A 72,089-nucleotide genomic window follows, 5' to 3' on the forward strand; every position below is an offset into this window, starting at 1 on the left:
AGAACCTGAAGCACTTCAGCTGTGCCGTGATTTTACACTTTATTTTCAGTAATAATTTAACAACTTACTGATGTAAATAGACCATAAATTATTTTTTTGCGTGTTAAAGGAGTATATGGCTGCATGGCAGTGATATATCTAGGTGTTACTGCCGCAGCAATGTCCAGTATAAGATCAATTGTTCTTTTTGTGACTATAACAGGAACAGACACAACGGTATGAAAAACATATTAATGGGGCAGTTCTTTTGTCTTTTCTTGCAGTATGAAGTGACAAATCTGTTTATCAAATACTATTGAAAATCCTTATTTTATTGATAGGCATCATTTAAAGCAAGGGATGCTAAATTACAGACCTGAACGTGTAAACTGAAAACAAATTATTTAAATCTAATTAATTAAATTACCTAAAAAAGGAAGCCTGAGATTTTAAAAGTCTATCTGCAAAGTGTTCCCATTATACCCATGATCACATAACAGACAAAGAGAAAAACATTAAAAAATATTAAAAGAGGGGCTAAATCCTCAACCTCATGACTACCTATTGCATAATGGTGTAGACCTGAAAGGATTGCACCAATACAGAAAGAGAAAAATAATACTGAATCAGGGAAAAGAAAAAAAAAATCACTATTATATACTATTTTTTTTTTTTTCTGGAGGGTGTCTACTTTTGGAAACAAGAAAGAGCCTTTATTACATTGAGAGCTTTCAAATCTCTCACACTATGTCTGATTTAAGTCTCACAGTTCTTTAAATTCTCTTTTGATTTTCTGACACACAGCTGTAAGTGGATGGAGAGTTGTATTACGGCTGATCTTGTTTTCTCACACTATTCTTCATTCTATACACTTTTGCTTAATAGCATAAAATGCTGCCAAGTTACTCATAGATGATCTGTGCACATCATTCTCTTATCTTTCTTTCTCACACTCTTCCAAGGAAGCTAATAGATCTCTTTTCCTTACATTGCATACTCTAAAGTATATTTGGACTTTGGGTATCTCATATGAATTGCATCACTCCATCTGGAATATTTAGTTCTTCTGCCTCAGAAGTTCTCCTAAAACTCTTTTACTGAGTGCTCTGAGTAATGGTTTCTTCGCCCACCTTATTTTGCTTCATTCCTCTGGTACTTCTTATTAAGTACATCAAACCAAACTTTTAATCTTGAGACCAAAAGTCTATCCTTTATACTCCATTTTTCATTTACATTTGACCTAACTTGACGCTACTTTTTAAGACCCTTCAAATATTTCACCTGCTCATATCTCAACACCTATCTTCAAATTATTTCCTCACAGTACTGTAGGGCATTTCACCTGCTCATTCTAATTACTTTCCTTAAAACAATCTTCCATTCTGTTTCTTTTATCTCTTTTGACAAAGTGCCTAAAGAAAATCAAGCTGAATATCCCCTTTGCTTACACATCTGTAGCACTTTTAGCACCGCAATATCTGAGTAGCTTCTAACAGATATTGCTCATTAAACAGAAGATTCATCTCTGTGCTGATTAGAAAATAAAAAACAGAATTCACCTTTTTTTCCCCCATGTCCCAGATCCTTGGCCATTTAACATTTAGACATGACAGTCCTAAGCTGGGGTTTTTTTTGTAGTTTACCAGCGCTAGAATAAGTTAACTTTACTTATAAGTTTCTGACTCAGAATTATTAATATTTTTCTTTTAAGAATTCCTACAAGAAGAATTTGGTAACAGGTTGTAAAAATCTTGTTTAAAATCTTGTTTTAAACATCATTATTTTTTACTGTATCCTAAAGTATTTAATAGGACTTCAGAAATAATATTTTAAGCTATGTCACAATTTTTTCAATGTCTTCTATACACAGGAGTGAAAGAAAAAATTTTACTGCATTTAAATGCTGCACCTAATGCAAGGAGATAGGACATATGGTGTTTTCTGTCTCACAAAGAAGAGATGATGTTGGAATATTACAGCATGTGTTATCAAAAGTCTTTTAATTTAAGAAAGTGCTTTTAAAAACTCCTCCTCCAAGTCCCTCAGATCTCTATGATTTATGACTTTGGTGACTAGAATTCAACACCTAAACATTATAATTCTGTGTTTGCTTTTTTCTGAGACTGTTCATGACTATGTTGATGAAAATGATCATATTCTTGCAGAAAAATTTGTTTTCTGATTTGATTATTACTACAGACAGTAACTTCTGTGGCTTCAGCTTTAAAACACTTTTTTGAGGGAGTGTGGGGGGAGCTGTTGCAAATGAAACAGAAGCTTTGGCAAGTTTTATTGGGCAGACTGTCTTGTTGAGTCAAGGGTTTCAGAAAAGGCCACATGACTTCAAAACCCCACTCAATGAGGAGGCAGGGTGGCTGGATCCAGAAATTGTCAACAGTTTATGTCTAAAGCCTTATACAATTGTAATAGAGACTTTATGAAACTTTGTCCAGGATCAAAGATTGCACTCCAATTATATTTATATTAATAATTAACATAAAATTAAATAATTATTAAAATTTATCATAATGATAACAATTAGACAGAAATACTTTATTCAGTGGTATTTACTGCATAATATATGTAGCTAGAAGTACTAGTATAGTGCACTATTTATTGAAAAATATTGAAGCAATGATATTAAATCTAGCAAAATAATAATTATGTAGAAATTGATGCTACTCACCTATACCAATTACTATTGGCACATCTCTTTTGCTCCTCCTCAAGAAGTAATGTTTAGAGACATTACCACTCTAGGAAGGAAGCTCCACACACACTCTGAGAAGGGGTGTGTTAGTAGTCCCTGCCATTGAAAATTGGGGCTGGGCTTTCCTGGAATAAAGTGATGATCTGCCATTCATGTTTCTAGGCTGGCTGTGTCAGCTCAGCAGCTTTGGATAAGTGATTAGTACCATGATCTCTTGGTTCCTTTATTAGATCTGCAACACCTCAAGGTTGTATGTTTCTGAAATATTGTTCTTCCTAATAATGTTTAACTTTGAGATTGATGAGTATCTTAAGCTCAAAAACCAAAAGCATGTATTTTAGTACCATCTTCATAAGCTTCTTAAGGCCAGGTAGGGCAGAGTTCTTTATCTCCTCCATGACTCATTCCTGATAACTCCCTCCAGGTGCTGTCTCCACCAATGGGCCATCAAGCCTCATTGCATGACTCAAAAATTACATCATCCCATTGTGAGATGCTCCACCCAGAGGGAGGAACCAAGAATTCCTACCCGGATATAGTATAAGGTTTGGAACATGGGCAGCCCTACCTACTCCTTTCCCAGAAGACAAGAGTACATAACCACCACTGGACCTTTAGAGAAAGACCAGGCCATTCTACAGGATCGCTGCTTCAACAGAACCCTGTCCACCATTTAATCAGACTGCTACCACCACTCTGACCGACAGGGTGTCAGATTGTATCCTGACTCTGTCAGTTTAAGCCAGTGTTTTCTGCCTTTTTTTTTTTATTTTCCTATTAAATTGTAGTTCTGACTTGAAATCTCCCACTGGTTTGTTTTGCTCCTAGTACAATGAGTCAGTCTGGTTTCAGCATTCCCCAAGACCAAAAGAAGTGTGACCGTTTCTCCATTCATCATTGATAATTTTGTACATAGGATAAGGATCAAGTTGGTTCACCCGAACTCCAGGCAAAGCCCTGCTACAGGGTGAATATTGTTCCACAGAATAAGCAGTGTGCTCTCAAATTTAAAGCCTGGAATGGTAAGTGTACAGCTGGTAAAGAAGAGAGGACACAGCAAGCACTGGACTCTAATGATTCAAATTTAAAGATGCTACGGCAACTTAATGTGATCCTGCTAATGATTGGCTTTAATGGCCTTGAGAGAGATACTGATTTTCATGCTTGCCTTTCTACTGAAAGTATCAAAAAAAGAAGCTGACAATATAAGACAGAAAGAAAGTATAACAAGGTAGAAAATATAGAAACTGCACAGCAAGTATAAAAAAAAACAATAAAAAAGGACTACAATAAATGAGGCATCAAAAAGTTGATTCCAAGCACACACCTAAAAATATGTCAGTGCTTCACAGCTGTCAGATTTCTGCTTTGCAAGATGCTCTGTTATTCCTTAAGCATAAGGATGGAATAAGGAAGAGATGAGGGGGCTTTCTACACTAAACTTGGGAAGGTTTCCCCAGAACATATAGTTGCTTGACTAGCTGCACAGACAGGACACAAAGCTATCATATCCTCAATTCTTAGGGATAGGTATTATGGCAACTTGAAGATTTTATCATCATGCATATCAGTATCTACTCAGCTTTATTCAATTCACATCTAGAAGAGAAACTGAGTTTTAGAAATTAACATTGTATGGACAGCTAAAAAAAGTCTGTACAAACGACAATACCTGGACTTTGTGAACTAAGTAACTTTTATTTTAAGCTCATAAAATGTACCTAACATTAAATTAAATAGTCATCAGTATTGGTATCAAAAGGCAAGGGTATTGCCATAGAAATGGTAACATGATGCATGATTTTGCAGTGAGATTCCAGTCTCTTTCCAATCATCTTCATGTACTACAAAAACTGATTATTTCTTCTTTTTTTTTTTTTTTTTTTCAGAAATTCTTTTAATTAAAACACTCTTGGTCTTTGTGGGATTTTTTTCCAAAATCAACATACTCTCAAAAATGGTCACTTTTGAATTTTGTTCAAAGATTGTCTGAAAAGTAGCCAACCAAAGACTGATTTTAAATCTGTTTTACAGTCATGGCTTACAGCTGCAATTTTTTTCACTTACTTTTTCTGTAAAGAAAAAATTATCAAATCTCTTGTCTTAGTTCCTCATATGCAAAGTGTTTATAGTTTAAGTGAAAAGGTATTAATCAACACAAGTGATTTAATCTAAGTTTTTAGATCTAAATTTTTAGATCCTTTCAGTAGCAATATTGTTTTATTGGCTGATATGATAATTGATTTCTCTTCTGACACACAAAGTAACAAGAAAAGAACGAATTTAGTGCAAGTTCTCTTCTTCCCAATTAAGAATCCTAATAATTTGTTTAAATTATGCCAAAAATAACTAGAGGTTAATAATCGGGTGAATTCTTAATTGCAATTCTTTCTTGCCTCTTGACATAGACAATATTCACTGTTAAACTTTAATTTGCTACATCAAATTAAATTCTTTGCCTTGAATCCAGAATTGTCTTTATGTTTGCTTAATGGTGCTTTTTCTACCCAGAGATATTTGACATACATTAAGGAAAACTATTATATAATTCACCCTGTGCACCTTTAGTAACTATTTAGGTGCCTGTCAACACGAACACTCTGTACTCAACTGGCAAGTAGGTAAAATAAACTGTGAGTCAGAGTCTCTTCTTGCTTACCATGATGCAAATTAGGTATGTATATGTTAAAATCAGTGAAATTACATTTTTGTAAAAACAAGTAATCTAGAGTAGAATTAGTCTGACATTACTCTAGTATTATTAAATTCTTACACACAGAATTATGTTTCTGAAGTAGAGCTCTTCCATGGTTTCAGACTTTTCTCTTCAAAAGAATGTCTTGAACATATATCTGCTCGAGACAAAATCTATCCCTTAGTTATTCTACGTCTGCACAGAGCATGGTATGACAGAACTGTGTTCTCATCTGAAAATTTCAATGGAAATTAATAGGTTTGCCAAAAATAGCCTCAATGTAATCTACCAAGAATAGAAGAAAAAAATACTTTACAACCTTTCAGGAGAACTTTGCCATTACAGAAGCCTCAAAATATCCTGTATCTGAAAATGTTTTCTGCTATTCAAAAACTTTGCAAAAAATTAAACCATTATTTTTGTGGACTTAATTTCAGAGAACAAAATTAACTGCAGCTATTTTTATATGTGTTTTCATAGTTCCTTTAGGGGGTATTGAGAATTGGAACTGTTTCATCTTTTAACTAAGAAACTGTTTATGCCAATATTATTTTACAGGTTGGATTAGGGAAGAAAAGAGTTTAGAAAGCAGTACATCACACTGCCTTGCACTGAAGTAATTGGACTTCATTAATTTTCTCAGCATTAATAATGAAAATAAATGCCTACAGGATCCCAGTAATCTAAACAATAGTGGCATCTAAAGGATTTTGTGCATCTACAGACATATGCCAGACATAATGCCATTAGGGAAAAAGAAATCAATTCAATTTTTATGCTTGATATAGATTTGGTGGCAATTCATTGATAGTCAGGAATATGTATATCTTAGTGTGTATGACAAAGTTATGGACATGCTTTTTTGCTCAAGGTTTTACTGTGTGGTTACTATGATACATTCATTCTATTAAAAGGAAGGTGTCCGGGAAGCACAAGTTTGAATTGCCCAGGATGGACACAAATAACTATCTGGCCTTTTGGGATAGAGAGAAATCCCTTTGGTCTAACTAACTGACCATGAACAGAGACAACAGCTCTAGAAAAGAGAGCATACAGATGGCTCATAGAAGCGTAGGGCACTTCTGAAGCCAGCATGGTATGAGATTAAAAAAACGTTTCCTAGGAACACGGACTAGACAGAGTAGTTATCAAGCAGGAAACCACCAAAAGATGCCAAATTGCATTGCACAAGCTGAGGGGGAACAAGCCTGGCAAGGGCTGTTCCCCTTCAAGGGGAGCAGGGCAGAGCAGACAGGTAACATGGGTCTTCTTTTTAAGCCCCCATCCAGATTGTTTCAAGGCAGCACATAAGGATTTGCTATATTTCTAAGTAATTCTGTTTTTGTTTAGGATGAAATTGTTCAAATAAAGCAGAGGTTAAAGCAGAGGCTTTTTCTCTGATGTATTTGCTTCAAAAAGGAAAAAAAAATAAAAAGGAAGGTCAGCTCCAACTTGAGGATCACAGGGGTTTCATCACAGTATGTATCTGCAAGAAGTTTATAAAGAAATAAATCTTACACAGTATAAAATTTAACAATTGGTTAAAGCACAGGAGAGATATCTTAATATCTCTGCATCACTACAGACCTCTTTCATATCTAAGAACAAATAACACAGCTTTCTGTGCCTTAGGTCTACATAACATGAACTAGTGGTTTCCCCCTTGTATAAGTGTGCTTTCATAAGAGTTTGTGGATATTCCAGCAGTGGTGTCCAAGTTTAAACTGTAAAATGGGTAAGGAAAGAGAGATGAAGAAGTTGAAAAGATTGGGTGGTGTTTTAGAAGGCCAATGAAGAAATGTACTGACTAAGAAGCCCTAGTCCTTTAAAAGTTATTTTGCCTGTCTAGTGATGATAAAGTTGTGGGCAAACATCTTCAGGGTCAAAACTTATAAAGTGCAACTTTGCATAGGAAACAGGTTGATTTTACAAACGACTGGGAGAAGCTATTTTAATCAGAAATGGTGTGAACAACACAAATATGACTATTCTCCTGAGCGCTATCACATCCCACTTGTTAGTACAGACTCTGCCAAAATAAGATGTGTTATAATAGAGAGAAAAATAATAAGTCCACATTATGTTTTCTTTAAGAAATGAAGTTCTTGACTGTCCCCTGGCAACTTCTTTGTTCCAATCACTTAGCTGACAATATCTCCCTCAGTGTCCATTGTCCAAATCTTATCATTATTATTCACAATTTGTGTTATTGCAGAGTCAAAATTTCCAGTCATAGACAAATACTTCATGAAGCTAAGCATTACACATGCATTACCAAAAAGAATCCCTAAAGAGCTTCCATTCTAAACATTAAACCAGAAACAAGGGATCTGCCTATTTAGTTTGCAGAAAAATTTAGTTTGCTCTCAAAGGATTTTGCTTAGAAGCAGTAGGCAAGGGGTAGACAAGTCATGGGCAGTAGAAAAACAAAAAGAAAAAGGAGAAGACAGAGTGAGTATCCTCTGGGAATTCTTCACATTCTTCTAGCTCTGCCATTTTGGGAGTCATTTATAAAGATAATTTTAATGTGCATAATTACCATAGAAAGTGACTATTGCAGTTGTTGGAGAACCTTTTGTGTGCTTGCAATGTAATTTTTATTATGGATATTAAAAATGTTATTAAAAAAAACTGTCAGGTATGATAACATTTAAACTTGTTTAAAAAAAGACACAGAGACTCATTCACATCAACACTGAACAAAGAACATATATTTCACAAGCACTGAACTGTGAGGAGCTGAGCCCCACAGAGACGTAACAGAGCGACTGATGGAGTCTGCAGCCAACAGCAGTAACTGGTTCTGTAAGAAAATACTAATGAACCTCTACTAAGGCTGCAGGAAACACCAGAAATAAGGAAGGAAATACACATGTGGTCTTTTCCTTTAGGTATTTATGTCTCTCTCTGCTATTTATATTTTGGGAAGAGAATATATGTGTCACTACATGTCATCATTTTACATAATCTCCAAAAGGAAAATCATATAGATAGGCAGTCTTTCTGAACAATGACATTAAACACATAGATTTTGAGTGGATTAAGATAATCATTCAACCTCCCTCTCAGACTTTCAATGGAGGGAAATGGGATGAGTGAAAGGGGATTTTAAGGGCACAGGCTACCTTTGTTTTGTTAAGTAGAATGTTTCTCAAAGAAATCCAAGAGGCTGCACAGCAATTCCTTTACGAAACTGTCATTCATTGGCAGTAAAATTTCATTTACCAACAAAGACTCCTTGATGTCTGAGGTTAGGAGCCTTCTGAAGCCAAAAAAGATATCACACAATGTCTGAACTAGAAAGTGCATAATCACCAGCATTCCACTTAAGAAATCCAAAGCGTTACATTTTCCCTTCTGTAAATCAAGTATTAATCACCCGTATCAAACACTCATTACTGCTCCGCACCACTATTTTAAAGGATCTCATAAATTCATAGACTTTAGCATATCAATTTGTCTACCAGTCCTTCAAGTACACAGTTCTAACTGTGTACCAGAAAAAAAAATAGAAAAAAAAATTATACAGCTTGACATAAACTGATGACAGAGTCACTTGGAGATTTTGATACAGTTCCATACTGCGGCAGTGATATCATCTGCTGCTTAGATTTCTCTTAGATGGATCTTTGGCATAAAATGCAATCTAGTCTGTCTCTCTGTAAAGCTCAGTGAATAACTGAACATAAACTTAAAAAGTAAAATCCCAACTTCATGTTCACAGATGGGTGTTTCAAACACAGGGATTTGGATGAAACACTGCTTATCCTGGCTATTGCCAAATCTTTCAATAATTAAATTTTCCACTTGAAAATAGAGAAAATATTAACAATCTTTCTTTGCAAAGAACAGTTGAAATTAAAATTGAGACAATACCAAATAACAACTGCAAAGTACTTCAACACTACAAAAAGAATACATACGAAGGACAACATTGATAACTGTCAGGCAGAAAAAGGTCTTTCATAATTATTTTTCCTTTATATTGTAATAAAAATGAAATCACTGAAAATGGTGTTTATAGGTGTTGCAATGTGTTATAAGTAAATTCTACAAATTCTAAATCAAAAGGTTTTGATTCAGAAAAAGTGAGCACTGCTCCAGAATATTTAGTCTTAGAATTATGCCCACACATCTATGAAAGAAAAGTTCCATGTAATTAATGTGGAATATCAGAAGAACTTAGTAAGAATGAATCTTATGCATATAAAAATGGTTGTCCAATAAATGGCTCACTGTCTACAAATCTAGAATTATTCACAGAGATTTTTTTTTTCCCCTTAAAATTTCCTCATGTGCTAGGTGTTCACTGAAAGACAAAGTCAATTACTCAATTTAATCTAGTTTCTCAGGTGGGCATTTTTGTTTTGGTAATGAGTGTAATGCTACTAGTCAGATATAAATAAGAAACTATTTTTCTAAAATTTTCCCCATGGAAAAGCAAATTACAGGTTATTTCATTTGAAGGAGACAGTTCAGTATTAAGTTATTTTCTGGAAAATTTTATTACACAATAGAATGAAATATCACTAAAATTATTTGGAATTGTAGAATCCCTGAAGCTACATTTTTCAAGCAAACCTTCTGCACTTAACTGAGGCATGTTGTCTAAATCTACCTAAAGATAGTACTTCTGATATGCAAATACTCACAGGTGGCAGATTTTCACATTCTGATTTCCAGAAGATAGAGAAATAAAATTGCATCATACTATCTACCTTAACATATTTACAAATATAGGTATTATTTGCCCAACAAGTAATTTATTGTATTTGATCTGAATTTTTAATAGGCATCTGCCTGTTTTGTTTATCTGACTTTTATTGTATTATCTAACATGTAAACAGAGCATCTGCATTACTATTTTTTTTATGAGCAGGTTTTGAACTGAATTATCTCCATTACCTCTCTTCAGAATACAACATGTAGGGAGACTGTAGATGGCAAACTGGATTCAATTGGTATTAAGGGAAATTGGTATTAAGATCATCTGCTTATGAAAATTCAGAGCATGGAAGCAATCTAGAATCAGTCAGAAGTAAATTCATGAAGACACATTATAGTTGTCAAATTCTCAGCATTATTCTGCTTTGCTCTACAGGTTTACTCTAATTTGCATTGTGTTCCTTGATAATGTAGACATAGCAGAGACTGCCTCCTTTAGGAGAGGCTTTACCTAGAAATAATTTAGAATGAGAAGCAACAACTACTTCATTATCTGTGTGTCAATTTCTTTATGTAGAGAATTCATCTCATTTGGCATAGAGACATCATTCAAATGTGTCACTCAGTAAAGCAGGATTGTTTGCACCCAAAAAAAAAAAAAAAAAATTAGAGGAACTGATCAGTGTTCCTTTCCAGACAAATAAATTACAATTTTTTTATAGGGAGAATTCTTGGATGTATGCATGGGTTGCGTAGTAGTAACTGAAGATAACATAATTGCATGGAAACCAAAATTGAATATATTTACATTTGTTTTCATAAATGCCTAAGTTCTTGAACAAACATAAGGAGTCAGTATTTCTGACTTTTCTGAACTGTGTACATGTCACAGAGAGACCGGACTCACAAGGACTGCTCAAATAATACCAATGTGACAAATTTCAAAGGCTAAATACAGTGAAGGCAGTATTTAATTTTCCATCTTTTAGCTGTCCCTGTACTCAGACTCCAATCCAGTTGCAGGAGAAAATTCCAAGCCAATGCCAGCTGAACTGTGTGAGATAAAGTGTGGTTGAGCAGATCGTGCCTTCCTAGTGATACTATTGATTCTGTTTACACAGATCATTTAATGAGAAGCCTCTTTTTGTGACTGGAGTTGCTTCATTCCTAACGGCTCAAAGAAATTTCTTAAGAAATTAATTATTTTCTTTTCATAGAATTGACATAATGGAGTATTCTGGCAGTAACACAAATGGCAAGTAGGAATTATAAATTAAGAATTTGGTGTATTTCAAAACTCTCTTAACATATGCATTACTAAATCTTGGTGTTCTCTCTCCTTTTAACTCTTGCAGAACACAGATGTGAGAAGGCATGAGTATTTTCAGTAATTTCTCTTAAGGCAGTACAGGCAAATTCTGTAGTACATCTGGAAGCAATGGCGGAATAATTCTATTATAATTCTATTCCTGTATCAGTTTTACCTTTCAATGTGCTATTCCAGGTAACATGGTTTCCATGCTGTGGTTACTCAACACTCCTCCATTAAACACACAAAAATATGTTGACAATGACAAGTTTTTGTCCAAACAATGCTGGATGGGTTCCACCACTCTGTCTTCTAACAAACAGCTTCAAAATACGTGGAGAAGGGGCTATAGGTTTCAAGTAAGTAAGTATGCAAGTTAAGTGAAGGGCTACAGTACCTGTAGTACTTCAGCATCTCTGCCTAACAATTTGTACTTCTTCTTTCTTTCTCTTTCTTTCTTTCTTTCTTTCTTTCTTTCTTTCTTTCTTTCTTTCTTTCTTTCTTTCTTTCTTTCTTTCTTTCTTTCTTTCTTTCTTTCTTTCTTTCTTTCTTTCTTTCTTTCTTTCTTTCTTTCTTTCTTTCTTTCTTTCTTTCTTTCTTTCTTTCTTTCTTTCTTTCTTTCTTTCTTTCTTTCTTTCTTTCTTTCTTTCTTTCTTTCTTTCTTTCTTTCTTTCTTTCTTTCTTTCTTTCTTTCTTATCTTTCTATCTTTCTTTCTTTCTTTTCAGTTTTTTTTTGTTTGGTTGTTTTTGTTTTTTTTCATTATTAAAAGATTTTGCGTTTTAATAGACCACTTAAACATACTTCATAAAAGGGTTATTGTGAGCAGATGTGTTGTGAGTCAATGATACCAAGCCTAACCTAAAGTACTGTATCATAGGCCTTTCGTTTCTAATACATGAGGAAATTTAGTTACCATGGCTATAATTACCATAATTTTACACCTATTAATTTTGTCTGTAGCATTCATTTCCATAATCTAGAATTTTAAACAAAAACATGATCTTCACTTTTGTTGCTGGCAAGAACAGAATTATTATGAAACTCCTAAATGTCTCTATTTCTGCCTTTTTAGAATGTCTCCAGACACACTCCTTCTTATTAAATTCAAACATCTGTGAAATGGCCAGACAGCAAGAAGATAAAAGCAAATGTGAAGCAACCTTCATCCATGCTGAGTATATTATAAACAGGTTTCCAGTTGAAGTTAAAGAGCGAATTAAAAAATACCTAAGGCTAGAATTTACTAAAAACATGTTTCTTAAATTTCTGACAGTTTCATTTAGCTGACTAATTAAATTGGCTTGTAGGCATTTCAGTAACATAGTCTTATAACTGCACAATCATTTGGAAAGAAAATGTAGGTGACTTTTCTGTGGAAAGATGTTAGCTATCTTACGTCTCCCACACTGAATATTTGATCAGTATCAACTAGTCATACTTTATTGAATCAAATGAGAACGTGAAGCTTTAGTTAAAGTAATTTGAAAAATGCACATGCTAAGAGTCATATGAGATAAAACATCAAAATACATGCTGCCAAGGAAAGTAAGTGTTCAGGATTTCAAATACACCTTTAGAGGTGTATTTTGTAGGCCTAGTAAAAAAAGTTAGCATGATAAAAGTCAATATTCTCACTGAAATCAATCCAGTATCACCAAACTGCAATAGCTAGCATTCAATACAATCAAACTATATAATCATAATTTATTTTGTCTTTAAATTGGAAGTTTAAAATATTTTAAAGGGTGCATTATGTCTATATGGTACATAGATTCCAAGAATTCTGTAAACAAAAGGCTTTCAAGTAACAAAGAAGTTGATTTGAATGAAAATTAAAAAAGATTCCTTTCCTGTCTGCATTACCTCACATAAAGAAACACAACAACTGAAATAATTTTTAGAACAGTGAAATTTATTCTTCCTTCCAGCTTTTGAGGGTAAATAAAATTGAGCACCTTCATCATTCCACAAAAATCATGACAGCTACTTCCAAGCAATTTCGCAAGCACACAATCTACTGCTGCATCAGAAAAACTGAAACATGAAACATCCTACAATCTTGTAAAAGTATAACACAGATTAAGTCCTTGATAATGGTCAAAACATTGATATATTATCTTCTTGAAAACAGCTTAGTATCTTGCCATATAAGAGAGAAAGCACCTGACAAGTTTTAATAATGGTTTTCTTTCATTATAACTGTGTTTTTGCTTTCAGGGAAAAAAAAAAAAAGACAATGAAAGAGAAAATGTTAAGAGCTGCAATTATGTGATTATTTTACAAAACAGTAGTTCTTTATCATTGAAACAGAATTGTAGTGTATCCCAGGCAGGTCACAGCAAACCAGAATAGGAGCAAATTATATTTTTGTATGAGCAATAATGGGAAAGCTTTGAGGGTTTTCTTCATTAAAAAAAAAAAACCCAAAAAACCCCCCCCAAAAAAAAAAACAAAAAAAAACAAACCCGAAAAAAACAAACAAACAAAAAAAAAAAAAAACCCAAACCACAACTACAACAAAAACCAAAAAATTTAAATAGCAAAAATTTCTATTCTTGTATAAGACAATATTGTGGGCATTGCAGGAAGATACAGCAAACACCATTTGTGTATCAACTGAGTTAATCAACTTATTCAAGCAAGATTTCTCTGCAGGATAACTATTTGAAATCTATTAACCAGAATTAAGGAAGGTAAAATGAACAACTTTTATTTAACTACGTCCATGATTATGTTAAAATTATTAGGATTCCATGATTACCAATAAAACCATAGTGCAATTTCTCTTCCCCGAACCAAAATTTGTCTACACTATCATGCCACTCTTTCAGAAGCCACAACATTTTCAATATTTTTTAATATAATGTGATAATGCTATTTATTCTCCAGTAGCAGACACTCAGTTTCAAGCCTGCAAGAGTGCACATGATGTATTTTATTCCTCTTGAGCTGCAGCTCAACATGAGGGGAAAAAACTGCTATGATTGCTGTTATTGCTGCTACCTCAGAAGATCACAAGAGATATGAGGTTAGTTCAGCTTAAAGGAATTGTGCAGAAAGCATCCCCAAGTCATCTTTGCTTCTCTCAACTCCAAACTTTGAGAGCAGACAGTGCAGGTTAGAGTGACTTTGGGGTGTTTGGAATCTCACCGGCTAGATACGTGAGGACAGGGAGAGAACAGAGTATGGCTGCTCTGGCACCTGCTGCCTGCGTTGATGCCTTCTCCTTACTCTGCTGTACTGGCCTAAATTACCTCGGTATTCAAATATTAACTTGTTTAGGGTCATTAGTCTTTTCATGTGATGTACTTAACTTAGTCAAGTTAACTCTGCTCTCCTCTCACGGTTTATTTAGTGAGGATGAAGGTCTCATTTTCTAGAGGAATTGGTCTCTAGCATGGCAATCTTTGATTGTTGCATTGATTATTGATTTTCAAAGTATTGGCTTAGAGAGGAGGGTCCTAATGGCTCATGAATTCACTGAATCAGATTTATCTAGAAAGGTTCTTTTGGAACTTCTAATTAGAAGACTGGAAGAACTGAAAGAGACTAGATTAGAATAGAAAAGTTCATCTGGAAGAGACCTTCAATGATCATCTAATTCAACAGCCTGACTTCTTCAGGTTGAGTAAAAGCTGGAGTATTAAAGGCATTGTCCAACTACCTGTTAAACAGTGACAGGCATAGGGCATGAACCACCTCCCTCAGAAGCCTCCTCCAGTGTTTGCAATTCTCTTGGCAAAGAGATGTTTCCTAACTGTCGGATCCAAACCTCTCCTGATGCCTCTGTGAATCCTACCCAGGCATCCAACCACAGGATATCAGGGAGGAGTGATCAGCACCTCCCTCTCCCCTTCCCCTCCTCAGTAAGCTGCAGAGAGCAAAGAGGTCCTCAGCCTTCACAAACCCAGCTGAAGCTGTCATGGGAAGGTGTGTCCTCTGAGACTGTCCAATGATTCAATTTGCATACAAGCTCATAATCACCCGATCTCACAGATTAACATTTCATTTAAGAAATTCTCTGCTTCTTATCTAAAAGGGGGTTTTTGATGGTTGGTTGAGGAGTTCTGAGGGTGTGTGTGGGGTAGTTGCTTTTTGTTTGGGTTTTTGGGGGCTTGATTTGACTAGGAAGCAGTGATTCCTTTTGTCATCTACACCAATTCTATGATCACTGAGCGGATAATACTTTTATATTAATACTTCCTCAAAATCTTAGCACTGGGAATGCCTAAACTTCAAAGCCTAGTGCCCTCAGGATTTTGAGACATCTGCTTGGAGCCAGGAAGTTTGACAGGATTTCCGCCTCACTCCAAGAGACATCTAGAGAGCGGTGGAATCTGTTAGTGTTGAAGTGTGGGAAAATGTCCATTGCCACATTAGCTACAAAGCTCAGAAGCTTTAGCATCAAAGGTTTACTCTTCCCTCACTGGCAGCTATTTGTTCTCCTCAGACATCTACTTGTATAGCTGTTTCCAAGCACACCTCGAAGCAGGCAGTGGAAAGCTTGGCTGGAAGACCTAAAATCGGCCTAAAAACCCTGTTATCTAAACATCTGCCACAGAGTTCATGACCACTATGTGCACAAGGGGACTAAAATAACAGGGCAGTTAGTTCAAACAAAAAAATGTTAGATACCTTCCAAGTCCCAAGCAGATCACCCTAGTGAAAACACAAAAAGATGTAAAATCTTTGAGAAAATTTTATCCATATTTGATTCTATATAACATTCTTATTTCTAGTGTATTTATTCAAACTACAGATTTACAGACAGTAATTATACTGAGAGATTACATATGTCAAAAAAATCCAGCTAATGGGAGTTAAAATACAGTGAGGGCTATCACATAAACAATAGTCTTCATTGTGAAAGCCACAACTAACTGCAAAGAGAGAAAATGTTCTGAGTAAAAACTCACCACACTACCCTTTTCTTACTCTTTCTCAATTTATTTATTATAGCCATAATTCTAGGGTACAGATCTTTGATCTGATCCAGTAGGCTACTTCTTGCACATTGCATTAAATCTATGTAGTAAAGACAGTAGAATCAGAAGTGAGAATATCTGTATCTGAATATGTAGCATCTTTATGATACCTGATTGCTAATTACACTTTATTTAGCTCTAATCATCTGATCATCTCTTTGCTGTCCTGACTTCTTAAATTTCCCACAATCTTTGTCCAGAGGTTCTTTACTGATTTTATTACTGTAACTCCTTATGTTTATAATCATAATGCTAAGATTTGCCTTAATTCCATCTATAAATAGGTTAATTAAACCATAGATCTGAAATAAATAATAATTTTTCAAAAAGTTAAACAAAATAAAATGATATATTAAAAAAAAAAAAAGTAGGAAAAAAAAGCATCATGATTTTTTTAATCCCAGTGTGGAAATAGGGCCTGAGCAATACTGTTTTCTGGTTGAGGGTAACCCATAATAACCTTTTGTGTGAGCAGTGAAACAAACATATGTAAGTGCCTGACATTTGGCCAGTGTCAAATCATGACAGGTAAAACCTGCTAAAATACCCACCTTACTATTCATGGGTTTCTTTTCCTTTTTTTTTTTTCCTTCTTATGCCATGAATCAAATATCTCAAGCAAAAAAATGAGAAGTTTTACATGTCTTTTAGTCTTAAAACTTATTTGAGCAAATAATTGATTAAAACATTTTTTTAAATTATTGATAGTCTGACAAATTTCTTAAAACATAGTCTGCCCTCTATGAGTAATGATTACAGGACAATATATTTAAAATACATTTTAAAAGAGAGAAAGATGAACACTTTAAGGGCATGATTTCTACAAAAGGTGTCCAAAAATTTTCAAAAAGAATAGTAATATATAGAAGAATTGTGGTAAGGTGTTAATTCCCTGATCTAGTTCAGTCTTTTTTGGGGGGGAGGTTGCAGAAAAGAAGCAAATCACTTTCCTGTCATTGCAACTAGATACAAAAAAAAAAAAGTTAAGATATAAAGGCACTTAGTAAATAAATACACTGACTTCAAAAGCTCCCAACGTGTTCATTTCTTAAAATATGAGTGATATTACTGCTTTTCAGTATAGAATTTCTTCTGCTGTGCCCTGCTAAGCTGTTGGCCTCCTCAGCGGTTGAGCCTGGACAACTAAAAGAACCTTGAAACAACCTCTTTTAAGACACCCCAGTTAAGAGAAAAGAAAGCTAGTACTGCTAGAAACCATACTGTATCCTGTCTTGATAACAATATTCATCAACAATTGATGGAAGGGGGGAACCCACATAAAGCTTCTCACACAAACAGAGGAACCACAGGGATAATTCTGTTATATGGATTTTTAACACAATGCTTCATATAAAGCACAGAAAGGTTTCCAAAAGTTCACAATCTCAGAACTCTGGCAAACACATAGAATAACTGATGTATAAAAATCTACGGGGAAAGGAAGTAGAATGAGTCTTAAGAAAATGCCAGTCTTAAGAAGGTTTTAAAATCTCCCAGAGCTGCTAATTGCATGGAATTGGAATACTGTTATCAATTATTCCATCTTAGGAAAAAAATGAAATTATGATAAGTCTGGCAGAAAATTTGGTTACTGGGTTTGTATGCAAATGTGTTTTTCAAAAGCTACTGACATGTGTGCCACATCTGCATATACTATTCTGATACTCTCCTGTGGGATCAGATTCCTGTTAGACCTTTATCTAGCAATCTTTCTCCTTATTTACAGCAGTTTCTGCTCCCATTTTCAGTTTATAACACAACATGACAAAAGGAACTACTTTTTGATTATTATTTTAAGTTTGCATTTAATGTATTTAATTTAAAAAAATCTGTAAACAGAAACAGATACATACATTCTCTGAATACAGGATTATAATACATAGACTTATAATTAATAAAACACAGATTTTCACAATTTGTAGAAGTTTATGCACACATACACACATATAAACATGTTTATGCTCATACATACACAGACAAAGATATCGTTTTCACATGAGCACAAGAACGCTGCATATCTGAGTAAATACTAAGAAGCTGCTTTATCTATTTGGGTGGTTTTTTGCTTGTTTTGGGGAATGATTTGTAGAATTATAGGTAAAATGTGTCTCTGGAAGTGAGGGTGACTGATAAAAAGAGATGAGAGGAGTAGGGAAACTCACCCAACTACGAATGTGCTCAGTGCAGACGCTGAATAGCAGGCCAGGTGAAGGACCTCAGAGACTTTCAAGCTCCGTTTCAGGTCATTCCATTCCAATGCTACCGAAAGTGATAATGAGAATATCACACAATGAGAGAAACTGCATTTTGAACATGTATTTTATCTACATAATAGGAAAAGGGGTATTTTGAAGAAAACTATAATTAAGAGCACTTTATAAAATATATCAAAGAGATGATAGGAAGGATACATACTGTGTACATCTCAAGTGAGATTGGAAAATTATGATCATTTTAACAGTGAGAAGATCTGTGTGAATGCAGCTTTTAATATATTTTACCTGCTGCTTATACTTTTCTAGTTCATTCCAAAAGAATAGCAGTCAGTTGCTAAAGCAGTTCAAAACGCCAAGTGAGCTGTAACTAAATTGGCAACGAAGAATGACTTTGAGTCACTTCCACAAATGTCTGAAACTTCCTTTTAAAATTTAGCCACAAATAGAAGGAGGAAACCAACATAAGGCTTCTGACACAAAGCAGATGAACCCCAGGGATGTCTGCCGTAGAGACTTTGATCACAACACTTCATATAAAGCACAGAAAAGTTTCCAAAAGTTCATGATTTTAGAACTCTTGCAAACACATAGAACAACTGAAAAAGGAAAAAAAAAGAAAAAAGAAAAAAAAAAGAAAAGTAATTGATTACAAGTGGTCTGAAAAGACCTAGAAAAGAGTGAGATGGAGAAATCCAGGTCACAAGCCTCCACCCTGGCATTCATCCCTCTCCAATACATTGGGAAACACCCAAGGCACCAAGTACTTACACAGGCACTGTCATGGCACAAAAGCCAGTAAAACAGAGCCAATGCTTGCTCAGCTGCATAATCCCTGTAGACTTTCAGACTTTGCACGTTAAAATTCTATTCCTAAGATCCTTTGCATTTGCAGACAAAACCTTTCAAAAGGAGTCCTTGGCAATGCTTCTGAGGATGCAGTTCATGGCTTGAGTTTATTCCCTTTTTTGAGGGTAACCTAAAAGGAACCAATAAGGAGAGCTTTAATCAGATTTTGTGGGAGAAAAGGGTAGAATTTTGAGTCATAGAAAAGAGACAGGGGCTGCTTAACTAGACAATAAGATGGTGATGCCTTAAGTTTTAGCTTTCATTTTTCCAGATTCTGTACTGCATTAGTATATGACTCTGAACTTCATATAAAATATTAGCAAGTTCTCTTCAGAGTTTAGTGAACAATCCTTTTCCAGCCTGAGAACCAAGGACACTGTTGCAGCTTCAGGCCAAAAAAGTATAAATAATACTGAATTGAAGAGAGCAATCTGAGAGGATGTGACTTCATAACCTGAAGCTGTAATTGGACAAATAACCCCAATGTGTAAATGGACCAAAACATAGAGGTGTAAAAAACATGTGACCTATCACCCATCTTGGGTGTAGCCTTTGCCAGGCTCTTGCACTGCTCAAGGTGTATCCTTTGAAAGCCTTTTTAACAAATACCTACTTTATTTCTTTAACACTGTTTAGCCTCTGTTCTAGGTACCCCCTCAAGGCACCAAGAGGAACACCTGTCATATAGCTCTGCATTGCATTTTCATGGCAAGGTTTTCATGGGAAGAGCTTCTACAAGAGGACACCAGGAGCTGTCCCCATGTCAGAGAGCCAATTCCAGCTGGCTCCAAGAGAGACTCAATGACAGTACAGAGGTTCTGTTGCAATCTGTCTAGTACCATGGTCTGTGGAGGATTACATGCTAGAGCATATTCTGTTGAAGAGACACGACACTACATCAGGAGAAAAGTGTGAGGAGGAAGAAGCAGTGGAGATGGACTGTTGCACAGCTCATGTTTGGGAAGACAAAGAAGAGTCATGACTTAAGCTGAGTTTGGAAAGAAAGGAGGGAGAAGGTGAAGGTGGTTTTGGTTTTGATTTTATTTCTCACAATCATTTTCATGTTAATTGACAATAAACTGAATTAATTTTCCTAAAGTAAAGTCTGCTTTGCCTGTGGACTGGATGATTTCTCTGTCTGTAACATGTCCCATGATCTTGCCTATTTTATTTTCACCCCTTGTCCTGCTGGAGAGGGACAGGTCTTGGTGAATGTCTGAACTGAGTGAATGTCTTAGTGGGTGTGTGTGGCTCAAATATGGTGTATTGCTCTAAATGTCTTGGGGTGTGACCAGGAGCTCAAATATGGTGTATTTCTCTAAAAGAATGACAGTCAATAGCCCTACCAAAGTATCTCCATACCAATGCGCATAGCATGGTGTCCTAATTTCAAATGGGTTAGAGTTTAGTTCTTTCCAGTACCTGATACAGTTTCATGTTTTGGATTCAGTATAGAAATACTGTTGAGAACACACCAGTGTTTTGGTTATTGCTAAGCATTGCTTACCTTTAGTCAGGGATTTTTTCAGTGTCTTGAGCTCTGCCAGCAAGGGAGTGCACAAAGTGCTGGAAGGGAGCATGGTCAGGGCAGGTGACTCAAACTCTACAGAATATCATGCCCAGTATTAAAACTGAGGGAGTTACCTCTAACGGGCGCTAGTCATGGTGCACTATGGGGGATTGCCATCAGTCATTGTGCATCACTTGTTTTTATGGTTTTTTTTGTTTTTTTTTTTACTAATTAATTATCATCATCTGTAGCAGGCCCAGAGCCTGCAAGACTTCCCTGGCCTTCAGAAGCCTAAGGCAGGAAATGCCAAGTCATGGTGACTGGAACCTTAGAAGCCCTTCTCTTCTGCCTTTGGTCCCCTTGTTTATCTATCTGTAAGACTATGGGTCACTTTCCTTTAGCCCTTGCTATTGGACAATTTCCAAAACCCCTGAAAACTATATAAAGAGCTGCTTTTGCCCAGCTCAGGCAGAAGAGCTGTCCCTGGGAGCCTTCACAGAAGATTCAATAAAGACATCGCTGTTGAACCTCGCACAGCCTTCTCCTTTCTCTCCCTGTGTCTGCCTGCCTGTGGCACCTAGCAAGCTGAGAGCTGAAATCACAATGAGTTGATAATCACTAAAGAGATGATATCACTTCAGCTTGCTAAGGTGGCCTGCGGCTGAGAACTGCTTGGGAGCTCGGACAGCTGTGCCAAGCAGGTCAGAGCTATCCAGATCCCGTTGCAGCCTGCTGGGGACATCCCAAACCCCAGCAAAGGCCACATTAATCATCATCATCCTATCCTATTTCACTTTTTTCCAGTTATTAAGCTGTTTGCATCTCAACCTACAAGTCTTACTTCTGATTCTCATCTGCATTCCACTGGGGTCAGAGTGTGAGTGAGTGGTGCTGAGTGAATGCATAGTGCTGGGCTTAAACCAAGACACACTGGTAACAAAAATTGCTGTATACCAAGATAGAGAGACTGCCCTGTCTGTAAACAATGGATTGAATGCACAAAGCTGACTTTGAAAGGCAGCAATGAATGGGTTGAGATTATGGGTAAAATTTGAAGGCTAAGCTGACAAAGGAAATCTTATGGTTGGTATTTACTGGAGGCTGTGTGATAGAAGGGAATATGGTAATGTAGCATTCTTACTTCAGGAAGAAACACACTCGCAGGCTCTGATCCCACTGGGGGACTTCAGTCATCTTGACATCTGCTGGAACAGCAACACACCAAGACATATCTTGAGATATATCAAGGGTATCTTCTTAATCCACTAATATGCAAGTAGAAAATAAATCTAAATCTACCTTCTTTTGGTTGAAGACATGATCCTTCACTACAGGCCCTTGTAAAAAAACCCTCACCAACTTTCTTGCAGGCCCCCTTCAGGAATTATTCAGGTTGTTCAATCTGGAGAAGAGAAGGCTTGAGAAAGACCTTATGGCAACATTTAAACCCTTAAATAGGCTTTGTAAGAAAGATGGAGAAAGACTATCTACAAAGGCCTGTAAGGAAAAGGGGCAATAGTTTCAAAATGAAAAGTATTGTTTTAGATTGAGCATAAGGAAGACATTTTTTACTATGCTATTAGTGAGACACTGACACAGACTACTCAGAGAATCTGTGGATGCCCCATCACTGGAAACGTTCAAGTTCTGGCTCAGACTGGTCTAGTGGAGGGTGTTCCTGCCCACAGCAGGGGAGCCGGACAAGCTAATTAAGGACTCCTCCCAACCTGAACTGCTCTTGGCTTCTAAGACTGGCATCTTGCACTGGCTAGCCCACAACAACACACTTTATGTCACTTCACGGGGAATCAAAAATGAATCATACATTAAACATTTTTTAAGTATTAGAAACTGTGTGATAGCTCCTTCAGCCATAGTATCTGCATGACCAAGGGAGAAGCAACAATACAGACACGTGCTTCTGCAGTTGAATTTCACTGTTAGGCAAGCTTGAATACTATCAGTAGTTATTAATCACTCAGAAACAATACTGTGAAGACAAATAGAGGAATATAGACCAAAATATAAATTAAGATAAACCACTCTATGTTAAACAACAGATACTACCAGTATGTTCCATCAGTAATTTTTAATTGAATTCCCTACAGCTATTTGATCTAACCACAATGATAAAGCCATTGTGATTTTTTAATTGAATTGTGTTGGTGTTATGCTAAACTCACATACAAGACACATTTGAAGATGTAATTTTTATGCACAAGGATCACTCCTTGTGAACTGCTTCTTGTACAGCTGCACTGAATCATTGTGTTGCATAATATAAGGAACTACGCTGTTTAAATTAGAATTGCAGGAGGGAATTAATTAGTAAATACTTCATCCATGAAAAGAATGCAACTACCAGGCTCTCAGCCTGAAGAAATTATAGCATTTTTATGGACAGACTTTTACAGCAGATTTTGGTGGGGATAAGTAGCCAAAAATTTTATATTCATAACAGAATATTTTTGTTATTTTCCGTACAGAAAATGTATTTTCCTGCTATTTATAAATACTAAACAATTAATCAAAAGACTGAACTAATCTTACTTGCATAAAACCAAAGCAATTTAAAAACTGTGTTTTCAATTAATTATATGCCTGTGAGGAGAAAATCTGTCCACTCGAATCAAAGATGGCGATTGCCTTTTTGCACTTAACACTAGTATCTATGAAGATCTTGAATATAGAGTCTCTAGTCTTCACAAAACTTGTCTAAAGATTTACACCTATTTATACATCCCCCCTTTAGGAGACATCATTACTAAGATGAATGATGCCACTCACAACCCCACTGAAATGTTCAGAGGTCATTATAATGTACCTCTGCACCAAGGTATATCCATCTTTAAAGGAAAAAAAAATGCAAATACGGAAAAATTTCTTAAAATTTTCTTGTGGTAGGTTCTTTCTGTAAATTAGTAGCCTTGTAAAAGGAACTAATAAATAAATTAGTAAACAACAAAAAATATTAAACATCTGCAGAAAAAATTGCAAGCAAAATTGTATACAATTTTGCCAAAATTAAAAAGCTTTTTGTTTATTTAGAAAAACAATTGGGTTTTATTACTAATTCACTGCTTTTATCACAGAATCATAGGATGGAAGAAGTTTGAAAGGGCTGCTGAAAATTCTCCTGTCCAATCACCCCTGCACAATGACGATCACCTAGAAATGTTGTTCAGGGCAATATCCAGATGCCTTTGAGTATTTCAAAGGTAAGAGATTTAAAAACCACTTTGTACAACCGGTGCTAGTGCTCAGTCACCCTTCCAGTGAAAAAGTGCTTTCTGATATTCAAGTGGAACTTCCTGTGTTTCAGGCATTGCCTCCTGGGCTGTCACTAAGCACGGCTGAAAAGAGCCTGGTGTTGTCTTTCTTGTAGCCCCTCTTCAGGCATTTGCACACATTGACAATATTTCCCCTGAATCTTCATTTCTCCAGCCTGAACGGCCCAGCTATCTCAAACTTTGCTTAGATGACCTGGTCCAGTCCCTATACCATCTTAGAGCTGAGCAGAGGGGCAGATCATCTTCCTTGGCCACTGTCAACATTTTTCCTATTGCAGGTCAGGACACTGTCAATCTTCTTTGCCACATCAGCAAAATTTTAGACATGGAGCCCACCTTGGAGAGGTAATCTAATAAAAGAGACAGCCGACAGACTTTCTCTATTGTTTAGGAAACATAGATTAAAAAAGGACCTAAACTTTCAGTATTGATATTTCCTGGTAAGACTGAGTTAGAAGGATATTTTGTTTGTTTCATCTGCTTTGTAAAGATATGCTAAGTTCATTCACTGTTTTTCTTTATGAATATGCTCTTTCATACATAATGTATCACACTTTTATTCCATCATCTTTGCATTTTCGTTTACCATGCTTATATTATCTCAAGTTTGAATGATTTGTTTGATCTTGGTTTCATATTAAAACAGTCAAGAACCATTCTTAGCAGCTTTTGAAAATGTGTAACTTTTTAAACAATTTATCAATTATTATTGCAATGAATATCAGTGTGATTGAAATTTGCTGTCAGTAACTGCTGTATGTACTTGAGCACTTGACATATTCTGGCAGTTCTACGATGGTTAACAGTCTGGTGGTACAAAACTAAATGTGAGTTCCTACTAAATTCTTATCCCTTACTATGCCACAACATCACTAGAAAAACAAGGTCAAGAAAAATCTGACCTAAATATGTCACTGAAATGAAATTATCTTATATTAAGGTATTTATACATACTTTCTTGGGGGTTTTCTTCTTTTCTTCTTTAGTATTTAGTTTGAGATTTCTTCTGTTCTTTGTGTCTATTATTTTCCATTAATAGTAGTAGGTATAAATTAAAAAGGCACAGACAAACTGTACGTACCTTGGAGTAAGGCAGATTACATTAAAAAATTAATGTAAGATTACATTTTAAAAGCTGCTAACTACTTAGTAAACAAAAGAGGTGTTATTCTTTAAGATTTTGTAGTTGTCTGTTTAAATTTACTTCAAGCAAATTAAACTTCTTCAAAGACACAAATAATCTAAATGGCAGTAGTAAAACTGGATATAGCATCTAGAAGTGATCTAATGTGTCGAGGAAATTATTAAGAAAAATTAGCATCTCCTCAATCTACTTACTGCCTATGTTTCTGATCAGGTTTCTGTCTATTGGGATCTTCAGAGCCTTTTCAACAATTTTTCAGCAGTCAGTCACCACTTAGGCAATACAAAGGGCTAGTCTCTGAACCTTAACTGGGGTTACTCCATACCTATCACAGACAATTATATTTATCCATGTTTAATTTAATAGCATTCCTTTTGGTCTATTCCTTCAAGGGGTCCATGGACTTGTAAAAAGCTGTTATCAACCACATCCTTGTTTGGTTCACCCACAAGTTTTGTGAGGGCACAACCACAGAAGAACAGGATACTTTGAATGGGATAGGTTCAAGACAGATTTCCCAAGAAACTCACTATTACTGGCCTCCAGACAGAGCATGACAAAAACAACCCTCTGTCGTAAAAACCCCGCAGTCTTTTTGCCCATTTAGTAGGTCAGCTATACAAGCCATAGTGTTCCAGACTGAATCCTTGAAACACAGAATGACAGAATCACCTGGATCGGAAGGAACCTTAAAGATCACCTAGTTCCCTAACCCCCTCGACCAGGTTACTCAAAACCACATCCAACCTGGTCTTGAAAACTTGCAGGCATGGGGCACCCATAGCTTTTCTGGGCATCCTGTTTCAGTGCCTTAAAACCCTCAAATGATTTTTGTTTCCAATATCTAATCTAAACCTACTCTCTTTCAGTTTGAAGACATTCCCATGTGTCCTGTCACATGTCCTTGCAGATAGCTCCTCCCAGGTTTCTTGTAGGCTCCATTCAGGTACTAGAAGGTAATGTCTTTTCCCATCCATCTCCACAACCTTTCAGTAATGACCAAAAGCCAACAGCATTATCCTCAGTCAGCTCTCTCCACAGGAAGATATTTTGGTTTTCTCATGGTTGAAGTCCAAATGGAAACTCAGCCTCACACAGCTGCTTATTCACTCACCTGCAGTGGGATGGGGGAGAGAACCAGAAAAGTAAACTTGAGTAAACCCATGGGTTTGATAAAGACATTTTAATAGGTAAAGCAAAAGTCACACGTGCAAGAAAATAAAAATATTTGATGCATTCACCACTTCCCGTGGGCAGGCAGGTATCCAGCTGTCTCTAGGAAAGCAGGGCTCCATCATGAATAATGGTGACTTTGGACGACAAAAGCCATCACTTCAAATATCCCTCCTTTCCTTCTCCCCCTCAGTTTATATGCTAAGCATGATGCCATGAGTATGAAATATCCCTTTGGTCAGTGGGGCCAACTGTCCTCTCCTGGCTGCTTGTAAACCTCCAACCTACTCTGTGTAAGCACTGTTCAGCAGAAATAAAAACATCCCTGTACTATCAACACTCTTTTCTGCACAAATCCAAAACACAGTGCCAAAGCTGCTAATACAAAGAAAAGTGAGTCCACCCTAGCCCAAACTAGCATACCTTCCTATATATAATTGCTCATTTTGAGTGACATCATTTGAAGATTAGCTAGACCTCATATACCGAAAGGATATCCTATCACAGGCCTATGGGTCTAAGCACACAAACGATGTAAATTAATTCAGAAAATTAAAATTCACAGGGAAAAGAACGTATAAAAACTACCTCTACCGCCACTCCTCAGTGAATTCTTCTGCCTTCAACACACATCTGTGTTGGACTTGTAGAGGAGAAAGATACTGTGCAGAAGTATTCTGATTTTTAATTTAATTCGATAAAATCAAAGAGAAATTAGTTTCTGTGCACAGATTTGCCAAAGTACAGGTGTTGCTTTCATTTAACATTCTTATAGCCATTTTAGGTACAATGACATTGGTAAGCTCAGATAAATCTCTCCTGGTAGCTCATTCAGAATAATATTAGCACTGAGAACATAATACAAGGGATTTTATTTCCATTTTATGGTCCTAAAATTTATACAATCTTATATAAGAAATATATCATGTTAATATTTAAGTCAACCAAAAGCTTTTGCATAACCAGATATTATTTATTTCCTTGACTGTCATTACCATACAGATTCCCAATGATAACCTTGGAATTCAGGATTTAATAGATTCTATTATTTTTCTTTTAGATGTTCCAGCAATTTTGTCTTTCATTTTAAAATATGCTGTATCTGCAAACACATCACAGCCAACACTGATAATAGTTTATAAATAAGCATTGTTACTCATTTGCATTTTGCAATTCCTGTAAAAGATGCATTACCCTTCATTATTCTGTTCATGAACCTGATAATAATTTCTACATTGTCTTTTTTAATTGCTTTCTGAGTTCACAGCACTTCTTCTACATAATAATCTTACATTTACATTGAATTCTTTATCCTGAAAGATACCAAAGCCCTTCAAAAAATGTGAGCTGAATCCTATCCTCTGTTTTATCCAAACACCCACCAGCTGCAAAGAAATTGAAAATCTCTGAGGAGATAATTTGATAACTTGAGTAAAAGAAAATTGATCACTTCAGCAGAAAATAAAGAACTAGTTCAAACTGGTAAGAAGTGTCCTCCTGTAATTTAATTTATTTTTCTTCTGGGATTGCTCATTTTTTTCATAAACAGGCCTCCCTAGCCTGCTGGAAGTTCACATTTAGGTAAAAGATTGTCATTATCAAAGGTTGATTTTTCCTCTAATTTCATGCCAGTTTTCACTGAATTGCTTTATCTCTTCTCTTATATCATGTTCTGCTTTTTTGTACACCCTGATTTTTTCATAAGCTGTTAAATAGATCCAATAATATGGCAGTTCTATGTAATTTCCCATTTACCATGTACAGGGTGGATCCATCATTTTAGTCATCATATTACAGAATTTAGCCAGATCAGAGTATTTTTGTTGCTTTCGCCAAAAATATTCATGTGCTCTCCAACAGTATTTTATGAATCATGTAACATGCATGCTCTAAGTTTCTATTTTCAGACGATTGCATTTGCATGCTATGCAATCTAAAAAACTGCATGAAAATGAAGATTCTACCACCATCCAAAACACAGATTCTGGACAATGTTTTTTAATAGTCAAGTGAATCAAGTAAAATAAAATAAAAATACTAAAAATTAAGGAATTTTTCAGTACTATAGAATATAGTGAGGAAAGCAAAGCCAATGTGTTTTCTGAGGATTTTCAGGACACAGACTTCTAATGGATTTGTTTTTGTTTTTGTTGCTGTTTTAATTTATAAGACTGTTTTATCAAAGGCTTCTTCAAAGGCCATCTTTCTTCCAATGTCTAAGGAACAAATAAGCACTCCTTACATACATATTTTTGACTGCAAAAGGATGACATTGAAGACTAGATAAGTGTTGAAGATAGTCTAACGGAGCCATGTTTTAAAAAATTGATGGTCAAAAATAATGTCAAATGGTATTTCTAAAAGCAACTTGCTTTTCCAGCAAATATTTTTCACTAAATTTTTGCACTGATTCTAGACTTCTGCTGTTCCACACTTGCAGATCTACCATGTAGTATAAGTTTCAAAAAAGCTCTATAAAATAAGCATGAACGTCTCCCTGTTTATTAAAATATTGCAGTGATCTCCAGTCTTGGTCTGCCAAAATATTTGGTTACAAACAAGTCACATTGAGCACAAAGACATGGCAAATGAATCAAACAAATGAAAAAGTAATTATTCTTTAGAAAGATAATACCCTATTTTGTACACATTTTCTTACTTTCCTTCAGCTAGAAGGATACAAACTTGATGAACACTTTTTAGAAATATGCTTTATAACACACTAAGAACTTGTTTGGTCTGATAACAAAAGATCAAAAAGCACAGAAAACAATGCAATTGCAAGTTTAACAATGGCATGGCAAAACATTTTACCCACAGATAAATATAAATGGGGCAATAGGAGAGGATATTTTTTTCTAATGCAAAATTCTTAGTGAAGCGCTTCATTATTTTCTTAGAGTGTTAATGGTTATCTTTCTTAAAGCTCTTCTTTTGTGAGGTTTTTGAATCTCACTGAACTCCTATGGCACTTAGAACACACTCCTTGCTTTTTTGCACATCCCAGTACTGCTGAATCCACAAAACAGGAATCAAATGAAAAATCACAAGACCAAGATGCTTATTCAGGTTTTGTTACTAAACTGACTGGAAGGTTTATGAACAAATGTGTTCAAAAGTGAATACAAATAATGAATATTCTCAAGGTAGCTCAGTATATCTCATCTCCAGATTTGGGCGTCTATGTTCTCTCAGACACATTTAATTCTTGAAGTCCACTCCAAATATTTTTCTTAGCAAGAGGAACACATAAATCCCAACACCTTTCATCATATATGCTGCTCTCCATGTTTTTTTCTCAGATCACTGAATGACTAACTATTAGTTTCCACAGAGGTTTAATAAGTATGGGTTATGACTGTATACTGTTAAAATAGAAGTAGAACGGGTTTTCAATTGAAAAAAAAAGTATTTGTGTAACTAATATCTTACTCATCTTTAGATTTTTTTTCACTTTTCCAGGAAGAATTCTTATACCTTTTTGCACGAGAAATAATTCTGCACTTGAATGTGCAGCTGTTGTTCATCTGGGCAATCTAGTTTCTGATACTCAGGAGAGACCTGCCACAGATCATCAGCTGTGTAAAGCCTTGAGGGGCCACATATGCCAAAAAGAGAAAATGTAATTGCAATTCATAGGGGACTGTGAAGTGCTAGTATAAAAGGTCACAGCACATCGTCATTTATTCCTCAGTAGCTGAAGTCTGGAAGGAGAAATCTGTGTAGAAATGTAGAAACGGTTATACCCTAAAACAATAAGAGAAGAATAAGAGAGGTCACAGAAGAAGGATCTCAGAGGCGCAAGAAAGGAAGACTGTGTAGGAACTTAATTATCATTCACCATTACTGAAGAGGTCTTCTAAAACCCCTGAGGAAAAGTCTTCTCAGACACAGATGTCCAAGATACTGTCTAATTTATTTTGCAATAGGATCCAAAATAATTTCTGTTAGGGAAGTCTCCACATCCATTTATGCTAGGGCAAATGGCCAGTTGAAATTGCACAGGAAACAGCAGGAAACTTCCACTCTATTTAACTCACCTTTTATGATGATAAACTCTTTCATACATCTTTCATTGCTCCCATTCACCATTTCAGCAGTTTCTTCCACTTCATACCTGGAGATCTTGAAAGCAAACAGGCTCAGAAACCATTAGCTGGTCTGTTTTTAACTTTGGGGACGTGTCATTTCTTCTGGATGGAAACGCACAAATCCTAAGGGGTCTGGAGTGCCATGAGATTGTCAGACATCAGCTTGCTTTTCAAGTTCAGAAATCATTTAACAGACTACATTTCAGAAAATGAAGGTACATACAGTTAAAACAGACTGGAAATACATATAGCTTTTACCTTTTGTAATGGAAAATGAATCAGACTGATTTTAATGGGTCAGAGGATGTGTAAAGCACCCTGCCAAAAAAAAAAAAAAAAAAAAAAAAAGGAAAAGTTTGCAGGAGGCAGAAAAAGACATTAAATTAAGGAAAAGACATTGTACTCTAAAGTTTATCCTACTTTATTAAGTTGCATATTGTCAGCAGTTGGATTAAAATAGATTTTAGAGCATTTGCTTTCTGAAAATATTGTTTTAAACCTGCATGTGTGCAGAAGCATTAACAGGAGTTATAGGAATGAGACAATCCTAGGAGAAAGTAATAAAAAGCTTTGCCTCCATGCAGTATTTAAAAGCTGGAACAGGCCATTTCTCCCCTACAAGGCAATTAATTGATTATTGCCCTGTTACAATCAAAACTTACATTTGCTGTCTTCCTACCTCAGCTTTCGAATGCCAAGATAAATGGGGAATGGAAACTACAGAAATGTCATTCCCCCTTCCGGTCCTACACATGCAGTGTGAAACATTTTAAGTGCATCCTTTGAAGGTATTATGAAGGTTTTCTTGATACTTTTCAAACTACTTTTGACTGGGGCTCTGCCATCACATTACAAACTTTTATAAAAAAGTGTCAGGAATAATTCAGACCTTTCAAAATTTAATGGAATATCTAGACTTTTCTGTGTGACTCAGCCACTTAAAAGTTTGTTTTCACATTCATGAGGGCTAGAACCTCTTCTTTGCCAAAACAAAACCAAAACCTGTAATACTTATGCTTTCATACCAACTTTTAAGTTCTGTGTTTTTCAGTATAGTTTTTTCTTAACCCTGTTCTGAATCTGACAATGACAATATTATCAACAACAGCAACTGTTAAAGATATACATATACCCACATATAACCTCCTTCCACACGTGACATCAACAAATAACACCAAAACCACAAATATGAATTTGAACTTCTGACCATGAGAGAAGAAGAAAATATTATGAAATATAAAGCTGGCTTTGCATGCCAAAACCTATCTCAAATTCTCCTATACAACTGACTAAATGACTAAATTGATTTAACTACTTCATAATGCTACTTTATAGATACTGAGAGGGTTTGTTGAAAGCAAAACTAATTTACTGTGGTGTTGACATAGGACTGCATTTATTAAGCAGTCAAAGCAGACAAGACAATCTATTACTGTGGGGTGGCAACAGGAGTCTCTGTTGTAAGGGTTCTTGAGATGGCATCTTTAACACCTGCCCCACAGTCCGCTCCTCTACAGTTTCTACAATCAAGCTGCCCCTGGTTTTACAGGTCCCTACCAGAACAAATATAAAACAAGACCATAGTAGAGGAACATACACACAACTCAGGCTGATGGAAACCAGTTCAATCTTCCTCTAGTTGTCCTGCATATGAGGTCAGACTAGATTAATATAACAACCTAAAATTTTCTGGCTTGTTTTGCTCTACTGCCTAACTGTAATCTGGATGATCCAATCTGATTCTCTCTTGTTTCAGCACCTGCACAGTATTGCTCTGTAGGGGGATACAGTATGAAGGTGGTACAGAATGTAATCTTATCCCCGAAAGACTTGCAGCTGAATCAATTACTAAAATTAGGAACAGGCCTGATCTTAACAGGCCACACCTGTAGCCAACAAGAACAGTGGCATAAAAGAGTGGATTGGTAGGAACTGAAGTCAGATGATTACTGCAAGGACCAGGAACAGTCAGTGCATAGAGGAGGTGTCTGTGAGAAACATTGAGGAGGTATGAAACTCTAAGGATATGGAATCCTTGCACTATAATGATAGCAGAACTCTTAATATATAAGACAACATTTCTCAGGTTTTCCCCATACCCTATCATGAACAGACTGGCTGGTGCCTCCTCAATTGCCTGACAGTGCCAGACCTGCTGTTAGGTTCCCCTAAAGCCATCTCTTCTCCAGGCTAAATGGTCCCTAGTCTGTAGAAACCTGCTACCTTCACAGAGCTGTTGGTGGCCTTTGCTCCCAGGACACACCACAGGCTTCTCCTATCCACCATATCCTACAAGCCAGTTACAGAAGAGCTCCTTATCAGCTGGTAAGTCTCCACCACGTACAGTTATAAAGGGATCTGTTCCTTACCAGGTGTATGAGTTAGCATTTAACTTTGTTGAATATAATTAATTTCCTGTCAATCTATTCCTCCAAATTCGCCAGGTCCCTCTGGACAAAACTGATATCCCTTGTCTGCTGTTTATGGAGCACTTTATATGCAAGCATTCCATAAACTCCTCCATGTTACCAATCAAGGTGCTAAGCAGGGTCAGTCCACGTGCTGCCCCACTTGTTACCAGCAACCTGGTAGAGTACAACTCATTTCAACTCAACCTGCTGAGCCTAACAATCAAATGAGTTTCATACAAATCTGACTCAGACTGTATCAATGTAACTTGGATAGAGTATTGTGGAAGACTGTCAAAAGCCTTGCTGAAGTAAAGGACACCCATTTCACTCTTGATGATCAAAAGTCTGGTTATTTTTTCACATAAGGAAATCCAATACCTTTGATAAATCAAGGTTAACAATCACAGGCACAGAAACGGCTTTTAGTAAGAGCCACTCTGTGACCTACCTATCCTGGATTAACCTCAATTGGGTCTTTTTGGTAAGGAAAAAGAAGTGCTCTTCCCTGTGGAAATAGTATGGCTTTCTCCATGGCTGAGAGAACCAATAACCAGCTAGAATCGCCCTACAAAGCCATATATTTAAGAAAAGAGGCACAGCCAAAGCTCTGTCTTGTTTCTGGATTTGAAATGGTGGCTAGGCAGGGTAGGGGAGGCTGTGGGGCTGTCTTGGTTTAGGGCAAATTTTGGAGAGAATTTTCAAAGGGGCTCTTCCAGGAAAGCAGATTCAATTGGCCTTTTTCTTTAACTGGTTTGAGAAAAAAATATGTCTTTGGAGAAAAGTGGGAAAAAACCTGTTTATAACAATAAAACTTAAACTTTATTAAACAATAAAACCCGTTGTTGCTCTAAAAAAGATGACAAACTCAGAAAGTCCTCTCTCTGGGTTGTAGCTTAGCTTACTCAGTCTTTTATTAGCCTTTCTGGTACTGGAACTGCCATGGCCCAGGCCTGGCCCGGTGGGCCACAGGTGTGAGCCGCCAGTGCTCTTTTGGTGTTCTGTTTAGAGCAGGTTTAAACAGGTTTAAAGAAAAGGGGGGAAAAAAACAGTCTAGCTGAGGAACTTTGTCTCAGCTAGCTAAAATTAATTAAAACAAGGGAGATCTCTGTCCTGCAGTCTGTCCATCCACAGGCAACACAGTCCAGACAAAGAAATGTGGAGGACTGAGTGCAGTGTCTGAAAACAAACTGGGCACTTCTTCTCTCCCCCTTTCACTTTCTGAAACAAGTCTTAAAGGTGCAAAACTTATTATTCAGCATAAACAGAACAAGATGAGGGGGGATAAAAGCATCATGGAAGCAAACCAGGACAGGGGCCAAGGCTAGGCTGGGCCACAGATGCTAACGTCCTGCCTCCACTAAACCCTGCCCCACCGAGCCCCCCCCCCGGGAGCAGCTCTGGGCTAGGCCTGGCCGCCTGGCAGGGCCATTTCCTGCTGCCGCTGTAAGATTAACTCTTTCAGTACTCTAGAATTCCATTTAAAAATAGATAAACCTGTGGGTGCCACTTCTCCCAAATCAGTAAAAAGGAAAATTGAAGGGATGTGAAGAGAACAACATAGAGACACCAATGTCAGTGAAGAAAGAAGAGTCAAAGCCCAGATGGCAGGGGAATGAGGAGATGCCTTAGTTTTGGGCTGAAATTCTCTTGAGAATTCAATGGTGAAGATGTGGTTGACACATTAGACACTTTTTCCCTTTAACTCATGGAATGCATTGGGAGGATTGAGCGTTCTAACCACAGCCATGAGCAAAGGCACCAGTGCTGAAGCAAGATGTTGTTGAAATAGCTGTGATTTGATGAGAGGCTTGAATAGACAGAGAGATGAGAAAGATGAGAAACCTTGATGCAGGGACAGAAAAAAAAGACCTCTGTTTCTCAGAGATGGATGAAGAAAACTTTTGTCTCTAGGCCAGAACAGCTTACCCCTAAAATTGCACCCCAATAAGCTGAGATGACCCATGGTGGTAGTTGTGAGAAGACTACCAAATGCAAGAAGGACTTAATGTTTGTAGATTTCTGGGTGGCTGCTATCTGTGAAAATTAAAACCACAAGAGAACTGTTTCTTGTGGAAAAGTCTCCATGGCATGGCAGGAGAGACTCCTGCCCCTAAGCAAACTGAAGAAAGACTGTTTTAGAGGTGGCAAGCTGGCTGAAAGTCCCAGATTTTGTTTCTTTACATTGTCAGTAGGAAAAGAAAGAGGAGGTGGGGGCAGGGGAGGATAAGTGTTCTGAAGGTTTATTTTGATTATTATTATTCTTCTTTTAGTTATGTTAATAAAGTTTTCTTTATACTCTTTAAAGTTTTGAGTCTGCTTTTGCTCTTCTCCTAATCCTTATCTCATAGCAGAAAATGAGTAAATAATTTTAGTGGGTGTAGTGGCATTTAGCCAGCACTCAACCCACCCCATTAACTGGTGCTGTGACTCAGACTGGCAAACCAAAACCACTACACTACCATAGTTTCAAAGTTGGTTGACTAGTTTCTACTTCCTCAGATATTTATTTTGGTACTTTTTGATTAGATGTTGTCAAGGGTTTGACACTGGCAAAATGCCAGGCACCCATAGTGTTGCTCATTCATGCTCCCCTGCCATAGATGGGCAGAGAAAAGAAAAATTGAATTCTGGGTTCAAATTCAACAAAATGTTCAAGAGTTGAAATTGGGACCAGGAGAAAACTCCAAGGCCAAAACAAGCTCAACTTAGAAGTACAAAGTGAATTTATTACCAAGAAAATCAGAGAATACTTAGAAGCAAAATAAGACATTAAAAAAATCTGTTTTTCCTCCAACCCCTCCCTTCTCCCCACCAAAAGCTCAAGGAGACAGGTGGCAGGGTTTTGGTCAGTTTATCACCCCAGATCTTCTTCCACTGTTCCAGGAGAGGAATCCTTTCCCTATGAGGCTGTGGGGTCCCTCCCATGAGACAGTTCTTCGTTAACTTCTCCAGCATGGCTTCAATCTCATTACCAGCAGCACGCTCAAAGCTGCTGCAATGTGAGTCCCTCCCACAGGCACACAGTCCTCCCAAAACTGCTGTGGCGTGGGTCACTCTTCCAGGGTGCAGTCCTACAAGGACAGGCTGCTCCACCCTGGAGGCAGGGGCCCACTCTCTCCAGCAGGTCTCCCACTGGATCACAGCCCCCTCCAGACATCTACGTGCTCCAGCATGGGCACTTCCCCCAAGGGCTGTGGGTGGATCTCTGCATCCCCCATGGATCCCCAAGGGCTGCAGGGGCACAGCTGCTTCACCACGGTCTCACCACGGCCTGCAGAGGAATCTTGGCTCTGGCGCCTGGAGCGCCTCCTCCCCTCACCTCCTTCTGCACTGACTGAGGTGCTGCCATATAGTTTTCCTCACATGTTCTCACATCCTCCTCTTCTCTGGCTGGTAAACAAAACCTGTTTCCCTACTGTTTTGATTTTTTTTCCCAAATACATTGGCACAGAGGCGTTACCAACTTCTCTCATTAGCCCAGCTTTGGCCAGCACCATGTCCATCTTCAGAGCCATCAGGGATTGGTTCTGCCAGACATGGTTGAAGGTTCAGCAGCTTCTCACAGGAGCCACCTCTGTGGTCACTCCACTACCAAAGACAGACCGTGCAAAACCTACATAGAAGTGTAATATTGTTTCTCCTTCAAACATCTCAGACATTCTCCAGTTTTCATTTTTTTAAAGATGCTAAGGCACAGCCCTATGAAGATATTGATCAGCTCTCTCAGAAACCTTCAAAGAAGCTTGTCCATGGATATACTATGGGTCAAGTTCACCAAAAGAAACTCTGGCTTGATCTGCACCCACTTTCTTCTTGAATCTCTTCACAAGTCTTTGCTGGTAAGACTGAGGCTATGAAGGCACTGAGTACCTCTGTCCTGTTTGCATTCATGCTCATTAAATCATTTGCCCTATGGAGAAACAAAAAGAAAGTGCCCCCCTCAACTGAATGGCCCATTCAAGGGAGTATGAGGATGAAGATCCAATTGGACAACGTGATAGTGGGTGCCCCCACAGCACCTCCCACCCCTGAAAAGAGTATGATTGGTCTTGCAATGGAAAGCTGAAATTCCACTCCCAACAAGAGGGCTAGAGCAGGGACAGTGTATCCAGGTATAGATATCAAATGTCAGCACTTTGTGGGGACATCACTAACCACTATGGCATATACAAATATGCGTATTTTTAGTAGTAATATTTATTGTCATCATGTATAACGATGGTGACAAAAACAACAAAAAACAACTCTACTCTTACTTGTTGTTGTTAGTTTATAATGGATGAACCGCAATAATGGCACTGGATTTCTGAATACTTTCCAACAATTAGCAAAAAGCTTAACATTTTTTTTTTGTGGTCAGTATTATTTGCATCTGTATAAAAGTTTTATTTAAATTTTTTCCATATTTACTTGGCTTGTATGTAATGTACTGCAATAACAACTATAAAAGAACTGCTTACCTGTACAAAGCCTCCTAGTTGCTTACAGCGACAGACTCCAAGCCCTCTGTCACTAAGAAATTCTGAGTGACTGTTTTGTGCAGAAGAGTGACACTCGCAAAGGCACACTAGTAGGCTGCATACTTTTTACAGCATGGTTTCTATATTATTATTCCAAATTATATCTATGCTGTCACAGATGGCCTACTTTTTCAGGGGTTGTGTGTTTTCATTTCATCTCAAGCATCACTAATGTCTTCAAGGAAGCAAAAAAATGAATTAATTTGTTCTTTGGGCACTGGCTAGCTAGTCACTTCTCAGACTGTAAGATGCTTGGTAAAGGGAAGAGCTGTTAAAACTTATAAGTCCATAAGAAAATCTCCAGTTTATAGTTTTAATACATGTGCTAATTTGGAAAACAGCAGGTCAGTAGCAGGCCATTGAAAGCAGATACTTGTATGTTAACAAATATCAGGTAATGATTGTATGCACACAAATATTTTCAAGAATAATTTACTCATTGGTTTGATTTATCAAATTTCCACCCTCTGATGCTCATCTGTGTCTTCAGAAACTACCATTTAAATACAAATTAGACCTTTTTTTTCTTTTTTCTTTTTTTTTTTTTTTTTTTTTTGTTACTGGAATCACCTGCAACTTTGCCTCTTTATAGTGTTATAGTGTTTTTAATTTTGTCTACAACCAGGACTTTAATGCTGTGATGTATATTCCAAAGGTGCCGAACAGTTCACAAGGCTTTTTGTGGGTTATTCCCAAAGTCTCTGCTGAGAGCAATGCAGTCAGAGCTCTTTCAGCTGGATGCTCAGCTGCTGAAGTCTTTCCAAGGTACTGAGGCTCCTCTTGGGGCTGCAGAGTCACTCTGCCCCAGGTTGGGCGCCAAAATATTGGAATATGATCCCAATATTACCAGGTAGATTGTGCCCTGGCTCGTCTGACCCTTGCTGCTGGGCTAAAGGCGGCAACTGTGGTGTTTCACCTCAGAGACACTTTTGGCAGGCTGGGTGTTGCAGCTGAGCACTGAAACAAACCCAGGCTTGTAGAAACTCAGTTTGCCTCAGGTGGAAGGCTTCAAGCTAGGGTGAAGAGGAAAAGGAGACGGATTTTGCCGGAGGATTAATATCCAGGGTTTTATTCCATGGTCACAGACCTCTGAATCTTGGTAACAGCTCCAACAGAATACCAAGCTCATGGTCCTGGCTCAATTCAAGCCCAGGGACAGGGGGAGGGGAAGGGAGAGGAGGAGGAGGGTCTCAGGGAACAAGGGACACATAGACAGGCCAATGACCCCAGGCCTGAAGGGCATCCTTTGAACTTGACAAACCACACCATGGCCTTGCTGGAATGTTAAGACTGACTGACAGCCCAGGAGGGGGCGAGGGGGAAGGGGAAGAGAGGTAATGGCACACCTGGGAAGGGACTAGGAAGTCTAAAACAGGAAATTGCAACACACTGCAACAGTATATGCATTCAGCCCATATTCTAAAACTTGAGTGCTTCTATCTTATATGTAAACTTTTGTATCCTTTTTGTCATGCCTTTCTTACTGTATATGTCATTTACTTATGAACCATGGGCTTCCCTGTTCTAATTTATTAACTGTTGAAAGAATTATGCCAGTGATAGCTCTGCAAGATTAGATCCTGTGTTTTAAGAAATCTCCCTTGCAAATTATACCTCCTTGCAGTTCTTATACTAGCACTGCAGGTTCTGTGATTTTCTTTATAAATGAAGGCAAACTCCCTACTCCATTAAAGGATTGGTAAAATTCCTGCTGAATTCAGTGTGAATAGATTTAAACTCTCATGTCTCGGTTGTCAAATAATAGCTAGCACCTCCAATGATAAACACCTACTCTTTATTTTTTAACCTTGACAACATAAACAGGTTAATGTCAAAGTACAATCAAATGGCAGTTTAGTTTGATGACACCACCATATCACTTTGATTTGTAACTGTCTCAAGATTTCTGCGCTTTTTAAAATTTTGCTCTTTTCACATATCAGGTTCAGAAATTAACTTATGGAAGGTGGAAGATAAATGTTTCACTTCTATGAAATTCCGCAGTGTTATACAGTTAAAAAGCACAGTACCATAAATTGTTTTACCCTTTGAGAATGATTTTTTTCTGTGGCAGTGCATAACACATTATGGCTGGTTCTGCAAAGCCGTAAGGTTTCCAGCATGTTCATCACCAAGTGACATCAATCAAATATTTGCTGGCAAGCACAATGACTTTAGAGGCACTGGTCTTCACACAAAAATTTATTCTATGACTGAGTTTCATAATATTAGCATTTGATAAGCAAAACAGTGATGAATATTGGCTAATGTGATGACTGGCTAGGTGGAGAGCTGTGGATATGTTTATCTTGGCTGTATCAAGGCTTTCAATACTGTCTTTCATAGTATCCTTACAAACATGCTGATTAGGTATTAGATAGATGAACGGACAGCGGACTTAAAAAAGGATTGCCAGGTAAAAAAAAAGGGTAGTGAACAGAGGCACAAGGTCCAGTCACTAGTGGTATAGCCTGGAGACTGATACTGAATCCAAAATGACCTGGATAAGGAGAGAGGGAATCCTTAGCAAATTTGAATATCAAATAAAATGGGGAAGAGGGACTGATACTCCATGGCTATGCTGCCATTCAGAGGGTTCTGGACAAACTGGTGAAATGGGTTAGAAAAAACATCACAAGAAAATCACATTTTTTCATATTTCACTATTTTCTGGGGAAAAAAGTCAACTCTTCAGACTAATAACCTCAGTTTATTCTGTTTATCCCTGCCCCAGCCATTCTTGTAAGACTCAAAGCCACTTCTGAGAAGTCTTTAATATAGCTAACGTTAGCTACATGAATTGTGACATATGGCTAAGCAGAAATGCTACCCTCCCTCCCTACATTCTTTCCTCCCTTTCTTTTCCTTTTGATATAGAAGGAGACTTAACTATTCTACTCTCTGTGGAACATAAAGTTTGCTACAATACCAAATGGTACAGCAGATTTCTGAAGTGCAAGGTAAAATTCTCTGAATTTGCTATAATAAATAGACCTTACAGATCTCAGGATCATAGCTATTAAAAAAAATCACATCCAGATGATATAAATCTTGAATTGCAAGGTCAAAAGTCTTGCTCAGTAATGGAAATGTGAAAAATATTTACAATGAATCACTCACTCACATACCCCTCCCAAATGAGCTGGGATATAAAGTATTACATTACCCCATGTTTCAAACTAGCTTTTTTTTTTTTTTTAATATTATATTCTCAGTAATTTGATCTACAAACACAGACTATGATTAGATTTTTGTACAAGGTAACAGGATAATATAACAGCATCATGCCACAAACAAAACCACCTTAACCAGAGTGTTCAGTTTAAACTATTGCATATTTTGGCACTGTTGAGAAAATAACAACCTATAGGAACCTCTTCTCAGAGGTTTCTCTGATTCTAGGCATTTTCCCTAGCATTACATTAGGGTGTCTTACATTTTGCCATTTTTCCATTAATAGCTTCTGCTGACCCTCACAGTCCAGAGCAATAATGTTCCAAACAGCTAGCAACAATGGCAGAAGCATGCTGTTGAAGGATGTTAACAAAAAAGTCATACATTTCTGTGCAGCAATTTTTAAAGAAAATATCAAGGCTCAAATCTAGATTTTCTAATTCATTTAGACAAGACTTTAATGAGGACTTACCTGATATATCTTCTAGTGGAAAAAGTGACTTTCAAAAAGTATTTCCCAGCCTTGAAAAACATAACAAACAAACAAACAAACAAAAATTACTTCCAACGCACCACAGTGGATTGCAAATGTGACTAAAAATTTCAGACTTAAACAAAGATGGATGAAACCTTTGCAATTTATCCGTACAAAACCAAGCTATTTTTCCCTGAAATCTTGAGCTGACAAATTAGTTTTTAGCAGTAATATTAGCTGTAATATATAAGGTTCAAGATTTTAAAGCAAGGTATTTCAACAATAACCTTTCTTATAGTCCCTTCGGATTTTCAGATGTATGACTGAAGTACTTCCAATGCTGATAAACATGGCTGTGTGGAAATGGCTCAGATTCTTCTCCTCTTAACATCTTCCGCAGTCCCTTTAGCACTAACTGAAGCAGTACACCTCTCATGAGCAGTACATACTCATGAAAATTCACTGGAATTTGTTGTTAAAAAAAAAAAAAGGAAAACAAAATCCCCAGAACTTAGGATTTATTCTCTCCTACACCTAAATCTTCCACATTGCTGTAAAGCTTGGTGAAGAAAAGGCAATCAATGGTTACCCTAAAAAGTCAGTAAGTAATTTTAATATTTAGATTTCGGTAATACTTAAGGTGAAATTGTGTTGGACCTCCATTTGGCTGCATTCTCTGTGCAGAGTACATCATAGGATTTACTAAGAAAAACCCCATTTTTGCCTTTGTGAAACACCATTTCTGCAGGTTCTTCACTACTGGTCTTAGTTAGACAAATGAAATGTCCGAGACAAATTATATACATACAACTCACATAAGTACATAACAGACATAAAGTGTCTTCTTTTATCAGGCAGACTTTATTTATTTATTTATTCACTTACTCACTTTTTTACATATTTGGTTCTGTGCTAGAGAAGTGGCTAAGGAGGTGAAAGAACATTTTACCAGCACATCACTGTCAAACCATGAATGGGTTTCAGTCAAACTGTTAAGGCAATAAATGCCCTAAATCCTTTCCCTGAAGTGTTGAAAATCTGAAAAGAAAATGAACAGCATCAGCATGACCTGAAGTTAATGCTTTGAAACTGAATTAAAACAGAAATCTGTGTTTAAGTGGAAATGCATCTGAGACAACAAAAACTAACATCAGCAACTCACAGGTGAATGTCACAGCCTGCAGATACATTGACAGTTGTACAGACAAGAATGCTAGGCATAGTATACCTGGAAAGTCTACTAATCTTAAAAAGTACCAGAGCCCTGTTCAGCTTCTCATTCAAAACTACATGAGAACAGTTCAAAAATTTTCATGCACAAATTTTATGTTTTGAGCTGTCTGTTTAGATGGGCAATGTTAATCACTTTGCTTAGAAATTCTACTTTTGCTTTCATATTGCAATTGTAATGCTGTACATGATGCTGTTTTATTCTAAACATACTTATTGGAATTTAGGTAATCAACAAAATTTAAAACAGCAACTGTAGGAGCAACAGAAACAGAAATTTTCTAGTCTGTCTGTCTATGAATATAAGCAACCGACTGTTTATGAAACAAATCAAGAAACCCCTGTGAGATAAATCATATGACTAAGCCCAACATCCATGCTAGTGCATTAGCAGAGGAGCAATTATGCTTCTTTTTTTAAGTTTGAAGTAACAGCCCATGTGAATCTAGTATTATCCTGTAGGTTTCTTGTTTTGATTGGCATAATCCCTAACAGCACCTTGTACTTCTTGGTACAATGAAAAATGACAAGAGTGCCTTTTTTGAGGCACAATTATCTCAAGTCATAAAACTGCACACATTATAGCATCTTCAGGGAATAGCTGCACTACTGTATCAACTTCTGCAGACATACATTTAGCATGGGAATATTTATTTAAAATACTCTTTAACTCTCAGTATTCTTTATTATACCTTTGACATACATCAGCTAGAAAATACTGAGAGCACAAAATGAATATCTAAAAGAATATGACAAACACTTCTCAATAAACTTGGAAGATTGAAAAGTTACTTAGTATGCAAAGAAGACAGGGGGTTTTAACTACTATGGCTGTTATGGTAAAATCAAAATCTACATAGTATAAAATTTATTGATTCATAAAGGCCTTTTTCCCTTAAAGGCCGCCCTAAATATTATGCTCATAAATTGGTGCGGTGCTTGATCTTCAAGCTTTTTCTCTGGCATCTCTTCCTTTTCTTTCATAATTTTCTCATTCTGCATTTTCCAGCAGTCATGCCCTACACACAAACAATGCAGTTATCCTCCAGTTGTTTTAATTTTCTAAGTGTCTTTCTGCTGATGAAACCCAGTCCTTGGAGTACTGAAGTGTATATTCTTGTTAGAACAACTTCAACAATGAATACTACAAATTTTCCAAAAAGCATTGAGCAGCTAATCTCAAGATTTCAAATAAATCACAAAACATGACATTTTACTGCAGTAATCCACAGTTTAAAAAGAACAAAAGAACAGTAATTTGTCTTTGAAATTCTATGGCATCTAAATAGAAATACCAAATATTGCTAAACTTAAATTTTTTTAAAAAGCAACAAACCTGTCTCCTTGCCAAAGACATAATGGGCTATTCTATTTATAAGCTTTTCAAAAGCTGTGCCTGCCTAGTTTTGCTATGTGTGTCACAAATGTCAATGACCATAGTCTTACAAATCTTCCAGTCAGAGCAGTATTATCATTAGCTTACAGATGAAGATCATCTGAATCATCACAATTGTTAAAAGCTGTCTGCATTTATTTATAAATAAATGCAACATGTGCAACATGTGAGGATGCTGGGTGCATACCAGAAGAGGTGGTGGGGAATATCTGACATTGATACTAGGCAAATCCCTGGAACCATTGCTAGGCCATGAAAATTACTCAAGAGTGATGCTAGCCCGATATTTAAATATCAAAACTCACTGAATTCTCTGGCCCTTAAAGCAAGCCTGGTAAACTGTATTCCTAAGGAGACGTTTCTAGAGTTTCATTTATACGCCTTTTGCTCCAATTTCCCATTATGCAACCTTTATCTCAGAGTCTTCTCTGTTCCTGCTCCATGGTGAACTATTCTTGTGCACTGGTCAGGTAATGAACAGCCATCTCCCCATGGGAACAGTGCCTATGGCTGGAAAAGAAGAAAAATAGGTAGCTTACATGTCTCAGAGAGCCAGGGACTTAAGCTAATTACAAGCTGAACTGCTGTATGTGCACTTTTGAAGCGCCTGCCCAACTCCATTTGATTGAAAATTTCTATCAAATTAATCTGAGAAGTATTTATTTTGTGCACTTTAAGAACAAACACCTGGCAATGAAAAACACAGGATAACAATTCTTGTGTTGAGGGTATATGCCTTATCTTAAGCAAAGCTATAGTATAAGCACACCCAAAGTGGGCCACAAGGCTATCGCAGTGCAAGAAATTTAAACTTCATTACATTTTATGAGTTTTAGTCCATAGATTTCACAGTCTTTCACAGAAAGATTTTGTTTTTTTAATGGCTATTTAGATTATTTTTGTGTAAGAAAATATGCCAGCTGCAGATCCTCCTTTATGACATAATCTGGGCATATAGCACATTCAGGTACTCTGGTGTTGTGCAACAGCTTTGTATGCCACCTGTCATCCTGCAACACACAATTCTGCTTAAACCATTAACATTTTGTGTGGGACCAAATGCATCCACAGACATAATAAATACACTTAAATATAAAGGAAGTCTTACACTGATTTATGGAGACAGAGTAAGGCTTAAAAAAGTCTCAAAATTATTCTTTTATTTTTTGGAACATGAAGACAGAAATAGACAATGAAAAGTGGGGTATTATTAGAGTTTGGATTGTTATAGTCTAGATAATTAGAGTATGGTAGGACAAAGCAAATAAATGTTAGAAGAGAAAGAATAGAAGATACGATGTAAAGAGACTGCCTGGGAAAATAACATTGCTTAAAAAAATCCTCATATGTTCTTGGAACATAGCTCCAGAATTTAGCTTCCTAAGCTCCACAACTTGAGTTGCCATTTCATACTGTTTAGACAAAGCACCAGACTTCTGGCAGATTCATTTCAGATGTTTTGCTTCCATTCTCTTGTCTTCATGCAGATTCCGCATTTTATATTTCCTCAGGGTGAGACTCAGCAGAGCTCGTAAGTGAGGTGAGTAGAGGCAAAATGAACAACCAAACCACCACAATACTTAGCAAAGCATAGTAAATCATCCAGTGTGGCATTTCTGAAAGAGTAAAGGATCTGCACCTGGGTGGATTTAGGGCAGCAGGAAGTTAGGTGTCCATCAACCCCCATCCATGTATCACTAGCCCAGTTAATCACCACTTAGGAGCTATTAGGCTGGACAGCATGAGCTCTGTCAATCACAGTTGGTACAATGTAGTGCTGAAAGTGGAGCAGTCACTAAGGATGGCCCTATTTCTAGCTAACTTGTTTTGGCAGAATGTTTGTGTGCATCAACAGACTGAAATGTCAGAGAGCTGAAGATGATGTGGGTGAACGTGAAAAACCAGAGAAGACTGCAGAGAAAAAGGAAGAAACCAGAATAAAAAGTGAGCAAGTAAATATAAGGAAGAGCAGAAGATTAAAGGTATGAAACAATGTTGTAAATAATATTATTAAAACAAAGACACAGGAAGTTTTCCACTAAGAATATATTTCAATTAGATGTTAAAGACAGGATAAGCATCAATAAAAATTGATCATTCATCTTATTAAATTCTTTGTGTCACAAGTGCCCTTTAATCACTTGTTATACCACCCAGTACTCTTCTGTAGTTTCTCTAATACAAAAAGAGGGAAAGAGGCAATAGAAGTCCCAGGTGTGAATAATTTTGTACCCTATGATAAGATATGCACCCCACTGAAGCTGGCCATTAACAAGATCCACAAAGCTCATAACACTTAAATGCATATTCATATCTCTGTATGACTAACTAAAGCTCTAAATAATATTATTATAGATATTTTGTATGTTTACTAGGTATTCCTGTTATACATAATTACTACCTTTTTTTCACAAACAACTTAGGTTTGAGAAGTTTAATCCTGCTTCTGTGGTTTATTATAATTGAGGGTTTGTTTGTTTTTTCCTGGAGTAGGGAGTTCATTCTGAGTACATCCATGCTTAATTACTACGCATCTGTACTTAGCACAACAAAGTAGAGGAGGTGAAACAGGCATGAACAATGGAAAACTCTTCAGGGTGCAGATAAAATATTCTGGACATCGGCACAAGGACTGCCCCTTAATTTCTTTAAAAGAGAATGGGAAATAGGTCTCTTCTTTCCCTAAACCAAAAATATTGTCAACAACTTAGTTATCTAAGGAGAGTAAAACATGCCAGAATGGCATGTTTACAGTAAGCAAATTAGCTCACACCTCTCCATTTCTGTTGCTTATTCTGAATCTATGCTTTGTTTTTCTTCTCTTTCTTACCGTATAAAATGCTCAGAAAAAGCATGTAGCAGGTTTTTCAGTGGGTATATTGGGACAAATTTGTTAGCCAGTCCATTCAAAGAGATGTCATGGATGTAGCAGATAATTCCTTTGTGGTAGAGACATAATGGAAAGATCTTGCAGAAGTAAAGTTCTGAGTATGTCATGCTAATTGTAAATGGCAACATTATCTGGAAATTGGTGTAATTTTATCCATAACTGGTTTGACACTAGCAACCACCATAACTACTTTTAATAGCTTCCTTTAGCTGGCAGCTAGCTTCTGAAAAGTGATACACACAACTAGATGCCTCCTGAAAGACAGAGCAGAGTCCATTTATTTTCAGGTTCATGTCAAGTGGCAACACAGCTACCGAAGAGTTTGGTTTGGAAGTCAGCATTAAAGGTCATCCAGTCCAACCATTTCCTGCAATGGGCAGGGACATCTTGAAACAGATCAGATAACTCAGAGCCCTGTTTGAACTGATCTTAAATATTTTTAGAGATGGGGTATTTAAGACCTCTCTGGGCAACCTGTAACAGTACTTTACCACCCTCATAATAAAAGACTTCTTCTATATATATTCCTTTGTAGTTTAAAACCACAACCTTGTCTCCTATTGCTACAGGCCCTGCTAAAGAAGCTTGACCCAATCTTTCTTATAATCCCCTTTTTCAGTGACAAAAGCATTCTCTCCTCTAGGCAAAGCACCAGCTTTCTCAGCTTTTCCTCACAGAATATCTGTTCCAGCCCTCTGATTAATTTTTTGCCCTCCTCTGGAGTCACAGCAACACGTCCACACCTTCCTCGGTACTGACTGCAGACCGGGCAATAGTACTCCAGGTGGGGTCACATGAGAGCCGCCGAGGAGGAGCTGGTAGTTAGGAGGTAGGGGAGTTAACATAAAATCTTTACAAAGATTAGTAGCTATTTCGCTCTTTTAACGCTATTTTTAGCCCGGCGTTAGCAGCCCGTGTAAGTTTCTGCAATGCTGTACAGTATACCTACCAGGAGAAAATCTCCCAAACAGCTCCGGAGCGCTATGGTTCCCTGAGCACAGCCTGTCACACTCATAATCAGACTGTGTTTACAGGAGCAGCAGCGCTCTTGCATTTACAGGCTGCTGAGCGGCGGCCTGGAGACAGCACAGGCGCCGCTGGGCTGGGGCGGGCACTCCCGGGCGGCACTCCCGAGCTGGGGCGGGCATTCCCGGGTGGGCACTCCCGAGCTGGGGCGGGCATTCCCAGGTGGGCACTCCCGAGCTGGGGCCGGCATTCCCGGGCGGCACTCCCGAGCTGGGGCCGGCATTCCCGGGCGGCACTCCCGAGCTGGGGCACTCAGGGCCCGCGGCACCCGCCCCGGGCGATTCCCGGCGCGGCGGCGCCACCTGGCGGCGCGGCGTGAGGCGAGGCGGGCGGGGCGCGGGCCGTGAGGGAGGCGCTGCCCCGGGCGGTGCTGCCGCGGCCCGGCCCGGCCCGGCCCGGGTCTGCCGCCCCCAGCCGTCGGCACCACCCGGGCCCGGCCTTCGCCTTTTTGTTTCACCAGAGCATTACGTCATATTTTCTCTCCACGTGGAGGTAGCCTTGATGTAGTATTTAAAGATTCGCCCCGCTGATTGAAATTCCTTGTTTCTGTGCTCTTCTGCTTTTATAGAAGCAGTGAATTCCAACCCTGAAATATGTCAAATGGGAGAGAGATTTCTGCCTGAAAGACACAACCGGCTTCATTTGCCATATTCAGTGAGCAAAATACATACTGTTGGAACAACACACAAAAACAGAACAAAAGGTGGCTTGAGAGGTCCTTTGTTCTTTTCAGTCCTAAAGGAAAGCTTTTGATAGGAAAAAATAAAATAAAATAAAAAAAAGCCACCTGCTATCACAGGTGTCAATTCACCTTAAGATAAGAACTGCACCAGACCTGTCTTATTTTAGTCCATGAACACAAAAGTGCTGCTGGCTGAATCAGATTTGTTTCAGTGGTAGGATGTCTTTAACAAGGTTTTTTGCTATCATCCCTGCAGTACAGCCAGGCAGGAAACATGATGGGCTCTATGGGAGAGAGGTGATGAGTAAGGCAAACACAGCTCCGTGGATTTTTAAGATGCTAGTTTTTGTGAGTTACACATATTTATTGGCATTTTTAAAAAGCAGCAAATACTACAATTCCTTTAAGGTTTTAATAGTGGTACGCAAGAATTAAAGAAGAAAATAGACCTATTTCCTTTTCCTTAGAAATATGATGTTACAGCTGGCGTTTTGATATATGCATTTCTCATTTCATGGCAGCATTTTCTCCACTCATCATGCTTAATTTCTTCTGAAGTTTAACTTAGATTCTAACTTTAACCCTTTTGACTCTGAAAATTAAATACTAGGGAAAAAAAGACAGTTTCATTTATGTTTAAAGCAGTAGCAATTAAATTAGCTCAGTACTGTACAAATTCAGTGATAGAGTGTACATTTAATGATGGTTACAGTTATTTATATACCCATATACATACATACATTTACACACACAGACACATGCGCACACACTACATATACACTGTAGAATATTTATTTGCCCATACAACTTTTACCTCCAGTCAGTAAGATATAATCTACAAAATTAATCAGGGAGTGAAAGACTATAGCGGAAGTGCTAATTTTTCAGTAATACAGTGAGCTTCTAAAGATAGACTATATCCTTGCTCACATCAGAAAACTCCAAGACATGGTTTCTACACAGACCTTTAGTGATTCTTAATAACATGATCTTATCACTTTATGTTATTTCAGTAACTGGAAATTCAATTTTATCCTGCAGCAAAACCAAAATAAATATATAAGCATATAAGTTAGGATAATAGTATTTCTTATAGATTGAATTTTCTGGGAACTTTTGATAGGAAAATTTCAATGATTCATTTGAATTCAGTATAATGTTTTGTGTGGATTTAGCTTGATTAGAAATTGAAAAATTGACATAGTGTTTCAGGCCTTAATCAGTGCAACTAATAATGTGGCATTAAGGCTCTTAGGCTGAATAAAATTAAGAAACTACTAAGGTTTTTTTCAAGAAAAGTCTTCTTATGGCCCATCCTGAAAGTTTTAATTTTAGCATCACTTTCCTTCTTTTTTCCCAGTTATAGCTTAGCTTTCCATCTGGCCTCTTTTTCTGAGCAGAACCAGTAGCAAGCTGTAGCAGAGGAGATAGGTCAAAACAGTGTATCCACTGAAAAAAGTTCCAGGGAGGTTTGTCCATAATTAAGTGTCCATTGTTAAAAAGGTTGTCCTCTCCATCCACTATCCAGTCTTGGCTTGTCCATCTTCTCTTTATCACTCTGCTCCATAGCAGCACCATTTAAACACTCATGGCTAAGCTGTGGGTAGAAAACAAATTGTTTGCATTGAAAATGACCAGACATAATATTGAATAATCCACATGAGAGAAAGCTTACTCTACTGAATTTGATTTAGCTTCTATGGTGTCATATGATTTACAGCAGTCAGCTTTATCTGCTGAGCTTCTGTGTGTATTTTCTAGGTCTGGTTTGCAGTTTGTTTTTAGATCCTGTATGTCTATGAAATTTACGCAAATGTTCCCTCCTTAGGACATGTCAGTGCCTTTTTCTATTGCAACCTCAACCTTTGTAATGGTTGTTCAAAAGGCACTCCAATGATGTAAGACCACCTGCCTTTCCTGGGTGAAAGCTAAATTACTTGCTATTGGTTTGAAACACATTTCTCTTCCTGAAGATTAGTTAGCTCTGCAGTATGGCAATGTGCATGTATGTAATGCAGTTTTTCAAGTAATGCACAAAAAGTAAATTATGACAAATTGTGAAACAGTAGTAAGTACCTAAAGTTATACCTCTTTTTACTAACTGATTAAATCATTCCTTATATTTGTATTTCTGATTTAAAAGTTATGTTGTTACTTCTCAAACACAAAAAACACCTTTCTTGTTGTTTTTTTTATAGGCAGGTGGTGTTACTTAATTTGTTATGCGAGAAGTGAGAAACGTCATATTAGTACTTCCATGAGATTGTGGTTTGTGTTCAAAGAAGCACTCAAAGTAGTGCAGGGGCCCTTTTTTCTTTTGTCAGTGTCTGCTTTGTAGGCTAATGGACGGAACTATATAGAGGAAAAAAACCACTGTCAGTTGCCTCTGCCAATTCCCTAGACAAACAGAATCTAGTGTGAACCAGCAAAACAAGCCTAGGCAAAACCCACAGAGCTACAGTAGACTAGATTTTGGGAGTGGTTTTTTGTTTTGTTTTGTTATTTGTTTGCATTAGGTTAGAGCTTTGTTTTGTTTTTGTTTTTTAATTCAGCCTACAAGATATGATAGAACATTGTAAAAGCCAAAACAGATTCAATATAGTAAGCAGCTGTACAGCTTTCTCCCTTATGGATTAGCTAATAATATGTTTTGTTATTTTGGGAAGAAACAGGTTGTTTTCTCTTCATGTTGCTCAGACTGGCAGTGAACATACAGAGAGTACTATTATGGATCTCAGTGGGAAGGTGGGAAAAAGAGAAACTTAATATAATTACAGAATTCCTAACATCCTCTTATTGTATTTAGCCTAGTAAGAGTTCGGGTTTTTTTAATTATTTTGTTGTTTTTCACAATTGGACTTAATTCAAATTTTTAGTGAGTCTTGAGCTTAATGTAAATCCTCCACTTTCAAGACTCTCAAGGCCACCTCTGAAAATATTTGAGTGCTTGAAGGAAAATTGTATTTTGCAAATACAAAGTGCTCCACAAATTTTGGTGCACCCTAAGCCCTCTCAAGTAATTGAGTTCTGTGTCTATATGTGCTACTGACAAATTCATATCATTTTCTTCAAGGTAATCTGGTTTCTCTTGTCTCTCCAGATTACGCCTGTCTCTCCCGGTATGGAGGTTCTTCATAGGTCTGAACAACTGGGAAATTTCTATACAGTTTCACTTTCTCCCTAAGATTAGAAGGAGCAAATTAGATCTCTGATTTAAGATTATGACAGTCTCTGATAACTATGAAACAAATGCTCAGAAGGGTCTGCATATACACCTTTCTACTGGAACCATAGAATTCTGTTAAAAAAATAACTTCTAACAGCAAGGAACAAAACTCTTCAGCATGACATCTCTTACGAGTAGTTAGTAGAGAAATTTGAGAGTAGTCAAACTAGGAAAGAAGGAACCAAATTCTATCAGCATTCATTCTCTGCCAGTCTTTGAGAAAGTGGAGTGCCCTGCTATCATACTGTACCCAATGATACTTTAACTCTTTGTCCTTAGAAAATATTACACCATCTATTGAATCTGTGAGCTGTAATGGTTGTAGTATCATCACATGATGTCCTTTATAGCATCTTTTCCCATTAGAATTAAAATTTAAGTTCCATTTTAATTTATGTCATTGCTTTTTTATCCTCCTGATATCCTGATAGCCATCATGGCAAGAGTTACATATTTTTTTCATTGTATTTTATATTTGGTTTTAAATGCTGTGTAGACAGTATAATTCTTGCATTTTTTCCATAAGACTCTTTTCATTACCAAGATTTTATTCTGATGGGTTTTTTTTTTTTTTCCTTTCTATCTTCTACTTTTAGATTATTGGAAATAAATGAGATTGGTAATTCCCAGATTCTTGGTACTAGTGATCATATGAGCTTTTATAAATATTATTCTTTCTTGAAGGTAAAAAGTGCTGTATCCAATGCAAACTACACTGACCTGTGCTTGACTGTGTGTTCAAGATAAACAATTGAGAAAACCAGTGACTCTAGCTCAGCTTTCCTTTTGGCATATGGAAATTAATTTCAAGCACCCAAATCTCCTTCAAGATGTGTGCAGGTAAAAGGAACAGTGATGTGTCTTAGGTGCTGTGTACACCAGGCTGGATAAGGGGGCGAAACCAGAAACTTTACTTTGTCTCTACTTTTATAGAATGCCATGCTGTGAACATCCTTAACCTGGAAACTCTCTCCTTTCAGTTTTCCTGGTGCTTTGTAGCTCTGTATTTAGCCTAAGTGGGACACTCTTAAAATCCTGCTCTCAGAACTGAAGGTAATGAAAATATTAAAGTTTTAGTGCTTATGATGTCATTTTCATATTTTTTTCCTTTTGGATCAGTGTGTGGTTAAAAAAACAAAACAAAACAAAAAACTCCAGCCAACAGTATTTTAAAAGAAGTAAAATGTAATTCCACCATTAAAACCCAAAACTGCTGTATTTATGAAAATTAGAGAAAGAGAAGGAGAGAGAGAAATGTCTTTTACGATAAAAATCGTCTCATCTAAGATAGTACCATTTCCTGGTCCAGCAACTTAGCTGCAGCCTGGCTGATTTCTAAAAATTCAGTACTAAAGAAGAGAAAGGGAAAATTAAACCCCTGGCTCAGTAAAAATTTTCTGTGCTGTGGGTTTTGACAGAGTTTAAAAATAAAACCAAGACAAGGTAAATCTAGGAGGGAATTTTTTGCTGTTTAAATTGCACACTGACCCTTTAAACACTGTTCCAAACACTATAGCCTTAGGCACAGCCACAAGGCATAACCATGCCCTGTAGCTGACTTCGTCGTGGGTTCTCACCTCCCTGCCCAGCCAGTCCTGAAATATCTAGCAACTTTTCTTGCCCCACTTTTGATATGCTTTCATATATCCCAACATAATGAAAAGTAGCTGCTACTGCTAGTGCTTTCTACACAATGAAATACATTGGAGAAGTGAGGGTAAAACAAGCTTTGTTGATTTCCCACCTAGAATTCAGACAACATTTTGAAAATAAGGTTAATTGTCTTATATGCCACACTCTCTGCATTTTCCCCTCACTTGTACAAATGCCCCTCCAATTAAAATGGTGCAGCTTTCTAGATGAAAAAAAATTACTTGAGCTATTTATAACCCCCTGGTGAAGACTTTTAAGAGCCATTTTTAATCATAAAATGTATTTGTGTGAATCTAGAATCTCAACATTTTAATCGTCAAGCAGAATATTTGGCTTGTAAATGTAGTATTTTAAATCTGACACAAGCCTATTCATGACTAAAAGAAATAAAACTTATTCAAGCCATAAATGTGTTTTTAGATGGCATTATTATTTCCTCCCTGTTATTTCATTCTTTACATGGTTCTCCACCTTCATGAATTATTAATGAGAATATATAGGGTTTAATTTGTTCATAGTATCTTGTGTTTTCAAATAAAATATAAAATTAAGATAACATGTTTGGGCTGACCTTCTTTGTTCTGTGCCTGATCTGTGGTACACATTTATGTATTTTTATGGCCAAAATTGATATCAGTCCCATATCCAAAGATATTAATACACTTGAAGTAAAATAATAATCTGTTCCTAGGATTCATGCTAACCTACTGCAATTAAAAAACGAAATCAATGTTCTTGACTGCCTGAAATATAATGAGCAAGGCCTGCTTAAGAATATTATAATCTCAATCTCAATATTATAATCTCAAGAGGTTTTGTAGAATCATGATAGCAATCAGAAAGACTGTTGAAACAATGTTCTATTCTTATAACTGACTTTGCTTATTTGGTGATGTCCACCAAAAAAGAAACAAACACACACAAAAATCCCAGAAGAAAAACTGTTAACAGAGAAATTGTTGGGAAAAAATAACAGCAGTAATGGCATGAAATAGAACATCTCCTTAACATTAATTAAAGCTCTGTAGTCAACAGCTTCATTACTGTTTTCTAAATTGCCTGTAACTGTTCAGCTATCTATATTACTTTCTGTCTTCTAATTCTTCATATTTTTCTGGACTCCTTAAAACCGGTATTATTCTGTTGGGGTCAAGCCTGAATTTTCATTGGTGACCATGCTCATTCATGCAGGAAACCTTGTGGTTATTTTCAATGTAGTAATTGTCTCTCCTTGCCCAAAGTAGTTGTAAAAAAATCCCATCACAGCCTCATTATTTTCTGGACAGAGAAAGCTGAATGCCACAGTTCTACTCTGCAAGGTTTGTCTGACATCAGAACTGAATTCCTCAGACTTCAGCAACTATCACTTACATTACTGCTTATAGCTCTTCTAAGTCTTGGAAGAGTTCATGTTGACTTAAGTTAGTATATAATTTAAAACCCGGCAGTTTCCCATTGATTGCCTTTCTTTTTGATTTGTTTTTTTAAGATGCTGTTCCTGCCATGCTACTCTTGAAGGTGATTCATTACCAAAATTGCTACCTAACCCCAAAAGAGGGAAATAGATTTATTCCATTATTTATATTTTTGCCACTACGTCAAATGGCTTTCTTTTACGTACAAGGCATTCATCACTTCAGTAATCACACTCAAAACAGATGTTTTTTACTACCTGGCAGAATTTCCTGAGATCTGTCCACTGAAACTCAAATTCTTCTCACCCTTGTGGGAATCCTTAAAATCAGAGGGTTTTGGAAAAGCTGCAAAAGACAGGCATCAGAGACATTAGAACTGTGATTAGAGCTAGGCAGTACCCTAACTATAAAGTATTGTAATTCAGGTTCTGGACTGTTGCAGCTAAAATGTTACAGAATATCATACGGTCTAGTTAATATATGTCAAGTTTGGTTTTTTTTTCTTTTTACTTGTCTATGTCAAGGACTTCTTTCCTTGTTTGGTTTGTGGGAGTATTTCCTTTCACAGAGAGAAAAATTTTTTAAAAAATGAGAGAAACTTTGATACAATATATACAAAATAGATTTTATCTACTCGTTGAGATATCAGTGTCCACCCAAAATATTCATACTAGCCTAATTCAATAAAAACTAATAGCTCAAGTCTGTAAAAATTGGTTCATGTTCTACACCAGTTTCTAAGTCCTCATGTATTTGTTGAGGCTAGCGCCGTTTTTGCTCTTGCTCATTAAGACAGAGATTTTTTGCCCACATGATCTCACAAGTTCAAAAACAGTTTGTAGTACAAGACACTCTGCAGGGCACCTACCCTTCAGCCATGGGACTGGCTTGCAGACAAAGCAAGAACACAGAGCCAATATGTGTTCAACACATAGCATTGAGTGGTTTCCAGAAGTAGACACTACCTATAATTGCAGCCATGGGCAGTGGACTTGCCCTTTTGAGGGCTGTCACCAAAACATAATATAGAAAAACTCCTGGTCTCCTGGCCCACAGTTTAGCAGTCTTATATGGCACCATCACTCTTTTAGTTTTCCTTCTTCCCACGCACCTCACATTCTAAGATTGACGGTGTAACAATGGGAAATATCAAAGTGAAATGCACAGAATGTATATACCTCCCAGATGTTCTCAATGCACTGCAATTTCTTCCCCTTTGCTCCCCTATACTACTATTCCATGCATTCTTAACTTTCTTGTCCTGCTGAGTTTTCTGTCTTCAAACCACAGTACTGCTATTGTAATGCTATCATGGTTTTATCCCCAGCCAACCATTAAATACCACACAACCTCTCAACCCATCAGCAGGGTCAGGGAGAGAATCAGAAAAATAAGCATAGAAAATTCATGACTTGAGATAAAGGGAGTTTAATAGGTAATGCAAAAGCTATACATCCAAACAAGATGAAACAAGGTATTAATTCACTATTTCTTATGGGCTGTGCGGTGTTCAGCTGTCCCCAAGAAGTCAGGGCTCCATCACGCATGACAGTGGCTTGGTGAGACAAACACCATAACAAAATGTCCCCCATTTCTTTTGTTCCCCACTAAGTGTGATGCAATATTGTATGGCGTATTCTTTTGGTCAGTCGGGGTCACCTGTCCCACCTGTGTCCCCTCCCAAGTCCTTGTGCACCCCCAGCATACTCGCTGCTGGGGCTGTGTGAGCAGCAGCAAAGCCCTTGACTCTCTGTAGGTGCTGCTCAGCAGTAACAAAAACATCCCTCTGTTATCAGCACAGCTTCCAGCACAAATCCACAACACAGTCCCATACCAGCCACTGTGAAGAAAATTAGTTCTCTCCCAGCCAAAACTAGCACAAATGCATAAATAGCTCTTCCAATAACTTGTTTCTTTCTTGCAGTAGCATCCTCAAAAGAAAATGGAGATTTAGCCCATGCTTTTCTACTTCAGAAGTTACACTTGCATTTTAGCAGAATATTATGTTTTTAATTTAAGTTCTAACTGCTATCTGAAACAGAACCTAGATATTCCTAATTACCTCAGATCATTAGACTTTAGTCCTGTTGGTACCCTTGAATTTATACTCCCATAGCACTCGCAGCCTAAAATGATACTGATGACACTTCAAAGATGTTTAACCCTCCCTTTGATATTTCCTCTACCTTTCACCACACTCTTTGATTATTCCCATGCCTTCCCTCTTCAGGAGATATGTCATTTTTTAATATCATATTTTGTGTGCTTGCTGTATAATTATGTGATTCACCTTAAACACTAGAAAATAAAACAGTGTAAAATATATATGCAATACTAGACCTTATTCTTAAGATATCAAAGAGACATCTAAACCATACACTCTCATGCTAAATTACTGAGATTTATTACCCCCATCCTCCCCTGCCTTGAAATGTATGCCACGAGGAATGACCTGTCCTTTTACGTTTCTGTGAAGAGCTCAGCAGTTCCTGAAGGTCAATTATGATTAAGAGAGGGAGAGGGAGGAAAAAGCTGCCATTTAGAGGAGTCCTAGGAATTAAAAGAAATTCTAGAAATGGGGTGTCTTGGTTTTAGTTTAATTCAGGTTTTTGGATTATTGATTAAACTGGAGTGGAGAGCAGAATACTCTATATACCATGGTTTAACTCAAGCATTGACAGATAGGAAGGTAAAGTCTAGAAACCACTATGACCAAAAAAAAGAGGGGAGGGTAAATCTCACTAACTTTCCAAAGTGTGAGATATTTTCTCTGTATAAATAACAGCTTATCTCCATTTTTTTTTTCATTTTGAATGAAAACAAGACTTTCAAACAATCTCATTGCTCAAATAACAGTTACTTGTGTGTTTTTACCTGAAAATGCCAAGTATTTAAAGAGTTAACCTCTCCTAAACCTCTTCTTTTTTGGCTGTATGCCAGTGACCAAGACAATGTCAGCTGTCTTCTGATTTTAGTTGCCAAGCAGTTCAACTGTAGCTAATTTTTGATGGTACAGGTGCAGCATTAAACCATCAGGAACATGTTACATAGCAGTCAGTTACAATTGAAAAAACCCTAAACCCTCTAGCACAGCTTTCTGTGAAGGAGTAAGTTTTGAATATGTATGTTTCTGGTAGTTATAACAGTAATAATACCAACAAGTACTAGCAAATAAAATAAAGGCTTCAGAAGAACATCTAATGGTGGATTAATAAGGTACATTGAATTTGTGAAAACTGCAAGCTACACTTCTTATTAAATTCTGGGTTTAATATAGTTTCATTACGTCATGCTCTGGCTCTTGAGTCTCACCAGTTTCATGCCATCAATAACAGTTGTATAGTAATGTCCAGCTAAAAAGGCAAGTATTTGCCACACTATGACTTCATAGGTCTGAAAGCCCAGTAGTACATCTGAAGCAATATTAACAGTAGTTATAAGTATAATAATTCACTGTACCTCCTCTCATTTTTGAGTTGCACAAGCAAGCCAGAATACTTAGAATGATTTGCTCTTCTTCAATATGCTTCTGAGGCAAAAAAAGATTTTGTATCCAGTTGAGAGTTCATGTCACATGTTCGTTTAAGGAAGCCAAATGTACTGAAGACACCCTGAGCATCTCTTAACCCTTGTGAAAAGGCAGCTGGGTACAGTTTGTATCTGCCCAAACTTAAATCTACATCGGTATTTTTCTGTGTCCCTGTTTCTATTGTCTGCCATAATATTGTTCATGGCCAACCAGGACTTTTCTAATTTTAGAAAGAACTACTTTTGGGTCTAAAAACAAAGACATATCTCTTTCCACTTTCTACCATAAGAATTGTGCCTTTTTTTGTACAATTATATTACTAGACAAAAAATTAACAAGCTTAGAAATAAAACCACAATACATTTATAGTTGACCTTAATTCCAAATTTTGTCTATAAGGAGAATTTAACTTTTTAGGTACTTTTGTACATATTTCAACACTTTAGATTTTTTTGCGCTTAGGTTTATTGTAATTTTTTTATTGGTGTACCTTCAACTATATAATAACCATATATTTGAAGTGAAATTTGTACTAAGAATTCTATTTCCATCATAATTCAGTAAGTCATTTTTAAAGTCTTAAGATGCAAAAGACTTCTATAATCACTCTGTCAGGACTAGAGTTTAACAATATACTTCCCAAGTTGTATTTTTTCTGTAAGGAGTTCTGAGTCCACAAGGAAACAATCCACACTATCATGAAACTGAGAAAAAACTGCATCCATTATTGCTCCATCTTCCTGAGGAAAATTAATGTAAATTTATGTATTATTTATTATATATTATTAGTGTAAAGTTATGTATTATCTTTTTTATTCTTCTTTTTGAGAAAAATAGTACATTGGATTATCCTGATCCCCTGTATCAGGCTAGAGGAAGATTAAGGCATTAAAATCTAACATCTGAAGAGTTTTTGTCCATTCTAGAAACATATTTGATTCCTTTCCACCTAATTATGTGTTCTTACATGAAAATAGCAGGAAAAAGTCCTTTGGTAGAAGAATCCATCAGTCATCTTATTCATTGATTTTTTTATTCCTTTCTCCAGTCAATCTTCTTTCTCCTTCAAATCTCTAGTGACTTCTGAAGGCACTACATACACTCTTCTAAATAATTGAAGGCTTACAACAGTTTCTTTTTCTGAATAGATGTGAGGCTGCATACTGCACAAGGCTGAGTAAACAGAGATTCCTGCTTGCACACCATGAGAGTAGATGAGTTACCTCGAAAATGGTGTCTGTGGTTTGGAGATTTATTAGCCTTTTATATTTTTTTCTCAGGACACCCATTTGTTTCTAGGTAATGGAAGGAACAAAGAAAGAGGCAGTTTTTAAGCCATGGAGAAAAATAGTTCTTGAAGACCAAAGTCTTGCAATTCATATTTTCATAGAGCAGAATGACATTGCTAATAGTTCTTGGCTATCTAAATCTCAATAAGCATTTGCCAAAATCAGCATGTACACAATCTTAGGAGAAGAGGATCATATTTGTCACAGGTATGTATTGCTCCTTTGATGAATGGCATAGAGATCTGGTGGATTCATGTTCTTTGTGGATATCATATCCCAGTTCGCAAAGGTATGTTTTAAGATCTCTTTCTTGATCTGCTCTAAATTTTATTACGAGCTACCTTATATAATCCAGTCTTTCCAACAAATGAAAAAAACAGACATGTTTGACCTCTCACGAGTGTTGCAATATTCATCATTTTTGAAATAGGGGCTGGAATCTGCTTGTGTATCACAATGAGAAATGCAACACACAATACAACTGAGAAATGTCTTTCTCTATGCAGAGTTTCAGAGTCAAGTATATTAATTTACTGTACCAAATTATTTGTTCTGCAGATGATATTTGGTTCTCTGCCCTCCCTGCACCCAACACACACCCGAGACCAATGCTACGATGACATGCTTGCACAGTAAATGCAATACGTTTGTTGAAACACTTACAGTATTTAGAAAACCTCTAGAATGTGTTGCTTCTTGTTTCTACTGGTTATATGAAATGATTGTAAAACCATCACTGTGAGACCAAAAATCTCTGATGAATATAAACAAAAAAGGAATCACAGCTTAGAACACACTCAAGCAAACTAGGAAAGACATGACACACAAAAAAAGAAGCAATATATATATTTTGTAAAAAGGTTGTATTTTATGATGCAAACTGCTTATTTATAGTGAAAAAGCTGCTGCTGAGAAATGGCATTCTACCCGCATTGTTTCACAGTCAGGTATAGTAATTTGCTGTGCTAAATTATTAGTTCTGCAGATGCTGGGTTCCCCATCATTATCTTCACCACAGGAATGATACTGCAATGTGGCACATTAGCTTTCTGTGAGCTGTTACTTCAATAGCTCTACACACATACCTCTGATTAATGAAACAGCCTATATATATTAAAAAATCATTTTACCAAAGTGTCTCATCAGAGATTTGTGGAATAGTCATAAATGTTGGCTACCTTAAAACATGGTGCTGAGAATGATTTAAATTGTAGACACTAACACCACACTTACAGTGGACCTCTTTCTTATTCTCAGTGATGGTACCACCTTGGCTAAGAAAAGAGAAGAGGAAATGCTCAGAAACATTAATATATTCTCCCAAGTTATCCTGTATTTTCTATGTAGATAAAAAAGCCCTTCCTTTTTTCAGTCAATTTAAAATTAATAAATAGCAGAGATATTATTTTTCACTAACAAGGGAACTAATAAATTCATACTGCAGAGTTTCTTCATTACTAGTCAGGTATTTTAATATGTCCTGCTCTAAAACACATGTAGTGTAATGATTTAGAAAAATATGGCAAATTGTGAGTTAAAGGTTAGTTTCTTTTCCTTAAGAAATAAGGGTTTCTAAGAAATTCCATTTAATGAGAAATCAGGTTCTGTTGTCATTCAAGCTAATAAAACTTTTGTTAATCTAAATTTACCGGTGTGAAAAATGGTTCACCTGCATAGAAAAAGAAATCAAAATTAGTATATTTTCAAGACATGACTGAAAATATAATAGAGACTATCTACAGCATCCCAGCCAGCAGAAATCTGGAATAATGGTAGAGCTCAAACAATCTGATTTATATACCTGCAGGCCTCTGAGAAAGGTAAGCACTAACTACTGTAGGATCAGTCATATAGTAATATCTAACTTTCAAGTAACTGTAAGAAATTCTTCTAGGTCAAAGATTTCAATAAAGAATGGGCTAGCTCACATCTATGCAGGGTATATTCCACTTGGAATCACCAGATATACTTGTCAAGTGTTGTACTCTTTTCTCCTCACCTCTACACTGGATGGAGTGCCTTTGAGGCTTGTCCAGCTTCTTACTATTATCACAGAAAGTGTGCACCACAGCCTGCTCCAGATAGGATACCTTTTTGCTTTAAGCCATATATTTTATGTGTACATGTTATGTGGGCAGATCTGGATTTCCAAAGATGAAATAGTTTTATCCCAGGGAAAAAAAGTGCCCAATCAAACAATAAAATGAACAAAAATTCTTCCTTGTCCATCTAGCTGAAAAACTAGAATAGAATATGCCTGGACTTTTTTTTTCTGGGAGTGATTACAGAAGATATCCAGAAATTAATGTGGATTAAGAGTAAAAAAGCTCCTAACAATATGAGTTAAGGGACTTAATGTAGGTTAAGAGAAAAAAAGCTCACTGCTGACAGATACTGATGCATTCTACACGAGAGTCTAGAGAGTTGTCTATCATTGAGAGAAGTAGAACCTGGGATATCAGGAAATTTTATTAGCAAAATCCTAAACAAACTTTAAGGTTTGCAACCAAGTCTTTCTTTCTCTTGTAAACTTTGTTATGTAACCAGTTGTTGCTGTCAACAGGCAACATCTGCTTCACATCAGCCTCAGTAACGAGAGCTGCCTCTTTTTGGTGGGTCTTTAAGCTCTTGTATGGATTTTCCTGACTTTGGGAACCTTCAGTCCTGCTCAGTCTAGTGCTCAGCTCCCAGAACTTACTGTAGCTGTCACTGCTGTAGCTTCATGTCACACTGACTGATGATTCAAAGCCTGATGATTCAAATGCTTACATAATTAGAGGGCTGATCATTTCAAAAATGATCCCTGACTATGATGCTTTTCAAGATCCTATCACCTTTCATCAGTAGTTTGGCTCAAAATAACAAATCCCCAGTACCTTATCTGTACCACTTCCCAAAACACTCTTGTTTTCCCTTCTGTTCTCCCATACAACCTCATAACACCTAGTAGATTTTATTAGAAGAATAAATGAGGCAAGAGCTTGGCACTACCAGCACGCATAGTTTTTCAAGTTCATCTCCCTCTTCGGGATTTGAGGTCAGTAACAGTGACAGGAAGAGAAGCAGGAGCAAGGTAAAAGGACATCAACTTCTTTGCTTTGTTGGCCTGATAAATTTTATTTCAGAAGGAATTTTGCTGTACAGATAAACAATTCAAGGTCAAGTCAGTCATGGATTTTGTATCTCCAGAAGAGTAATTCTAGTGAGGAAAGTTTCATGCATGCAGAAGGAAATAACTTCTGGCTGAATGACTTAAAAGCTTTAAAAGGTTAGAATCTAAAATTCAAGCAAATAGATTTTATGGCATCTCCTGTATGTTTAATAAAGGAAATGGTAGATCTTTGGGAAAAACACTAGCACAAAAAGGCTACACAAATTTCATATCTCTAAATCATTCATAGAATGCGATTCTGAAGTCCTTTAATTTATACTGGATGACCTACTCTGCTACCTAGGCATTTAATATGGGTCTCAGTCACTGGGACAAAGGTTGTTCTGCGCTAAAAGGTATAAATCCAACTGAATTAATGGAGCCTTCCAAAGCAGTATATATCGGGAATACCTGCCCCTGAATAAGAGCCCAAATGGTACACAGGCATTCATAGTTGAGAACATAATTTGACCCACTGAGATTGCAACATTTTCGTAATAGTAAAGAATGTAAAATAATGATCTCAACTCTCCCAACTCACCAGTAGTCTGGGGGGAAAGTGGGGAGGAGTGGGAGGGGACACCGTCTTATCTGTCTGTCTGTCTGACTGTGTAAAGTTTTCTCTCAGAAAACCTGTCCCTCACTTGATCCTCTTAATACAGTCAAGTTTTCTAGTGTTTCGTTTTCACCTCATTGCGTGTGGCTTTTCAAATGTAGATGACTCAAGGAAAAGAACATTACTAAGGGGCCAAGTCATCCTGTCTGGATCAGTAACACTCAGTTGGATGATGTATAAATGTATTGTAATCGAATGTCTTGAAACTTGATTTAGTTAGCTTTATTACAGATACATAGAATGGTTTGTGTTGCATTCAACCTTACAGATCATCAAATTCCAGCTCCCCAGAGGTGGGCAAGGAATGTAATACCCTGATATAATTCAGAGTAATTTGCAAAAAAAAAGTACACTTATGCATGAAAGCAACAGACCTAGTATTGAATGGAGGTCTTTTTCAGAGAGGCGGTCACAAAGCTATGGAATACATATCAAAGTATTGTTATATTGTCACAGGACTGTGTAGTTCTACACTACCTTCACCAGGGGGTTGGGATTTGCACTTGATTTGACTGCTGCTTGGCTTAAGAAGTCCGTAAGTTCGTATTAACTCACTACAAAATGGGGTACTTCCAGATGTATGGAATCCCATTCTTAGTATTCTTAAAAGCAAGGTCCTTTCGTGGGCTTTGGTTCTGTTTGGAGTTTTTTGGGGGCCCGCAGATCCTTGTGATCCTTAATCATCACCAGGCACAAAAAAATGCATATAGCATAAGCATTCCAATACTCATTTGTCTTAAGTAACGTTTGCAGAAAAGGTTTTATTCCTTGCTCAGAAAAAACTTTTAAAGATTAGTGAAGCTGTTGTTTTATGAGTGCTCTTTTCCATAAAACAGAAACTCTAAAACCTGAAAACAGATTCTAGCTCTCTTTAGCGCCAACTTAATTTTCAGACTGTTTTGTTATGGACATGCGACTTATACACTTGGGAAAATTCTGTTTTTCTCCTAGTAAAGCTTGAATCATATTTACCAGCTTCAATCAAATCTGAAACAAACTTCTAATTATTTCTATTAGAAATAATTTACAGTAATGCCAGCATGGGAAGAGTTAGGCGGGTACTTCTTTTAGAATGCTATTGTGTTTATCAGGAGATGGGAGAGTTCAGACTCTGTGTTGTTTGCAGCAGCAATGAACTGGCCACTCAACAGCCATTTCCTGCTGTACTATCCATATCAAGTGCTGTCCCAGCCTAGTTCCAGAGGATGAAAAGACATATGCTTTATCTTGTCTGCATGGATTACAAGGCAAAAAAGTGAAAACTCATTGAAAGGCAGATTTATTTATTTATAAAATTCATGGCAAAATTTTGAATTTAAAGAACATTTTGTCTCCTGTGGGCATTAAGCACTTGGCTATTATAATCCTTAGATGACTGGTTTATTCATGATTTGAGGTAGTTATTCTCACCTAGTTGAAGTGAGGAGGTAGTTGAGCTATGACATCCCAACTCCAGAGATCCAAAATACTGACTGACAGGCTTTTACTATTGCACAGACAGGCTCAGAAGTAACAAAAAAATGACACAGATTCTCTGATGTCAATGTGAAGCTCAAGTATTACTGGCTCTCCATTTCTATCCTCCCACCTATCCTCCAAGAGGCAAACAGAAGAATCCATCTTAGTAAGGCAGAAGAACATCTTTTTTTGAAAATAGGGCTAAAGATGGAAATCTTTGTACGTAACTCTGTGTTTCAATGGTGTGCTCTGTATTTTCAATAGTGTGTACATTAACTGCTACGCTCATTCTTTATAAACAGCTATTTATAAAACAGATATTTATATTCCAAAGTATGAAATATGGATCCAAATCAACTTCACATCTTAAAAGTTACTTGTATAATTCATAAGTCAGTGACAAATCTAATGAATTAGTCACATAACTGGCACATTAGAGACAGAACTTTGAATTTGGATGCATGTTTTATTTAAAGCTTGGTATGCTATATAAATAAATCATTAAAATATACTTCTGAATCAGACTGTAAATAATAATGTAAAGAACAGAATCTTCTGGTAAAAAAAATTGTGACAGAAAGGGTAATTGAATGACTTTGTGTTATTTGGCTGGCACAGGCAAGTGAGATCCCTCAGTAGCACTTATAGGTCCTTGTTACTTTCTGCCAGTTTAATGGAGTGATATCAATCTAGACTAGACTGCTATGAAAGGTTGTTTATACTTAAGACAAGCACCAAATACAGTCCACGTTCCTCTATCAGGAATAAGATGGGAATTTTTAATCTCTAATTTCTTGAGTTCTCATAGGAGAACTTCAAATCTCTTCCATCACAACTTTTCTGTGGTCCTTTTCCATTTGCTTCTACATATCAAAATGGACAACGCTGCAAGTGGCACAAAAAATAAGCACCTCATTGAAAGCCAGCTTAGTAACAAATTAAAATGTATTATTTTGAATGAGAACAACTTTGTTAAGAGTTTCCATATTGGAGGAGTGGAAAGCAAAGAAGAAAGATATGAATGACATACAAGGGTAAATCTATTGATTTTATTATTTAGGAGATATTTTTACTACTTATACTTTTCTATATCTAAGATTCTAAAATGCTCAAAGTTAAGGAAATAATGAAGTCAGGTACATACCAACTCACAAAGTTACAATTATAAACATAATAAAAAAATGCTTTCAATAGAAGGCATGCTTTTTTCCCCCCAATATCACCAAATCCTTGACAGCTTGAACATAATTTGGTAGCCTGAACATAAGTGGTACCATTTTTCTTCTATATGTACCTCTAGACTGACTCATTGCCAGTTAAAATCAGTGACATGGCTTTGGTGAAAAGAAGTGTCTAAGCTCACTGGCAATCAGTAACAGCTTCAAAGTGCTAAAAATATACATACACTTGTTAGATGAATCAAAACCCTATTCAGGCTCTTGGTAACCAAATGCCTTTTTGTACAATGAAAATTCCCCAGAATTAGATTCATGAGTCCTACAAGTGCTTATTCTGTATTCTATTAGGTGATATCTAGGTTAGTTAAAATTTCACTTGAAAAATATGTGTGATTTATAAGACATGCTAATTCATGATTGGCAGTAGAGCTTGAAGTTTTTTTTCAAAAAAAGAAAGACCATCCAATTCTCTCAAATTATAAAACATTATTGTAGTCCTGGATGAATTCAATCTGTGATTCTTAATCTCCTTGCTTCCATATATAGGATCTCCACAAATAATCTAGTTTTAATCTGCACATTTGCTTCTTTTCCTTCCTAATCAAGCTATAGTTTGTCCTCATCAAAATCCAAAAGTGCTGGTTCTTAATTCCTCTTTATAGCCCATAATACTTATTCATTAGAAGTCCAGAGGTCCACTACCTTAATCTTTTAACTACTTTTTTTCTTTACTTATCTTTATCTTTTTACTTTTGACTAAATTTACAGTACATGCTGAAGATTAACTTGCTTTTTTTCTCCTCAAGAGCCTGTAAGGATCACTTATATGAGAATTTGATATGCAGTCAGATTGAAGATGAAGGAAGAAAGAGGGACAGAAGATCAGGGAGATGCAAAGGCAATAGGCATTAGCTGCTTGACGCTTGTTAGTCATGTGTAACCCTTTGCCCTCACTTCACCAGGGTTCTTAACCTTTTTCTGAGAGATGAAGTCAAAACACCGTGTTCTTACATTCACAAGGAGAAAAAAATCCCTTGTTACATACAGTAATAAAGATTGGAAGCTCTCAGTTGTTGTGAAGAAGAGTAAGGAAGGGCAAATAATCTGAAGGAAAAGGAGTAACTTGGTTTTCAGGACTTCTGCCTTCTCCTTGGAGACATGTGCAGACCTCTAACAACAATAGACAGAGAAATTCCTAAGCCAGCAGGTCTGAATTTATGCGTATTTATAAGGAATCTACAAATAAAATCACATGACAAGGACCTCAGATGCTTTCCCTTTAAGATATTTAGTGCCTGCAAATATAAGATAAGGTCTCCGAACAAAAAAATTTCTGGGTTCACAGTTCTGTTTCCATGGAGCCCAAATGCTGGAAGAATGAGACATGGATATGAAACACCACAAATAATGAGGAGTTAAATTTTTGTTGCTATTGCACAGCAATTGTAACACATTCAGTGTTCATTTGCACAGAAGTACCTAATTCTCACTTAAATGTTCAAAAATTAAAAAGCTGAAGATTTCATTAATTTTTTTTTTCATTCATTTGATATAATCATAAGAGAATCTCATGTCCCTGAAAGGAGAGGGAGGAGGAAAAAGCCTTTACATCTGCCACCTATAGAATAAAAGGCCTCTGAGATTGGAAATTAATTCAAAAAAACTCTGCCTTGTAAGAAAAGCATTTTGTTAACAATGCACTGGCAAGAACACTATATGACTAGGTGGGAAAAAAGAAAAAATGAAGGGATATAGCTGTTGTGTAGCTATAAAATTCAGCTACAGAAGCAATGTGTATTTATCCAGGTTTTAGAAATGTTTTTTGTGACACTTCAATTGTCTATGAAATAATGTTTAAAGAAGCAAATTCTTAAGGAGAACTCTAGGAATCAAAGTTATCAGCCTGGATCAAGGAATACAAAAAAAAATCAGGAAGATCCTTAGAGTTGAAATTGAGTAAGAAGGATATCCTCTATCATCTGAAGACATACGCCTGTTTAAGTTAACAAGATAGGCCCTATATTCTTCTGGAGAGATCATAAAGTCAAATCCATGTCTTTTTATGTGTTGACAGAAGCTACATGAGCTGTGTTAATGAATAACTGATTATCAATATGTTGCAAGATACATTTGGTAACGCATGCATAACCTATTCAAAACAAAGTGTTCTTTCTATTTTATCAGTAGCCTGGCACTTTTCTAATGCTGCGTGTTATGGCCCAAATAATTAGACCAACAAGGATGAGGAATCAAGTGACAAAATAAAAGTCAAAGCCTAAAAGGTTCAGGCCTGGCCTGAAATTTTAAAAAATTCATTTAAACATATACCAGTCATAACCAGCAGGTTTTAGTAGTGGACAAGGACCTGCAGTGATGATCTATGGAAAAGGTAATCTGGTCATAGCCAGTTGTAGATAGCTTTGCTATGGGCAAAACAAGCCCACTGAACACACAACTGCACCCATCAGAGGAGCATATGGTGCTTCTGCAAAAAGTGTATTTATGGAAGGATATTAATATCTTAAACCAAAAGATGCAACAGACCAACACCAAGGCAGGTGTGACACCTGAGTGGAGGTAAGGGGAAAAATGAAGGAGATGCCAGGGTATAAGCGACAACATATCAGGAGAGAGATGCAGAAGAAAAGAGATGTCAATGAGACAAAAGACAGCAGAATAGCAGTCTTCTGAGGAAGGCTGGAGGAGCAGCCCTAGCAGTTAGGAGCAAAGAGAGGCTCAAACAAGGACTAGGGCAGAGGTTCCTGAGAGGGGCTGTACCAGACACATACCAGAGCAGAATATAGCTTAAAGGCATCTGAGCAGGGACTGGAGCTGAGACACCCAAACAGGGTAAGGCACAGGCAGTTAAACAGGGCTAGTGCTAGGAGACACCTGAGGAAAGGGAGATTCAAAACTGGTAGGTTTTTTTGGTCCATGATAACACAGGAAGGACCTCTTTTGTAGATGGCAAACAGTGCATCTGCAGAACCCCACTGACCCCAGCCCTAGTAACCTAATCTAGTTGGCTCTGCCCTACTCAGTGAAGTAGACTGGAGAATTCTGATGGTACCTTCCAGCTTGAGCTGTACTGTATCTGAGACTTTAAGGGTTTGTTACCAGCTTAACCATGGAAAGTTCCTCTTTCCAAAACTTCATTAACAACTTTTTAAAATACTTCAGACAGTTTCTAATAAAATTTGAAACCTGTGGTAAATGGAAAATACATGAACTAAAGAATGAGTAGGGCAGGTTCTGTTTTGTATACTTTCCTATTTGTTCCTCTTATCTCGCAGAAATAACATTTTAAAGAGATCTGAAGGACTACTGCCAGGTGATGTAGAAAAGTGGGAGACAAAGGACATTCAATACACTGGGAAAACAACAGAAAACAATACGTAGAGAAATTATCACCTGGAGAGGATAAAAATGCTATATAATCTTTGCTTCACCTTCTTGATCAAGATGAAGTTGCTGTGATAGAATGAAATTGAACTTAGTTGCTTCCAGTCAACATAGTCATTGCTCATGTCCCAGAGACTTCTGGTATCAGAATGGGTCTGTGACACTTTGAAGCTCAGGATGAAAGTAGTACCCATAAAGCCTAAGACAGTGACAGGGCATCAGATTAAAAACAACTTTTAAAATTAGCTTCTTAAGAATTGTATTGGTGCAGAGAATCTGAAGTCTGGGACTGTCTAAAAATGGGACTATTGCTAAAACTTAGTGTGTTGGGTGTAGCTCACCATCCTAACACTCCTTTTTTAAAGAAGCTGCACTTATGATTTCTTTCCTATTACTTCAGGACTCCACAGGGTTCTTAAGTAATCCTGGTGTTTTCTTTATAAATATAAAGAAATATTTGTCTAGATTAAATTTGACTTACTATTTTTTTTCCCTTTTGTATTGTGGCTTTATAGTACCATGAAAAATAATATGGCAAAATATAGTGTTTTGGACAATATCTCATCTTGGATAACATTCTTCAGACATCTTAACAAATACTTCCCATCCCCTCCTGCTATCCAGCTGTCCACTCAAAACCTAAGGATAGAAAATTCACACATTTAAAAATCTGTCTTCCTCATTTTAGAGAGCCATGCTGATTGTAAACAGTGTTTAGGAATTTCAGAGAGAAAAATTAAGACTACTGAGATAAACCACTAGAAAACTAAAACACCATACCCATATTTTACTGATGTATTTTCCTAACTTTCAAGTGATTGCTACATAAGCCTAGAAAATTTTTATTGTCTCATTAATATAACATAAAATGTAAGCAATTCTAGGAACAATCTCACACAAACCTCTAAATAACAGATGAATAAAACATGCATAAAATGTACAGAAAGATACATGGATTTAGTATTTCAGTGACTGTTTCATTAGCTGTTTATTACTATGTAGACAATAATTGTAATTTTATTATATTTTAAAGTATATAACGGTCAATCAGTTCAATGTAATTTCTCCTCATGTATAACAATCATAAATTAGTCTGTAGTTCTTCCTTATTTGCTTTCCTTAATAGTAATTAACTTTATAGTAGAAATCACTATCTTAATTTGTTTGGTTTACTTTTTAGCTTTGAATGATCAGCCTAGACCAGTATTTTATTCATGTTATCAAACTCAGGATGCATTTCTAAAGCCTTTAAGAATCACACTGCTGAAAAAACAAGGTGCAATTTAAAATGATTGCAAAGATTAATCTCTCTATAATCCTTCAAATCAATAGTATTGATTTCAATTTAAGGTTTTATTTATCCCAATTATTTCATTTAGTAAAGATCTACTATTTATCCAGAAGCAAGACGTAAGCATATCGAGATGCTAATACCAAGTAATTTTTTTTCTTTCTCCTGTAATCAATCTCCTGCCCAGCACTCAAGCTGTCCAACAAGTAGTGAATTTTTCAGCAGAAAAGACGTATTTGTTTTATGTGGGACCTCAGCACAACATTCCTGATGTGCAGAGTCACCGAGACAACCCTTGGGGGGCTCGGAAGTCCTGGAATGTTGCCAGAAGTGTTTGGTGGCTAGACTTTGATCCTGCACGGGAAACAGCACCTGTATGAGATGGGAGGATCACACAGGGATAAATGGTGAAGAGATAGATTAGTTATAGAGTGAAAACATAGGTTTTAGAATCTCGGTACATGGGGGTTCTAGGGGGACAAGATGGAGGAATTAGGGCGTGCCCTGTCCTTTTTCTTTTTCTTCTTGTCATCCATCTTTGGTGGTGATGGTGGCACTTTGAGATTGGTTCTTACTGAATGTGCACTTGTCAATAAGGGTGAAAGGTACTGGGGGGAAAAGGTAAATATCTTACATGTAGTTTTTGGTATAAAGATAAATGACCGCCCCGAGGGCAGTCCGTGTGCTCATGGCTGACTTGCTGTGCGGACCTCTGTCGGGTCTGGAGAAAATATTGTAGATAAGAATTAATAAACAACACTGAAGACCGAAAAACCTGAAGACTCCTTTCGTCCTTTGGAGCGCGGGCTGCCCAAGGCCATCCCGAGCCTTTCCAGGCCATTGGAGCAGCCGAGGAACGGGACAGTTTTAGACATTATAAATAGTCCCCTAGTCAAAAACTTTTTGTGTTTTAAATTCTATTTTTTTATTAAGGTTACGTTTGCAGTAATAAGTAATAATTAGTGCAAGAAAATTTATTGTCTGTAATAATGATCTATTCCATTGATGGGAGCAACAATCACATCCCATAGCATTGTCAGAATCATAGATTCATAGAATGGTTTGTGTTGGAAGGGACCTCAAAGATCATTTAGGTCCATCCCCCTGACCATCAGGTGATTGACCTGCTTACTCAAGGTCTTGTCCTGTCTGGTGTTGAACACCTCCAATGGGTAATCACAACTCTGGGAAACCTATTCTGGTATCTCACCACCCTCACTGTGAAAAATGCCTTCCATGTATCCAGTCTAAATCTCTCCTCTTTCGGCTAATCACCATTGTCCCTTGTTCTGTAACTGTCAGTCTTGGTAAAAATAAAAATGTCCATCTTTATTGAAAGTCACTTTTATATATTAAAAGAGTCCTCAGAACCTTCTGTCCAGGCTGAAATAACTTTGACTCACTCAGCCTTTCTTCATAAGAGACAAGTTACATGATCCCTCTGATCATTCTATTGCCCTCCT

General features: G+C 36.9%; 1 long non-coding RNA gene across 3 annotated transcripts; it reads right to left on the reverse strand.

Annotated features, from left to right (window-relative positions):
- Nucleotides 1-30,398: 30,398 nt before the first annotated feature.
- On the reverse strand, nt 30,399-47,820 carry LOC134431920 (uncharacterized). Of its 3 annotated transcripts, none has more exons than XR_010031144.1 (6): nt 47,660-47,820; nt 44,230-44,330; nt 42,084-42,232; nt 41,192-41,241; nt 30,873-30,932; nt 30,399-30,746 (listed from the first exon to the last, which is right to left on the reverse strand). It is a non-coding gene; the product is annotated as an uncharacterized LOC134431920 (long non-coding RNA). The 3 variants fall into 3 exon arrangements; XR_010031145.1 differs by having other exon boundaries at nt 42,080-42,232; XR_010031146.1 differs by lacking the exons at nt 30,399-30,746; nt 30,873-30,932 and adding an exon at nt 38,085-38,558.
- Between the last annotated feature and the right edge of the window lie 24,269 nt (nt 47,821-72,089).

This window comes from Melospiza melodia, chromosome Z (genome assembly GCF_035770615.1).
Source record: "Melospiza melodia melodia isolate bMelMel2 chromosome Z, bMelMel2.pri, whole genome shotgun sequence".
NCBI lineage: Eukaryota > Metazoa > Chordata > Aves > Passeriformes > Passerellidae > Melospiza > Melospiza melodia.